Source organism: Carya illinoinensis, chromosome 6, assembly GCF_018687715.1.
Source record: "Carya illinoinensis cultivar Pawnee chromosome 6, C.illinoinensisPawnee_v1, whole genome shotgun sequence".
NCBI classification, from domain to species: domain Eukaryota; kingdom Viridiplantae; phylum Streptophyta; class Magnoliopsida; order Fagales; family Juglandaceae; genus Carya; species Carya illinoinensis.
In genome coordinates this window covers 35,497,458-35,569,546 of record NC_056757.1, presented here as the reverse complement: position 1 = coordinate 35,569,546, position 72,089 = coordinate 35,497,458, and the positions used below count along the sequence as shown (strand labels likewise).

Below are 72,089 nucleotides of genomic sequence, written 5' to 3'. Positions count from 1 at the left end.
AGATAGCTTGTGGAAGGAAACCAATCAACCCCAAGGCCCCTGAAGATCAAGTTGCTTTGGTGGAGTGGGTTTGGGAGCTTTATGGAAAAGGAGATGTGCTTGAAGCAGCTGACCCAAGGCTAGGTGGTGACTTTAATGGGGAGCAAATGGAGTGCTTGATAATTGTTGGGATGTGGTGTGCTCACCCTGATCGCAACCTTAGGCCTTCAATTAGGCAAGCAATTCATGTTTTCAACTTTGAAGCTCCATTACCTGTTCTCCCGTCAAGAATTCTCGGGCCAGCATATCTTCCTCCAGCAGTGAATAGATTTTCAACGCCACTTTCAATGTCCAATGTTGCTACCGATTTCGAGGGTAGAAAAACGCAATATTCAAGCTATAGTCAGAGCTAATTCCTCACCATTCACCTCATCTTCTACTGTGCAGAGGCATCACTTTTGCATTCGTGCTAAGTTGGTTACAGGTAAATTTAATTACATATATTTTTAGATTATAATTCATTGATTAGATGTTCAATTTTTGACCTTGTATTTCTTTTCACTTCAATTTATATCTACATTGTAAATATGCATGTGCTTTCTACCTGAGGTTTGTGTATTATATTGTACTTGTATGAACAACCTAATAGCCCCAAACTGCGCACTTGGGATGGATTTGACATCGTTTCAAGGGAAAGAATGTGTTATCAGCAGCAGAATGTGTTATTGTTTGCTTTTTCAAAATTGTTTGGTTCTTGCACTAATAATGAAGTTGAACTTCGGGCAATTGTAGTGGGATTAAAATTCTGCCAGCAGTTGGGCTATGCTTTCATTGATGTAGAATGTGATTATTTGACTGTGGTTTCTTGGGTGGTGGAGAGAGTGTGTACAGAGTGGTACCTTTGAGATTTTTGGGATCAATTGATGAGCTTGTTAGATAGTTTTGATTTCTCTATCAAGCATTTGTTTAGAGAAGGGAACAAAGTTGCCGATGAATGATCAATGGTTGGAGTATTGGGGGAGGATTCTTTGTTTTTAGATACTGCTCAGTTGCCACGTGAGTTGAGAGATTTGTACAAGTTAGACAAAATGGGTACATATGGCATATGTATGGCGTCGTTTATGATAGTATGTTGTTGGGTAGAACGTTTGGGTTGTAAAGGGAGTTTTTTTTTAAAATGTTTTCCTCTACCATAAATGAGGCTTAAAATAGTTTACGAAGACTTAATATTATAAGAATATAATTTTATAAATATACATATGCTTTCTTCCTATGATTTGCATATTAGCCCCAAATTGCGCACCTGGGATGGATTTGACATCGTTTCAATGGAAAGAATGTGTTATCATATCATTCCATCATTAGTAAGAGCATAATTTTTTTTATATGAAGTACCCTTGGGATTAGCTTTAGCATTTTATTTTGTGTAAACCATTGGAAGTCTCATCGAGTCAGCCTTACATATGTGGCCATAGAGCATAAATGAATCATTGCTCAACCCAAAGAGGCAAAGACTACACAATCAAATAAACCGCAAAATGATGCGATCCATATTGGGATGATATGCTAAAAGTATGAAGACTTCATAGGCTTTCTGAGTAGTATGCAGCTGAAAGAGTATTCAAGTTAGAGATATGGAAAAGAAAATATGGATAATTAAACCCGAAACGGTATTTTATGCGCTGAGATATATACCATGAATTAAAAAAAAAATTGAAGAATTATTTAAACTTATAATTTAATAGAATCATATAATAAAAGATAATAGAGTATCCCGTGCCCATATTCCAGGAATGTATAATAATTACTCAAAAGTCGAAAGAGTATATGTTACTTTTTATCCAAAAAAATAGAAGTCAATCCATCTAAAATCTTGCTAAAAAGACGCTCAGAAATTATCTATGAAATCCTTGAAATGAGTAACAATAGATACACATATTTTTATACAATGATGTTTTAAAATATTCAAAAAATACGGATATCTATTACTATATATAAAAGCGGAGTCATATGACTCCGACGTGGCATTCTACCCATAAAAGTAGGCTATTGTTGTCAATAATTAGAATAAAAAATAAAATCTTGAAGTGTTATATTTATGAAGCAGTAATCATTTCAAAAGAAATCTTTCATTATAAACTGTTGTAACTTTTAAGTTTCATTTCTTTTCTTACATATAAAGATATAAATTGATTCAAGAGTCCACCCGAAAGGCACTATTTCAACCTCTATATTGTTTCGTCAACCTTTATATTGTTTCATATGACTCCGACATAGCATTCTACATAGAAATGTAGGCTATTGTTGGCAATAATTAAAATAAAAAATGGAATCTTGAAGTGTTATGTTTATGAAGTAGTAATCATTTTAAAAGAAGTGTTTCATTATGAACTGTTGTAAATTTTAAGTTTTATTTATTTTTTAACATACAAATATATAAACCGATTCTAGACTCCACCCAAATGCACTAATTCAACTTTTATATTGTTTAATCAAAATAAATCGCCCTATAAACCATTTCGAATTTCTCCACTATAAAACCTTGTCTCTCTCTAGATCTCTCTCCCTCGTACACAACGATCCATGCATTGCACAGGTTATAGGCTCATTTTTTTTTAAAAAAAAATTTATCGATGAAGAAAAGCTAGGCTTGGGAGGATTTGGTGGCATTTATATGGGATTTTTAAGCGACTCAAATATCTTTGTTTTATTAGGAGGGCATCAAAAGGGTCTAAGCAGGGGATGGAGGAGTATGTAGCAGAAGTGAAAATCAATGCCCTTGTTCACCACAGATAACCCACATAGTGCTTCTTCTTCACCCGTATAGGGTTACTATTCTTGTAAAAGAAAAATTGGCTATGCCGCCACCCTTTCAGCGGCACTACCACATCTCCTAGCAGCAACAAAAGACCATGGCGGCACTGCCTGACTACTCAGCATAGCATGCAACGATGAACCTCCATCACCTATGCTTTGGGCTGCACCCAACTAGTGCATGCAGCGTCTACACAGTATGCTGTAACACTCTTTTACGCTGTAGATCTTGCCAAAGCTAGGTGCTCCTCCTATTTCCAGGTAAGCTCCTCACCCCATTGTAGTGAGGCGCGCTGACGTTGCATGTTGCACTGTGCTGACAGGCATTGCCTCGTGGCAGAGTTTTGATTGGTCAGGTGGTTTGGACCTGGTGTAGACAGGGACCGAACCAGCTGACTTTGGTTTTACTTAATTTCTACCATCAGTCGACTGGTTCTCCAATAGTTTCAACCAGTTCCCGTCAGTGAAGGTCGGTCCAACCAGTTATTGTTCACCCCTAGTTGCAAATACCCTCTATTATTTGTTGCGAACTGTATTTATCATGAAATACAATTTATTTGCCACAAAACTTGGCTGCGACTAATATGTTTTTGGGAAGAACTTATTTCATTGTAAATAGGTTTTGCCACAAATAAAAAACCTAATACCCACAAAAAAATATAAAACCATTTGGTATGAGTAAGAAATCCACAACAAATGGTTCAAAAACAAGGCAAAAATAAGTATTTTTAGATTACAAACTCAATGGATATCCACAATTAAAAATAAATCTAACAAACGTATATTATGACTGCGCCATTTACATCAATTCCTGACTGCAGCATGTTGTTCTTGGAAGTTCATTCGGGCTATTCGGATAAATTCCCTCCCAAAGATGAGCAGTAGTGGGTGATTGACCAACAGCCGCTACCACAAAGTTTCACATAGCAATAAGAAGCTGCATCCGCAGTAGGCTTTTACTAGAAGATTCCTCCCAAACCTTTTGAAACAAGAACTGAATGTTGGTAAATTCTGATAACCATAAAGCTGAAACTCCAAATTTAATATGGAACAATGTTACCTACCAATTGCTTAAATTCAGTAAAATGAACAAAATGATTTAACATCTTTGTTGAGTTTCAATAGGGCATAGCCCAACTCAACCAGAAATTTATCAATTCATAGCCCCATCAAGTGACTAAAAACAACTATTTTCCATACCTTTTGAAAAAAGTGGACCAATTTGTCTGCAAATTGGATGACCTTCATAACATGTGCAGAACAGAACGAATTGCTACTTTGGTGCTTGATAAGATATCACCCGTGGTCACATTACGAGACACCTTTTGCTAGAGTAAAATAGAAATGCATTAAAGCTCTTGACGACAAATTGTAGATATTGGCAATAATGTCACCAATGATGACTTGTTAGCATCAAATGGTCCAATTGCAGGGCACAAAAGATTTTAGAAAATTACAAGAAAAAAGAATGCCTTTGTCATTTAAAAAGAATTATAAAATGAGAAGGAAGAATGCCTAAGGTGCGATTTGGATAGTGAGATGATTTGATATGGTTTTATATTAAAGTTGAAAGTTGAATAAAATATTGTTAGAATATTCTTTTTTAATATTATTATTGTTATGATATTTGAAAAAATTAAATTGTTTATTATATTTTATATAGAAATTTAAAAAAGCTGTAATGATGAGATGAGATGAAGGTTTCAAGGTTTCATATGCTCAAAACCAGTATGTGAACACGGTTTCATATGCTCAAAACCAGTATGTGAACACGTGATAAGAAGGCCAAATAAAAAATCCACGTCAATAAAAACCGAAAATAAAATCCAATGAAAGGTGCACCTATTGGCAGCATCTTGAACATCTACAACACTTGCTAGACCATTCAGCAAAGTGAAAGAGATGCAACGAAAATCATAAACACCCAATGTTGAACCCAAGGTTTCAAGTTTCATGTGATTATAAATTTACACATGGATTTTGATGATAACAAATGAATTCAAAGAATAAAGGAGTTTCAAGTTCAAGTTGTTCACACAATGGAATCAAGCACATCAAAAAACCAAGCATGAGGAAGAAGGAAACAAGTTCACATTAAAGTCATAGAGTAATATTGTAAATCTCTTAAAATTCGAAATTAGAATTAATGCTCAAAATTAATATTTTATCATAAAATATTAAAATACATTTTCCACATGTGCATGAATATTTTTGAAAATTAAATTTGAAAATTTTGAAAGATGATTGATTGTCATCTTTTGCATATGCATGCCTTGAGTAAAGGGTTGAACTTTGAAAATATTAAAGATGATTGATTGTCATCTTTCACATGTGCATGTTTTATTTGAATATTTTCAAAAGTGATTGATGTTTTTTTAGACTTATACAAAAGGTAGATGATTTTGTTTGAAAATTTTGAAAAGTAAAATGTGCTCATTTTGTCATATGCAAAAAGTAAAAGATTAGGTTTGAATTTTTTGAAAAGGAAAGTGTGCTCATTTTGTCATATGCCAAAAGTAAAAGATTAGGTTTGATTTTTTTGAAAAAAATGAATGATGTTGTCTTTGACAATTGAAAAAGAAGAACCTTTTATTTGAATTTTTTGAAAAAGTGAATGATGTTGTCTTTGACATGTGAATCTTTTTAAATTTGAATATGAAGTCTCATATACATATAAATAGATCATTTGAGAGCTTCACATTCACAACACCAAGAGCATACAACATTCATTCAAAACTTTCATTATCTCTTCTCTAAGCATTGAGCCTTAGTCCTTGTTCATTTTGAGAGATATAGTTTGCGCTGTATTGTTCTTATTTCACTCATTGAGGAGTGTTTTCTGATAACCTACCTACTATCAACTCTTGTATCAGAAAAAGGGTGTGTATAACCCTTGTGTGTGTAGAAAGTATTCTACACGGAGAATAGTTGAATCACCACGTGTAAGGTGATTGCAAGTGTAGAGGGTGTTCTACACAGATCCTTTGTAGCGGTGTTGTTCAAAGGTGTAATAGGTTTCTATCTCCACCTGAAGGAGGTTGAATAGTGAATTTGGGAATCCTCAAGGGGTAGCTTGAGGCGAGGACGTAGGCAGTGGGGCCGAACCTCGTTAACATATTGAGTTTGCTTCTCTCTTACCCTTACTCTTTATATTTATTGTTATTTCATATTTTGTTTATTTTTTATATTATATATTTGATTTATAATTGTTATTTTTTTAATACAACTCAATTCACCCTCCCTCTTGTGTTAGTCATCTGGGCAACAATTGGTATCAGAGCTAGTTGACCTGTACTGTTCATACAGGCAGATCACTCATGGGAACTCTCGCTTGTGACTATGTCACCGAAGCAAGACTCTCCGACCATGGGTGACGGTGCACCGGTAGAGACGGTGGCCGGCTAGTATGGTAGGTACAATTGTTAGGTGACATAGGTGCTGCCTATGATCAGTAACAATTGGTATCAGAGCTAAGAGCTCTATTATAAGACTAACTATCTTTTGAGTTAAGATCTTATGGCTAACATTTCAGCTTCGTTTGGTGAAGGTCAATCTAGCAGTCGGCCTCCACTCTTTTGTGGAGATAATTACTCATTCTGGAAAGTTAGAATGAGAATATTCCTTCAAGCTCAAGGTCGAGAAATCTGGAAATGTATTGTAAATGGACCTTATATTCCAACAAAAGTGGTTGATGGAGTAAAGGTCAAAAAGGAAGAAGAAGAGTTTGATCGTGAAGACGATAGACTTTATACTTTGAATTTAACTGCTATGAATTTATTATTTAATGCTCTCAATGGAAATGAGTTTAATAGAATAATGATTTGTGCTACGGCAAAAGAAATTTGAGATAACTTGGAAGTTACTTATGAAGGAACTTCGCAAGTCAAGGAATCAAAATTTATATTCTTACTCATGAATATGAAATGTTTAAGATGAATGATGATGAATCTATTTCTAGTATGCACACTCGTTTTACTAACATCATAAACAGCTTGACAGCTCTTGGCAAAGTTTATTCCAAGGTGGAGATAGTAAGAAAAATTTTCAACTCTCTACCAAAACGCTGGGAATCAAAAGTGACAGCAATTCTTGAAGCTAGAGACCTCAAGAAGCTCGAAGTCAATGAACTCATCGGGTCACTTATCATCCATGAGTACACATTGAAAAGAGGAGAAGAAGAATGAAAGCCAAAGAAGAGCTTAGCACTTAAAGCTGTTCCTCATGAAAGTGAAAGTGATGAAGATAAGGAAAATGAAGATAAAGATGAAGAAGTTGCGATGATAACAAGAAGAATTCAGAAGTTCTTGAAGGAAAATAGAACTCCTCCGAGGAAATCCTTCAAAAAGTTTTCCAATAAAGATTCAGATAAAAATGACACTTTAATTTGTTATAAATGCAATAAACCTGGTCATATCAAGCCAGATTATCCTCTGCTAAAGAAAGATCGAAACAAGGGCAAGAAAGCAATGAAAGTTACATGGGATGATGATTCAAGTAGCTCAGATAGTGGAGCAAGCAATGAAGAATAAGCAAATCTTTGTCTTATGGCTAAAGATGACATTGAGGTAACAAATCTTGATAATATTGAAAATCCTTCATATGAAGAATTGCAAAATGTTTTAAAAGAGGTATATGAGGAATTTGAAAAATTGGGTATCAAGTATACTGCTTTGAAAAAGAAAAATTCTTCTTTAACAAACGAAATTGAAATTTTAAGAAAAGAAAGTATCATTTTGAAAGATGAAAATCTTGAATTAAATAAGAAGAAAACCGATTTAGAAAATATTGTTGAAAACTTTACGAATGGAAAAAGAAATTTTGAAAAACTTCTTGGTAGTCAAAGATGTGTTTTTGACAAGGCAGGTTTGGGATATATGCCAAAACAAAAATACAAACCTTATAAAAATTTCTTTGATAATCATTCTACATCAAAGACTAATATTCAAAATTCTTTTCATAAAAATAATTTTGCCAAAAAAGGATATTATTATAATCATTCAAGTTTTTCATATATGTCACATGCTATTTGCAATTTTTGTAATAGAAATGGTCATAATTATCATACTTGTCCTATTAGAAGAAATCATACAATGACTATTAGGGCCATATGGGTACCTAAAAATCTTGTTTCTTCTAACACTAATAAATAAAGGACCCAAAGAACTTGGGTACCAAGAAAAATCATTTTAATTGTTTTTATAGGTATGCATGAAGTCTTCCACAAGCAAAAACAAATGGTTTTTAGATAGTGGATGTTCAAGACACATGACGGGAGACAAGACTAAGTTCTTTGATCTTAGATATAAAGAAAAAGGACACGTGACATTTAGAGACAACTCGAAATGGAAGATCGTGGGAATAGGTAAAATTGGTAATGAATCTTCTCTCATAATTGAAGATGTTTTACTTGTTGAAGGTCTAAAACATAATCTTTTGAGCATAAGTCAATTATGTGATAAAAGATTTATAGTTACTTTCAAAATGGATAAGTGCATTATTTTGAATGATCATGATTGTAATATTTGTTTTATTGCTTTTAGAAACAATAATGTTTATACAATTGATTTTCAAGAAATTACCTCACAAGATGCTATTTGCTTTTCAGCTCAAAATGAAACTAGTTGGTTATGGCATAAAAGATTAGGTCATGCCAACATGGAACTTATTTCCAAACTTTCAAAAAATGATCTTGTGAGAGGTTTACCAAAAACATATTTTCTTAAAGACAAAATTTGTGATGCATGTCAATTTGGTAAATAAACAAAAACTTTTTTTAAAACTAAGAAACATATTTCCACTACTAGACCATTGCAATTGATACACATGGATCTTTTTGGACCAAATAGAGTTGCAAGTCTAGGAGGAAAATATTATGCATTTGTTATTGTTGATGATTTCTCTAGATATACTTGGGTCATCTTTCTTGCTCATAAAGATGAAGCACATAATGCCTTTACCAAGTTATGCAAGAGAATTCAAAATGAAAAGGGCTATAATATTTCAAGTATCCGAAATGATAGGGGAAAAGAGTTTGTTAATAAAAATATTGAAACATTTTGTGATGAAAACGGTTTTGTGCATAATTTTTCTGCTCCTCGAACTCCTCAACAAAATGGGGTAGTAGAGAGGAAAAATAGATCTCTTCAAGAGATGGTAAGAACAATGCTCAATGAGAACAACTTGCCTAGTTATTTTTGGGCCGAAGCGGTAAGTACTGCATGTTATGTTATAAATAGAGTTATGCTAAGGTCTAAGTTAGATAAAACCCCCTATGAGCTTTGGAATGAGAAAAAGCCCAACATTGGTTACTTTCATGTATTTGGATGCAAATATTTTATTTTGAATGACAGGGATAATTTAGGCAAATTTGATGCAAAATCTGATGAAGGTATCTTTCTCGGGTATTCTACTAATAGTAAAGCTTATAAAGTATTCAATAAAAAGACTTTGACTGTACAAGAATCTATGCATGTAGTATTTGATGAATCTAATTCTCCACTCTCCAAGAAATCTATTGATGAAGAAACAGAAGGTATAAATAATACAGAAAGTCTCAATCTCAACAAAGAGAAAACAATAGAGGAAGTTCAACATGGAGCCATCAGGAAAGATCATCAAAATTTAATACAAGATGCAACCAAACAGTGAAAATTTGTGAAAGATCATCCAGTGGAATAAATTTTAGGAGAACCTTCACAAGGTGTAAGTACTCGATCATCTCTTAGAAATATTTGCAATCATACTGCTTTTCTATCTCAAATTGAACCCAAAAATATTGATGACGCACTTCTTGATGAATCTTGAATTCTACCTATGCAAGAAGAGTTGAATCACTCTTGCATAGGTAGAATCAATTTGAAAGAAATGATGTTTGGAAACTTGTTCCTAGACCCAAAAATCATACTATTATTGGAACAAAATGGGTTTTTAGAAATAAGAAAGATGAGTCTGGAGTCATTACTAGAAATAAGGCTCGACTTGTAGCCCAAGGTTTTAATCAAGAAGAAGGAATCGATTATGATGAGACATATGCACTTGTCGCAAGATTAGAAGCTATTCGAATGCTACTTGCATATGATTGTTATAAAGATTTCAAACTTTTTCAAATGGATGTTAAAAGTGTTTTCTTAAATGGTTTTATAAATGAAGAGGTATATGTTGAGCAACCTCCAGGTTTTGAAAATCATATTTCCCCAAATCATGTTTTCAAACTCACAAAAGCACTATATGGACTTAAACAAGCTCCTAGAGCTTGGTACGAGAGACTCAGGGGTTTCTTGATTGAAAAAGGTTTTTCAAGAGGAAAAATCGACACAACTCTTTTCATTAAATATGAAAATGATGATATTCTTTTGATTCAGATTTATGTTGATGATATAATATTCGGTGCTACTAATGAAAATATGTGTCAAGTTTTTGCTAAGACTATGCAGGAAGAATTTGAGATGAGCATGATGGGAGAACTTACATTCTTTCTCGGATTGCAAATTAAGCAAGCAAAAAGTGGGACATTCATCAATCAATCAAAATATATTAAGGAATTACTGAAAAAGTTTAGGATGGAAAATGTTAAGGAAATTGGAACACCAATGAGCCCATCAACTAAACTTGATAAAGATGAATCCTGTAAGCCAGTTGACTCGAAGATATATCGAGGTATGATTGGTAGCTTATTATATTTAACAGCTAGTAGACCAGATATTATGTTTAGTGTGTGTTTATGTGCACGCTTTCAATCATCTCCAAAAGAATCACATTTAATTGCAGTTAAGCGCATTCTTAGATATCTTAGTGGTACAATTAACCTAGGGTTATGGTACCCTAAGCACACATCTTTCGATCTAATCAGCTACACAGATGCAGATTATGCTGGCTGTAAAATAGATCGAAAAAGCACTAGTGGAGTATGTCATTTCTTAGGTCATGCATTAGTTTCCTAGTTCAGTAAAAAATAAAATTCTGTTGCACTATCTACTGCTGAGGCAGAATATGTTGCTACGGGTAGTTGTTGTGCAACAACTTGAAGATTTTAAACTCAAGTATAATCACATTCCAATCAAATGTGATAATACAAGTGCTATAAATCTTTCAAAGAACCCAATACAACATTCTAGAACTAAGCATATTGAAATAAGATATCATTTTCTTCGAGATCATGTGCAGAAAGGCGATATAGTACTAGAATTCACAAACACACACGATCAGTTAGCAGATATTTTCACAAAGCCTTTACCAGAAGATAGATTATGTATGATTAGAAGAGAAATAGGTATGATGCATGCTATGAATATCTCTTAAAAGATAGACTAGAGTCAATAAAAATAGAGATAGATTTTTTAAATACTTTTACATAAACTTGAGATTTTTAGCCTCATGTTTGAGACGCTTATTCTCTTCATACAATATCATGTTATTCTTATCCATGGGAACCGGCAAGCGGAATGAAGAATCTAATAAAGATTTCAACTGTTTATTCTTCTGCCGAATGATTCCTTCCCTTGTGTGAGACTCTTGAACAATTCGTTGAAGTACAACAATTTGTTCTTTGAGCTTTTCAACTTCATGATTTTTGGCTTGTAGCCGCTGAGAAAAAGCAACAATAGAGGAAGAGTAGCGAGTCCCAAGACTCACCAAGTCATAAATAACATCAGAATCTGACTTATTAGTCAGATTATTATTTTCTTGCTGCAACATGGCACCAATGGCAGCTACAGAAAGGACAGGAGGTTGAGATGCAGAATGCCTCATGGATGGATCTAGAGAAATTTTAGAAGAATGAGCCATTGAGAAAAGAATAGAAGGCTTAAAACGAGAATGCTGAAGGAATGCAGATGAGTTATAGAGATGAGATGAAAACTTGATGCGGATTGGATGAACTTCAAGACTGATTTTATAGACATAGCATAAAGAATAAGACAAACTATTTTCTCTTCAAATCTTATTTAGTCAAAAGAAATACAAGATATGCTGGACACACATTGTCAAAAGTTTTCTTACTAAGCCAGCGAGATTAACAGTAGATTGTCCCTATTTTTCTAGTAAACGATGAACCTCTGCTGTTATCTGCCGATGTTGACCTTGTATCTGAACCCTTTCTCGTTCCAGCTCCTCTATTCGTGGTTGCAGATCATGAGCATACCAATCTGCAAATTTTTTCAATTTTTGGTTTTCTTGCTTTAGCCTTTTATTCTCACTATCCTTATTAGCAAGCTTCTGTCGTAATTCAAATATTTGCATGTTAAGATGATCAATCTCACTCACCCTCGCCATTAACCTCCGAGACATGATCGTAACAGAGGCAGCATATTGACTACTGAGCATTCTTGATTCTGCAATAATCTCAGAATCAGCCTTACTAGAAAAACGGTTCACTGCTCCTATCATGGTATTGACGGCCTCAGGAGAGAAGATTGATGATTGATGCGTCAAGGGTTCCTGATTCAAGTCTGGAACATTAGTGGAAGAGAATTGCTCAGTCATTCTATCGTTGTGGAAAAACAGAACTCAAGTCAAGAAGCGATTATTTTTTTGGCATCCGATAGATGAAAATGATCATTTTTTTATAGAAACTCGGAGCCTTCAATTCCGTTTGTCAACAACATCAGGCGATTGTTTAAATCTTCAGCCGTATTAAATTCATAGAGTTAGGCCTCGAGGCTTTGCAGCACTTGTCGGGTCATGGACGGCTCCATTTTTCAACTATCTATAGTGTCTACTAACGCACCGTTTTCTTCAGTCTATTTACTTGTTGCGGATCCTTTTTAATGATGCCAAAAGGGGGAGAAGTGTTAGACTAGAACATTAACACTGTTTAAATTGCTAAACTTGTTATATATGCTTGGAATTGTATTTATACTTTTGCTTGAAAAACTAACGCATATTTTCAGGGGGATCTTAAATATTAATACAGGTTTCAAGTTCTATCAAGTATTTGTCATCATCAAAATGGGGGAGATTGTTGAACCCAAGGTTTCAAGTTTCATGTGATTATAAATCTACACATGGATTTTGATGATAACAAATGAATTCAAAGAATAAAGGAGTTTCAAGTTCAAGTTGTTCACACAATGGAATCAAGCACATCAAAGAACCAAGCATGAGCAAGAAGGAAACAAGTTCACATTAAAGTCATAGAATAATATTGTAAATCTCTTAAAATTCGAAATTAGGATTAATGCTCAAAATTAATATTTTATCATAAAGCATTAAAATACATTTTCCACATGTGCATGAATATTTTTGAAAATTAAATTTGAAAATTTTGAAAGATGATTGATTGTCATCTTTTGCATGTGCATGCCTTGATTAAAGGGTTGAACTTTGAAAATATTAAAGATGATTGATTGTCATCTTTCACATGTGCATGTTTTATTTGAATATTTTCAAAAGTGATTGATGCTTTTTTAGACTTATACAAAAGGTAGATGATTTTGTTTGAAAATTTTAAAAAGTAAAGTGTGCTCATTTTGTCATATGCAAAAAGTAAAAGATTAGGTTTGAATTTTTTGAAAAGGAAAGTGTGCTCATTTTGTCATATGCCAAAAGTAAAAGATTAGGTTTGATTTTTTTGAAAAAAATGAATGATGTTGTCTTTGACAATTGAAAAAGAAGAACCTTTTATTTGAATTTTTTGAAAAAGTGAATGATGTTGTCTTTGACATGTGAATCTTTTTAAATTTGAATATGAAGTCTCATATGCATATAAATAGATCATTTGAGAGCTTCACATTCACAACACCAAGAGCATACAACATTCATTCAAAACTTTCATTCTCTCTTCTCTAAGCATTGAGCCTTAATCCTTGTTCATTTTGAGAGATATAGTTTGCGCTGTATTGTTCTTATTTCACTCATTGATGAGTGTTTTCTGATAACCTACCCACTATCAACTCTTGTATCAGAAAAAGGGTGTGTATAACCCTTGTGTGTGTAGAAAGTATTCTACACGGGGAATAGTTGAATCACCACGTATAAGGTGATTGCAAGTGTAGAGGGTGTTCTACACAGATCCTTTGTAGCGTGTTGTTCAAAGGTGTAATAGGTTTCTATCTCCACCTGAAAGAGGTTGAATAGTGAATTTGAGAATCCTCAAGGGGTAGCTTGAGGCGAGGACGTAGGCAGTGGGGTCGAACCTCGTTAACATACTGAGTTTGCTTCTCTTTTACCCTTACTCTTTATATTTATTGTTATTTCATATTTTGTTTATTTTTTATATTATATATTTGATTTATAATTGTTATTTTTTTAATACAACTCAATTCACCCCCCCTCTTGTGTTAGTCATCTGGGCAACACCCAATTTCAGATATATGGATCAACAATTTATATTCACCAATATACCTTTGCTACTCAAATTCACAAAATTGAATTCTCAAATAATTGTAACCATCAAGAGAATGAGAGTTAACAATAAATTTATAGTACTGTGTATCTTTTTCAATAAGTTAAATCATGGACGTATGACTATCTAGCAAGATTCTTGAAATGCATATGCAGATATAGAACTTTAGGTATGATTCATAAGACGACCACTTAGATAGTCCACTCACTTTGTCAGATTTCTACATATAATAGAAGTTATGTAAACTTAAATAGATAAGTTCGAAGTTGGAGAGTATCTTTGTTTTCCTTCAATCCAGCAATTGGGCATTTACCCCCTATTTGGATATGAAGAAAATGAAGCAATGAGAAAAGAAAATACAGACAACTTTCCTCGATTAAGCCATATACCATTATCCCCTGTTTCGAAGATGTAGATTGCCCAGTAACTACACGTGAACAAATAAATAAACACACGTATGATTCACTGTTTCATTTTTCACATTTTTCATATTTAACAAACACATTTTATGTATGGAAGGAAAAATCTACCAATCACAAAAAACAGTTCACAACGAACCTCTTGCATCCTTTTGTAGGCATTTACCTTTTAAAAAATGGTCTCAATGATAAGAAGCAGAAAAGAATTTATTTAATAAAAAAGGCACATCCATCATCCCCACTATAAACGCGAACAAAATCCCAAATTACAATCTTAATGAAAGATGTAACTTTTATTTATTTTTATTTTTATTTTGGAAAACTATGAGTATAGAGAAAAAGGTGCAAAAAAAAACCCCACCACACCACCACATAAATTGGCTGATTTATGATTTATGAACAATAATTATATTTGTATAGTCTAATGTTTTATCATACAATTTTAGATTTTCGTGTTTTATTAACTTTTTTGTTACAATTTATGAAAAAGTTATGTACCTGCTCAACTCATTGGATTAATGAAAAAATGAATAGTTTCCAAATCATTAGATTTTTAATTAGCTACATCACATTGATCACTGATTCAGGTGAAAAATATGCTTGATTGAAGCTATGGTGATTGGGAAGGGAAGTTTCACCAACAAAGGATGCCATTAAAGCTTCTCCAAAGCTTAGAGGGTTCTATTTAATAGCTGATCATGATAGCCCCCTTATCAATTGTTTTACTCCATAGTTGGTTGCTTTGTGGAAGTTTACAGTTTTGTTGGGGTAACAGAGGCACCTAACATGATATATATTAATGGTCCCTCAATAAATAATTTCTTTCAAGTCTAAAACAACAATCAATTATAATGACAACATACTCTAAGCATTTAATTGATCATGAATTAATTGTTCTTTAGTGTGATTCATTCCACACATCTGTCCTGTTTATGATCTGCATATCATTGGTATTATTCCACATAAATTTAAAGAATTTTCAATTATAGAGAATAAATTAAAGGAGTTAGCCTATTTTCCTTTTGCTACTACCAAGTTGGCTCGACAGTAGCACGTGCATTTGCAAGCATGCAAGCATATTGTATTTGAATAGTGATTAGTTGAGATGAGATAAGTTTAGATGAAAGTTAAATAAAATATTTTTAGAATATTATTTTTTAATATTATTATTATTTTAAAATTTGAAAAATTGAATTGTTTATTATATTTTGTAATGATGAAATAAAATAAGATGAAATACTTTACCATCCAAACGAGGAGTCTGTAGCATATGTATGCTTATGAAATGCTGACAGTTTTAGGATCGTTGCAAATTCTAAATCATCACAAAACCTCAATAGTGTTGTAGCATCTTGGCCTCTCACAAAAATAAAAATAAAAAATAAAAGAAGAAAGAAAAAACAAACAATCAAACAAATAAATTGGGCTATTTTTATTTGCGGCCATACTAGTATAGCTGGAAATAACTCATAATTTTATTTTAGTCGAAATGCCATTTAGAAATTAGCCTAAATTAAAGAATTTTTCCCACGATTTTTTATTGCTGGAAATAACTTGCCATAATACCTCAGTTTCCCATTTTAATAACTTATCAAAGCGACAAAAGTTTGTTACAATCTCGCTCCAGATGAACTTGAGTTATTACAGCGACTAGAAGTCGATGTAATAAGTCTTTTAAATCCCCTTTTCACCTTGTGGCTTCCGTCACTTTTCCCCACTTTTCCTCTCTCTCTCTCTCTCTCTCTCTCTCTCTCTCTCTCTCTCTCTCTCTCTCTCTCTCTCTCTCTCTCTCTCTCTCTCTCTCTCTCTCTCTCTCTCTCTCTCTCTCTCTCTCGGGATTTAATATTCTCACGGGGATTTCCGATCGTTGCCATCGACGCCGGTTAGTTTCTCTAACTATCAATCATGCTCTTTCTCTCTCTCTCTAACTCTCACTCGGATTTGAGACATTCAGAGAGAAATGGTTACTCTCTCTTTCTCTCTTTATATGTGAGCTTACAAGGTTCTGTTTGTATTTATCTTGTGTTCAATTTGTGTAGTTATTTTCTTAGATGTTTATTCTTTTTCTTTGTTTTTGGGTAGTCCGATTTTCTTTCAGTTTTTTTATTTTTATTTTATTTTTATCATTTCCTCGGTTTTCCTTTTTTGAATTTCTCATTTTCGTTGGAAACCATACTTCACAGCTGTGTAATTAATTGCGTTGAAGTCTGGATGGAAAATTGAAACTCCAGGCCTTAAGACTGGAATTTTAGTTTTGGCACTATGTTTTTTAACTCTTGAATTAAGCAGTATACATTGCTTTGTATCTTCATGTGATGATAATATTACATCATTTGACCATTAAGATAGTGTTAAGAAGTGAAACCCAATTTTTTTGCATCTTGTTTCTTAGGAAATGCCATGGTGATAGAGTGAAGACATTAATTTGTGCTGTTTTTTTTTTTTTTTTTCCAAAGACTCTGTTTCACTTGTTTCATATTTGAATTGGGGCAAGAGTATCAACAAGAAGCACCAGTTTGACTTGGGGGGTGCTGATTTAGTGGTAGTGGCCAGAAAAGTTGCTTTGTTACCTGTGCCTTACATAAAACCTTAGAAAGAGAGATCCTTAAGCAAAATCAAATAAAGGTTTTCTCAAAATATTGAAGTCAAAATTTACCTTAGCTCAACTAAAGTTGATCATCATTTGTTAGACTTCAATAACATATTGAATGCAATTGAGGTGGGGTACATTTTTCTTTTATTCCCTCTATTAATGTAAATTTCCATTTTTTCTCTGGTTGTGAACTGAATGTTAATTTTGCATGATCTTTTATTGATCAAATCCTGTGTCAGCTTCCAAATTTATTTGTACACTCCACATTTTGCTTATAGGCATGCTTACATGTTTTTAAATGTCTCTTGCAATATATGGAATTTCTTCGCAACATAAACTTGACCTTGAAGAATGTATGCAAATTATGTCATTGGCTGAATTTTTTAGAGTACTCTTTACTTATATAAAAAAAAAAAAAATTGTGAATGTATGGTCCTTATATTAAAAAGCTCATATGTTACTATTATGCAATCTATTGTTGAAATGCACATGCATTATGCTTAGATGCACTTTAATACTTGTTATCATATATTTTTCTTCAAATATACAGTTAGGGAGCATTGGAAATGGAATTGAATTTTCTCAGTTTTCTCTCTAAGAAACTAGTAGACAATTGAAGTTCAAAAGTGGATTATAGACTGTGTAGCATTATCATGTGTATTAGTTTTATTGTCTGGCACATCGCACAATTGGACTTAGATTGCTTTGTTTCCCTTCTTGTAGGAATTTATCTACATCTGCAATAATGGAAACTTGGAAATAGTTAGGTAACTATTATCTTTAAAAACTGCTCTGGGGAACTTTGGCAGAAAACCTGGCAAAATTGAGCCAATTAAACTAAAAAACTATTATCTTTAGTCTTTGTAAGGAACAACAATTGAGTGTTTTCGTTGTTATTTTTACCTGACCAGATATGGGATGTGGGAAGTGGAAGGCTAGAACTCACACTAACAGGACACACTAAACAAAGTTTTTGAAAAAGATCAAGATTATTCCCAACCTAATTTTTTGAAAATCATTGTCCTAATACAACACTCTTTCATAGATTTTGTTTATTGTAATATATAATTTTTTTCATTTTATAAATTTAATCCTTCATGCTCATTGCACATGTTTATGTCGAGTTATCATTATTACCGAGTTAGAATAATATTTGGTTCTGTTAGAGCATATTTACAGATAAATATTTACGTATTTACAGTTTTTATGTATTTTACAAAATCCATTGAAAATGCTCTTAGAGCATCTGCATCCGAATTCCTAAACTCCCTCATACCCTAAATTGTATCGGGTGCAATTCTAACAACTGCATGTTTATCCCCTACCATTGCCCATTACATGCAAGTCGGTGGCATTAGATGTCGTTAATAAACTAGAATATCTTTTTCTTTAGTTTGAAGTTTATTGTATTTTATTTTATACAGAGACAAAAAAGGTATAGTTGGGTCAAAATTGTTTGGTCTTTACCGTCCCTAAAAGAGGCACTGCTTGGTCGAACTCTCCCTGCTGTCAATGTAGAAAAAAAAGGTTCTCCTTTAACCTTAGTAAGGACAACATTTACCTCAATTTGTCACTTGTCAGCGCCCTGCCTTGCTGGCTTATGTATAATCACGTGTGACTTTAAAGCATAGCACTACCTTTGGTTGGTTAACCTCTTCCTTTCCTCCCTTTTGAATATTGTTGCTACAACTAGAAGCTTTACAAGAAGAAAGACAGGAAATGGGGAGTAGGATGTATAGTCAATTATTTTGAGGGAGAGAGGAGTTCGAAATCCCATTCCTATGATCTGAATTCCACCTTAGCTATAGTACAAAATCCAGGTTTCCACAGAGAGAAAAACTCTGCAACACAAGTTTTTTGGTACTTTTCAATGAGACTGATAAAAGGAAAGGAGCAAGATTCTTGAACCAAAATTGTTTTCAGAGTAACAGTTTGAGTCAAAACAATGTGCTATATATGGAGCACAGCATCTGTACAGATAAAACCATCTTAGAAGAAGATTCAAACACAGTATAATCAGGATTGGGATCCCTTGAAATTAAGCTGTCCAAGAAAGTGAACAGCTGACATTGCAACCTCTACTGTCCAAAACAGATGCATTTCAACAACTTATTGAAATTGGTGAATTGTTTTGTGTAATCTAATACATATCAATCGCTCTATCATCTATAATTTTATTAAAATAATGAATCTAAGATTAATAGATAAAGACATGTATCACAAATATTGCTGGACATGAGAACTTTTTTAGCAAAAAAGATCAACAAGACCAAATTCATTTTCAGACCCTTGTTGTTTTTCAAATGGGGGACAATAGTAGAATGGCCCTGCTTGTTACAGGCCACACGTGTGCATGTCTGTATGTCTAATCACATAAAACATAAGTAAATTTGATGTTTTTCTAATTGGTAACAGCTTAAATTCAAGCTTTTGGTACTGGTAATAAAATGGCATCCCTTTTATTTCTCTCTCTACCCCTTTTCTACTTCCATTATCAATCTGCTTTCTCACATGCCATATCTACAATTTTTTTTTTTTTGGTTTCTTTTAGAAAACTTCGATGCATCCCAAAGATTGATGTACTAGAAAATATTAGTTTAAGTACTTACACATGTTTGATGTAGATTGAAACAAGGCTAACTGTATATATATTGAGACATATCCCTAATTAACTTATTAAGCATGCATTTATTAGCTGTTTCAATGCTAAAAACAGAGTCATAGAACTAGTAGGGGTGGCCGGATAGATTTGATATAGATATCTGGGCTGTGCTGGAGGCGTTGTTAAGGAAATATTTGAAGAGTAAACACGTTGGATTTAAGTTTGGTTGTATCACTGTCTTTATTTCCAAGGTTTTTTTTTTCCTCTCTTCTCTTTCTCTCTCTGCGGGTATTTGATGCGTGCCCCCCGTGTATTTCTCTGTCCTCCTTTTTTTTTCTTTATCCCATTGTTTATAAAACTTATCAAAAGAGGGATGACTTGCTAAATATATTGATTTTTGAAAACATGCCATTACTAGCATGAGTATGAACTTAGAAATTATTGTTTGCATATTTCTTTTTCATAAGTCAACCTTAATTTCATGTTCTGCTTGGTATCATTGTTTGGAACTCACTGGAATATAGGTTTACTTCTATTATAATGAACGCATTATTCTCTCTATTGACATGCTTTGTAGTTTTCTTTTCTTTTGAGTTACATATATCACCATGTTTTTGTTTTTGATTTACATAAATACAATTAAATTCTCAAGACATTTCATTTTTTCAATGTTCATTCTTCAAGTTTGGAATATTCAACCTCTCGCTGATGTATGATCATCTGGGATAAATATTTTCAACACTTATTTTTTATTCCTAAGATGTTTTGAATGAAGTGAAGGGTTTTTTTTAGTCGTAAGTAAGTTGTGTGCTGTGATTTGAAGTGTAAACAATAATTTGTTGGTATGGTGTTCTATTGTATACTTGTTTGTTGTAGTGGATGAACGTTCGTTCATGCACGATGTGGCATCAACATATCGATATTGTATGTAGTAAACTCTCGACCATGGAATCTCATAAAAGCAAGATTCTTTTTCCAATAACTCCATGTTTATTGTCATTGTTCCACCGATGTGACTATATGTAATAAGAGTCATAAGTTATAACGTAGAGCATGAGGTTTCTTCTCAATGAATTGCCCAAAGAACACAGACTGACTAACAGACGTGTAGAATTTCTTGTGTACTGTGTAGCACAAAAAACAACATGAAGGCCATTACGATTGGAAGTGTCAAACAAGGTACACATATTTTATACAAGTATGTTTTAAAATAAAGATATTTTAATAAAATGATTACATTTTTATAAATTATTTTATAAAATTGTCAATTGTTTAAAATATAGTTGTGGAAATAATTAGGGTTTGTTTATCCGTTTCTTATTTCTTAGTTAAGAGTTCACCAAGTAAGCGGCCATAACGTTCTATCTACTCATTAAACAAACTAGAAAGTCTTTGTTAATTGTAATTTGAATGGCCAGAAGCTTCTCTGTAATTAACTATACGTCCTAAGAACTTGAGAATACCTCTCTCTGTGTATAAAGAAAAAACAAAAATGCTATTTCCAACCGGGGTGGGAAATCCTCGTGACATCGCCTCCTACGTGGCATGTTTTTAATCATACATTTAGATTGCAGGAGTAAAACATCATTACCCAATAGATCCAAAAGGTCTGACCATATATATTCCTAACTGTGATACAACTGGCCAGGCCAACCATTACGGGAACATCCCCTTGCATTGTTTTGGGTCAATTGGCAAATGTGACTTCTACGTAACCAAGCAACATTAATGGAGTTAAAAAGTCAGGAACTTTTAACCAATAAACCAGTTATAGAACCTCAATCACTTACCAAAGAACAAGATACAACTAAATACCATAACACCTTCATCTTAAAGACTTTGGGCAACATGAACTCATTTTAAGAGTTCCACGAACATATCCATACCTTCCAAGCAGTAACACTGGAGTTTTAAAAAAAAAAAAATGCATGCTTTTGCTTGTATCATATTGTTTGCATTCGGCATGTGTCTTATTGTTCAGATTTCAAAAGCTAAAAACCAAGAAAAATGAACTTCTAACCAAGATCTTACCAAGATTTCACGTTCAAATTTTAGAAAAGGAAAACCAAGATCTTACTTGAAGCTAGCCACAGACAGAGATTTGAAGACAAGATAACGAGAACAAGATAATGAGGTAGAGCTCTTCCTTCTTCCAAATCCGAAGACGACAGCAACAAAAAATTTCCCTCTAGATCTGAAGGCGGTGGCAACAAACATTTTCCCTCCAAACCCATTTCTTCTAGTTTTTGGCTTTTGAAATCACAAATCTTCCCTTTCTTCCATTCGGTTCGATTTTCTTGCTTTTTGTTTCTTTTTTTTAAATAAATAAATTGGCTGATGTGGCATAAAATTACATCAGCCGATTTTCTAAAAGGTTCGTGTGGCGATTTCATGTAACATTACTCTTAGAAAGTTGGAGGGACAACGATTCTTAATAGGAAGAATGCTGTCCCTCCAACTTTCTAATTATTTGGTTAGGACGGCAGCGCAGCACCTCTCTTACTAATTTCTTTTTTCCTTTTTTTTTTCTTTTAACTATATATATCAAACACCAACTTTTGTTTATTATGGAACCAAGTCCAACTGCCGGCATGCCTCCTTTTGTTTCTTTCGTAAATCCAGTCGAGTAGGTGTGGTCATGTTAACTGTAAAATTAATTAGCGAGAAGGATCGAGCTGGTGAGTTTTAAGTCGAATTTAAGGGTCTTTTAAGTGAGAAAAATAAATATATAAAAATGGATCATATCTACCTACCGGTATTATAAATATTTCAGATATATAGTTTTAAATCAGTAATAAAAATTGTAACTTCACTTTATGTGTATATATCTCTAATTTGAAATTCTCCAATTCCAACTTATATATATACTACTGTACGTAAGAGAATTTTTTTTTTTTTTTCCCAAGTGGAATGTAAAATTAATACTTTTTTGCTAATAAAAAATTAAAATTATAAGGTAAGTCTTGCAAACTAATATCTACAGCTAGCTTCGTAAATTTTGAACTCGATCTATCGATCCCCACTTTAAGAAAATCACTATAAAACATATTTAAAAAATTATTTTAATTTTTATATCTATTACTTTCACAAATTCTAAGAAAACTTAATTATATCCTAAAATTATTCTTAACCAATTAATGTACCCAAAAAGGGTGTAGAAAAAGAGCAAAAACTCTACAAGCAGTTTGCGTGTTTTTTTTTTATACACTCCATTAATATGATTGGTTGCGTCATTTTTTTTAATATAAAATAATTACTTTAACCAATTTCATTAATAGAGCGCGTAAAAAATATGTAAAAATAACTATATGTAATAGAACTCTTAGAAAAATATTACGTATGCTCATGCATGTCTTGAAGTATGAAAGATAAATTTAGTATATTAATATTTTTTTTGGGACTACTATATTAATATTATTTACTACTCATTTTGTTTTTAATTTTTTTTAATTTTTTATTTTACTTAATAATTAAGGAATACATGTACACAAGTCAATCAAATATAGAATAATGTTTACAAAAATAAAGATGGCAATACATTTTCTCAGGAGTTTACTAAGTAAACGTCAACTTTACCTAACGATATTTAAATAATTAACTAAAGATCCTTAATAAATGATAAGAAATGGTTTCCTCAAACTCAGAGCACCATGGAACGTTGGAAGAAAGCTTGCGTCGGCTGAAGATGGAGAACGGCTGCTAAGGAAGAATCTGAAAGAGGGAAGGTGGAAGCCCTAACTCACGTGGCAGAAGAACTGAAGTCTGCAGTTCAGTAGGAAGTGAACTCAAGTGAGTTCAGTTGAGTGACGGGCTGGACAAGTAATGGGCCAGGTGTTGGGGGCTAGCTTATCAGATTATCTATTTAGTATCAGTAGTGGTCTAGAGTACTCTCGGCCGAGGGGCCTATCCCTGACTCCTTGGGCTGTTATCTTTTTTTCAGTTTTTTGCTTTTATGTCTAGTTAGTATCTAGTCGTGTACAGGGCCAGTGGCCTTTTTCGCATTGTAGGCTCCTGCTATCTGTAATACTGTAGCCACAGTGAATGCATACGAAAAGTAATGTATCCTTAATTTTTTCCTTTTATATTTGGACGGTGTTACTCCCACGGAGTCCCAAAACGGCCACCGACAAGGTAAATTATTTTTCTCTTTTTTTTTTTTTTTTTTTGAAAATAGTTTTTAAACTTATTAAATATTTTTTTAAAAGATAAAATTCATAAATTCATACTTACTTAGCTATTAAATAAAAAAATAAAAATAAAAAAGATAAAATCTTACTGTTAGTGGCCACATCTGTGAAAGAAGCAATTCCCTTTATATTTTATCTCTCAATTTTTTCGCCTCTTTTTCTGGACGCCCTTCCCCAGAACTTGAAGTGAGTATTTTCTGTGTATGACATTTTATTCAAGATCCCGTGTGTTACACTCAACTACAAGAAAATATGAAAATAAAATTGACCTATATGATAACATTTGATACTTTGAAATATTTATAAATCAGGGCTCAAAATCATAATTTTTCTTTTGATATAATGTAAAATCATCAATTATTTTAAAAATTTAAACTTATAAAAAGATGTATAACTCACTTTATATATTTTATTTCTCTCAATATTTAATCAAATTTAAAATGATTTTTTTTTTTTTTATAAACGTAAGAAATGAGAGAAATTTCTTTGAAATATTTTCCTGTTATTATAAGAACGGCTACCACTTCAACTTTCTAATTATTTAGTCCGGACGGCAACGGAGCACCTTCTAGATCTTAGAGCACTCTCAATGATTCATGTATAATATAAAAAATATAAAATATTTAGATAATTATTCATAAAATGAGCTCCATTGGATTATGTAAAAGAGTTTGTAAAATACAAATTGCTATAGTAACTCGCTACATATAACGGATACTGTTCATCTTTTAAAATTAAAATAATTTTTTTATTATTTATATTTCGTTTCCTTTTACTTTTTTTAAATTTCAATACAAATTTTTTTTACTATTTATAATTTAAAACACCTCTATTTTATTTTTTTCTAAAAAATATCTTGGAGAATTATTTATCCAGTTTTTTTATTTTTGATTTTATTTTTAATTTTTATTTAACTTATATAATTTTATTTTGTAGGTATAGGACTGAATTATATTATATTGCGTACGTATAATAATATATTGTAAATATAAAAAAATATATGGATATTACAGTGATACTTACGGTGCAGAAAGCATATTGTTGTCGTCTGATTGGGACCTTCTCGATGTTTTTGTTTGGTTTTTTCTATTAAAATTAATTAATTAATGAGTGAGTGATGCAAGGGAGAATTTTCAAATGGGTATTAAAATTCCTGTGGTGCCATGTCAGACTTTGAGGGATTTAGAGCTCTATGTTTTTCCCATTTATAAATTAATATACCTTTAGATGCCATGTCATATGAAATAGCCTCATCCTCAAATTAATCTCTCATCCAGAATATAGTATAAACTATAAGATTATGGAGCACTTTCAATTAACACGTGAAAAGATGATTAATTATTTAAGGAAAAGATTTTCGAGGGTGCACTTTGTACTTTTTTTTTTATTTTTATGTTTTTTGACTTCCCATGCATTATAGACTTTTTAACCTTTCCATAAATATTGATTTTTTTTTTTTTTTTGGGCCGTGTGTGCAATTAGCATAATATAAGAAAATTATTTGCATCCACTTGATATTAAACTTATTGAACATAGGGGGGAGGCTTGCCAAATTTAAACTAGGCCAGTAGACATAGGTTTGCTGAATTCAGTAGCGGAGAAAACTTATAATATTTATATAATACCGATTAATTAAAAGAATATGTAAAAGGAATAAAAAATTATTAAAAAAATAAATTAAAAAGAGCAAAGCTAATAGTCCCCCATGATATTAGTTCTAGCTGCTGATAATCGGATAAAAAATTATATTAAAAAAAAATCAAACAATTATATAGAAGCTAAGTTGTGAAAATTCTGCTTCAAACAACTACATATATTATGAAACTCAACACGTGTTGAATCCTTTTATCTTTTTTTTTTTTTTTTTGATAAAAAATCCTTTTATCAATATGGTAGGAAAGTTAATGATAAATGAACCTACGGACATGGGCTCTATTCACAGCCTGATTCATGCATCCACCAACCATTGTTGAATTTTCAACACGGTACAATCCATAGACCAAATGAATGACTAAAGACTTGTATGCAGCTGCAAAGCAAAACCTCCGCAGTCAATCTTGACTTTCCTGACACATTTTTATGCTGGATATTGATGACTTTAATTGCTATGACCTTTTCATTTTTTTTCCAAAGAGTAACACATTTTGGATCTTTTGAACATCATCCTCTAGTCTTCAACAATGATGACAAGAGGATGATGCATCTTTTGAATCATTCATTCTATCTTTGAATGATTTTGAGAATGAAATTTTGTTCAAACGTGTGTCATGAGTTGTTTAAAATAGCTTTAATTAAAGACATCCCCTTGAGAATATAAATTTTTCTTGATGATGTATGGTGGTGGTCAATTTATCATACTTGTGTTTTAATTTCTTAACTTTCTTTGATTTTGTTGTAGCTTTAACATATGGAAGAAAATTATGTGAATTGTAATGTCGGTATTATCCAAGGGATTGGCAACTCCTCATCTATTCTATTAGATGTAGAGGAATTTGGGAGTCTTCCAACCCCTTCATCTATATATACATAACACCCTAGCCGTTCCATCATACCTTTATCCAAGAAATAAAAAAAAAACACCTAGCAACCAATTTATGGTATGAGAACACTTTACTAAAGTACAACCTATTGACCACGATAACCCAAAAGCTTAGTGTAATTATTGCGTTAAACTATAAGTTGCCATTACAAGAATGACACTTCATCTATGTTACACTACCTCTAGAATACATGTGAAACTTTCATTCTTAGAGTTAAAGGAGTTGGAAAAAGTCAATCATCTAGTATTAAGAGGGAAGAGTGTGTAACTCATAAGGCCTAATGATATACGATGCAGAAAAATTTAATGTGTCAAATGCTAAGTATTTTATTAGGTGTAAATTACATTTTAGGCTTGTGGAGCATGATTGGTTTATTGAACTTGTGGCTGATTTAGAGTTCCAATTTACTTTGTCATTCTAAGCCACTTTAAAAAGAGATTGTATTAAGCTGTATAACGAAAAGAATATATAGTTAAAGAAATTGTTGGATGATCAAAAAACTTGTCTTACCACTGATACCTGGACGTCGGTGCAAAATTTAAACTACATGTGCATTATGCACATTTATTGATTGCAATTGGAGATTACATAAAAAATACTTAAGTTTCGCCAAATTCCTGACCATAGGGGCGAAACTATTGGGAAGGTGTTAGACTTGAGATTGCACGATGGGGTTTTGATAATATTTTGACTATTACAATTGATAATGCTTCCTCAAATGATGTTACTGTTGATTACATGAGGATGAGAATAAAAGATAATGATAGTACTATATTAGTTGGTGAATTTCTTCACATGTGGTGTGTTATCCATATATTAAATTTGATTGTTATGGGCGACTTGAAGGATGTTTATGATTTTGTATAAAAGATTATGGATGCTGTCAGATATGTGAAATCTTCGCTGTCAAGATTTGCCAAGTTCAATACTTGTGCTGTAAAGGAAAAAACTAGTGAAAGGATACTTTGTTTGAATGCTCCTACTAGATAGAACTCCACATATTTGATGTTGAGTATTGCTGAAAAACATAAACAAACCTTTGAACAATATGTGTTTGTAAATGAACAATTTAAGAACCCCACTAGTGATGATTGGAAAAATGTATAGATTTTCGTAGAGTTGTTGAAAATTTTTTATGATGTTACATTGAACATTTTTGGTTCTTTGTATATGATGGATAATGTATATTTTGAGCAATTTTGCACAATTGAAGATGCATTAAATGATATGTACTTGAGTAATGATATTATCACTAGTACTATGAGCATAAATATGAGAAGCAAGTATGACAAATATTAGGGTAGCACAAATAGTTTTAACTTGATGATATATGTTGCTTTTATAAATCTTTTTGCTTGTTTGTGTAAATCTAGGCAGACATAGTTTCACACGTAAAACTAGAGGTAACACACCTTTAAAATGAATAATGATAGGCTTACTATCATCCTAGACCATTTTACTACTTTTTTTATTTTTAAATTTTTTTTACTGAATGGTTAAGAAAGTTACTATTAGTGAAGTTGTATATTTTTTTAAAAATTTTTTAATCATTAAGAATGTTAGAAAATACTTAAAAGAAGATAATAAAAAAATAAAAATCTCAAATATACTATAAAATAGTAAAGTGATAGTAAAAGAGTAGTAAGCTTATCATTATCCTTTTAAAATTAGAAGACAAGTAAAAGAGCTCACTTTCTCCCTCTCAAAACCTTTTTTTTTTTCTCCCTCCGCTCTAAAAAATAAAAATCAAAAGTCCCAACCCATTTTCCATCTAAGGGAAGGGCTCCCCCTCCTTCCTCTTATAATCCACCAAGATATATATTTTTTTTCTTTATTTTTAATTTATTTTTCTTTATTTTTTTTCTTCTACCATGCTAAAAAATGTTCGATCTACTATCCTTCAATCATCTGAAGACTACACATGCTATATTAAGACACACTACATACACAAACATATGGTTTGTTTTTTAATCTATTGTACGTCCCTCCCTCCGGTCCCTTTGAGCATTAAAGTCAATGTAATAAATTTTTTTGTACGGGACACCTCACCACTTATTCTTGTATCTCTAATTTATTAATTTCAATGAATATTAAAACAAATTATTAATTAAAAGATAGGCCAAACTAATAATATTATTTACTACTGTAGTGGTGATATCTCTGCAATCAGGCCCTGAACTATGAACTCAGTTCTGGAATTTATAATTTAGACGTTAAAAGAATAAAGCTTTGGATCTAGTAAACTACGATCCTATTACTATACATCTACTACGAAAATAATGGCCAGGGTCAACGACAACTTCAATTTTTTACGAGCTGAAGAAGTCTTCTGGGAAGCTTAAAAATGCAATTCTCCATTCAAATTACAGACGTTTGGAATAGCTCAAACCCTGCCTCCTCCCTAGATCCGATCATGCTTGGCTTCAAGTACTTCAAAATCAAACATTTCCTGTTTCCAAATCCCCCCGTCCTCTTTTATCTCTCAATGCTCTCCAATCTCTTCTCACTTGTATTTCCTTTTAAAAGTACCACATCCTTCAACTTCCCCATATTCAATGCTGAAGATAAAAACATATCATATGAGAGGGCTTTCCCCGACGATATATTACTGTATCACTTTCAAATCATAGGAAAATTCAAATATGAAAATAAGAGTAATTTTTTACTTATTATATTACTGCATCACAGGAGAAATTTAAAAAAAATTCAAATCATAGGAAAATTATCATAGGAAAATTCAAATAAAATTAAACCGTAGGAAAAATTAGAATGGAAAAATTCAAATCGGGAGACCCATTAACTTAGTGTATTACTGTGTCACTTTATTTCTCTACTTGGACAGTAAAAATAAGAACAATGTTTTACTTAGTATATTATTGTGTCACAGTAGAAATTTCAAAGAAAATTCAAATCGTAGGAAAATTCAAATCATAGAAAAATTCAAAGAAAAAGAAATCGTAGGTAAAATTAGAATGGAAAAATTCAAATTGAGGTACCCATTAACTTAGTATATTAATGTGTGACAGAAGAAAATTCAAATCATAGGAAAATTCAAATCATAGGAATATTCAAAGAAAATTAAATCGAAAATTAGATTAGAAAAATTCAAATCGGGGGGACCCATTTACTTAATTGGTATATTATGTGTCACTTTCTTTCTCTACCTGGCCAGTGAAAATAAGAGTAATTTTTACTCAGTATAGTACTGTGTTACATGATTAATTTTTTATGCCCAAATAAGATTTGGCCACTAAAAATAACTTTGGTTAAAACACTGTAGATATATTGACTCTATTGTAGTTGGTTTTTATGCAACCTAGCTAAATTTTGGTTTTATGCAACCTTAGCTAAATTTCGTTTAAAATTTAACTAAGTTGATTCTATTACTAGTACTCTAAGACAAGTAAAAGAGCTCACTTTCTCCCTCTCAAAACCTATTTTTTCTCCCTTCTCTCTAGAGAATCAAAAGTCCCAACCTATTTTCCATTTAAGGGAAGGCGTCCCCCTCCTTCCACCCATATTCCTTCAAGGTATTTTTTCTTTATTTTTTCTTCTACAGGTTAAAAAATGTTTGATCTATTATCCTTCAATCACCTGAAGACTACACACGCTATACTAAGGCACTCTACATGCATTATTGTAAATTATGTGTCCCACCATCGAACGTAATCACTCACTTGCAAAATATCAAAAGATGACTGCACTGTATGCCTGCAACTAATCTAATGCTTAAGTCAGTAAATTATAGTGTCTAATACTTCAAGTATATGATCAAATGTGTTTTAGAGTAATTACCTTGTACCCATATATAGGTGTGGAGAAATATTGGATCAGTAATACGACTGAATTACTTTCATGTGATGATTATCTATTCATCCTACCCTTAATTAATAAGAGTAATATGTCCGCCATATTAGTATTTATGTACTCTTATCATGTAACGGTATATCAAGTTTCTATGGACCTTTAGTCTCTAGTTTGAGCTATATCCATCATGATTCGTTTGTTTTCGTCATAAATAATCCATTACAAATAATCACTCCAATTATAATCTAAAAAGGAGCAAAAAACTCATTACAAGAAAATGCTTAATTGTATCTAATTAAAATGATTATTTTCTACTAAAATGAGTATGTTTTCATCATAAATAATCCGCCATAAAAATTTATTTTTCTTGTATATATATATATATATGTATACTACATCTATCATCGGATCAATGCATGAGGTTCATGTGCTGCCCACGTAACGTGTAAGCTCTACACGGAATTTCAGTAGATTTAATCTTCAAAATGCACACCATCACAGTACTCCATTAATTCTGACTCATGTGCCGGTACGGTATAGTTGCTGATCTTGATCTTTAGGTGCTGTTGAGGATCACGTTTTTTGGGTTATTCTAGTTATCTAATAATGTTCATATATACTTTCTCCTAATGAAAACATATATAGAAGTAGCGAAAGCGAAGAACCCAAAATCATGATGCACCAAAACATAGGATTGCAGTATCGTGTTACTCAATGGGGCTTCAAACCAAAATTGATCGATCCACTCGTTGGATCAAAACAATTTATGTGTTGATATATAAATATATTATTTATTATAAATATATTAATGTTTTCCATGCTGGCCCTGGCAATAACTTTACGCCAACACACTCCATCAACTATAATTGTTTTAACCAAAAAATAAAATAAAATAATTATTTATTTAATTATTAAACACACTAATAAAAAAAAAATCTATTTATCAATTAAACATAATAACTAGTATCAAATATATTTATATATTTTTTTAATATTTATATACAAACATATAAATAACACTTTAAATTTATTTTTCTTAAAATTGCAAGTATATTTTCAACATAGTTGGATTTTACTTCCCAAAATAGAATATTTGCCGTTCAAGTCTTAACAGGAGATGTCCTGTTATTTTAAAACTGGAGGCAAGCCGGATCCTCAACATATATAGAAGTAGCGAAAGCGAAGAACCCAAAATCAGATGCACCAAAACATAGGATTGCAGTATCGTTTTACTCAATGGGGCTTCAAACCAAAATTGATGGATCCACTCGTTGGATCAAAACAAACAAGTCGATAATGTCGAAGCCATCAAACATGGGCACAAACATATGGTTAATTGCACATTTGTTTTTTAATGTATTGTACGTCCCTCCCTCGCTCCCTTTGAGCATTAAAGTCAATGTAATAAAAATTTTGTACGGGACACCTCACCACTTATTCTTGTATCTCTAACTTAATTTCAATGTATACTTGAATATTAAAACAAATTATTAATTAAAAGATAAGCTAAAGTAATATTATTTACTGCTGTAGTCGTGATATCTGATCTGCATTAATCAGGCCTTGAACTATAAACTTAGCTCTAGAATTTATAATTTATACGTTAAAAGAATAAAGCTTTGGAGTAAGCTACAATCCTATTATTATACACCTACCAGGCTACCACGAAAATAATTATAAATATAAACTCAACTAGCGTCGCCAGGGTCAACGACGACTTCAATTTCTTACGAGCTGAAGAAGTCTTCTGGGAAGCTTAAAAATGCAATTCCCCTTCTTTATATTTCAAATTACAGTCTGGAATATCTATCTCAAACCCTGCCTCCTTCCTAGGTCCGATCATGGTTGGCTTCAAGTACTTCAAAATCAAACATTTCCTGTTTCCAAATCCCCCTGTCCTCTTTTATCTCTTAATGCTCTCCAATCTCTTCTCACTTGTATTCCCTTTTACAAGTACTACATCCTTCAACTTCACCAGTTTCAATTCTGATAATCACGAAAACATGTCATATGAAAGAGCTTTCGCCGAATTTGAAGTTATCCAACTCACCGGCAATCGGGACCAACAAGGGATCGTGGGTCGCGTTACATATTACAGCCCAATGCACCTTTGGGACAATGCCTCAACAAACCTCGCCGATTTCACTACCCATTTTTCTTTCGTCATCGATGCCAAAGGTAAAACTGTATATGGAGATGGGCTTGCGTTCTTCCTAGCACCTCATGGTTCAAAGATTCCGGATAACGTCTATGAGGGGGGCACCATGGGTCTTACTCCCAATGGCCAGTCGCTAAATAGGTCGAAAAATCAATTTGTCGCCGTGGAGTTCGATATCTCTCAAAATGATTGGGATCCGCCAGGGGAACACGTCGGTATCGACATCAATTCCATGGAATCTGTTGCTAATGCGTCGTGGTGGAGTAGTATCTCAATTAGGGAAGGGGAAAAAAATGAAGCTTGGATTAGTTATAATTCTACCACTCATAATTTAAGTGTTGTCTTTACTGGTTTAGATCAATACAATGTTACTGTAAGGCAGTTTCTTTCTGGAATTGTTGACTTGAGAGATTACGTGCCCGAATGGGTTACCTTTGGATTCTCAGCCGCAACAGGAGGTTTTTCTGCAATGCATACTATTTACTCATGGGATTTCAACTCCAGTTTGGAAATTGATGATACCAACACTAACAAAACAGTGGCAGGTGCTCCATCTCCAAGCCCCATTCTAACCCCCAAACCGAGGGGAAACAATAAGTTAGGATTAGGCGTGGGTTTGGGTGTTGGTGGATTGTTTTTGGTTGCTGGGCTGGGTTTGGTTCTGTTGCTCTTGTGGAAGAGGAGTGGGAGGGATAAAGAAGATGATCGTGCCTTTGCTGAGTACATGGACGGCGAATTCCAAGGGGGAACAGGGCCAAAAAGGTTCTCATTCAGGGAATTAGCTCGTGCCACAAATAATTTTAGGGATGAAGAAAAGCTAGGCCAGGGAGGATTTGGTGGTGTTTATAAAGGATTTTTAAGAGACTCAAATATCTTCGTTGCCATTAAGAGGGTATCAAAAGGGTCTAAGCAGGGAATAAAGGAGTATGCAGCAGAAGTAAAAATCATCAGTCGATTAAGACATAGGAATTTGGTGCAACTCATTGGTTGGTGCCACGAAAGAAGAGAACTCATACTTGTTTATGAGTTCATGCCAAATGGAAGCTTAGATTCTCATCTTTTTAATAAAGAAAGGTTGTTGATTTGGGAAGCGAGGTACAAGATAGCTCAAGGCTTGGCATCTTCCTTATTTTACCTGCACGAAGAATGGGAACAATGTGTGGTGCATAGGGACATAAAATCTAGCAACATTATGCTTGATTCAAACTTCAATGCTAGACTTGGGGATTTTGGCCTAGCTAGGCTTGTGGACCATGCCAAAGGGTCACAAACTACTGTTTTGGCTGGCACCTTTGGGTACATGGCTCCTGAATGTGTCACCACTGGCAAGGCAAGCAAGGAATCAGATGTGTATAGTTTTGGAATTGTAGTTCTGGAGATAGCTTGTGGAAGGAAACCAATCAACCCCAAGGGCCCTGAAGGTCAAGTTGTCTTGGTGGAGTGGGTTTGGGAGCTTTATGGAAAAGGAGAGGTGCTTGGAGCAGCTGACCCAAGGTTAGGCGGAGACTTTGATCGGGAGCAAATGGAGCACTTGATAATTGTTGGGATGTGGTGTGCTCACCCTAATCGCAACCTTAGGCCTTCAATTAAGCAAGCAATTCATGTTTTAAACTTTGAAGCTCCATTGCCTATTCTCCCCTCAAGTATTCCCGGGCTAGCATATCTTCCTCCAACAATGAATAGATCTTCAATGCCACTTTTGAAGTCTGATGCTGCTACTAGTTCCGAGAGCAGTGAAATCCGATATTTAATCCATAGTCAGAACACTATTTCCTCACAGTTCACCTCATCTTCTAGTGCAGAGGCATCACTTCTACATTCGTGCTAAGTTGGTTAGAAGTAAATTTACATGTATTTTGAAATTCTAAATCATTGATTGGCTGTTCAATTTTCTCCTTGTACTTTTTTTTTTTGTTTTTTCACTTCAGCTTACATCTACACTGTAAATATACATGTCATGTGCTTTCTACATGTGATTTGCGTATTATATTGTACTTGTACAAACAACCTAATAGCCCCAAACTGCGCACCTGAGATGGATTTGACACTGTTTCAAGGGAAAGAATATGTTATTATATCATTCCATCATTAAGAGCATAATTTTTTTTATATGAAGTACTTTTAGGATTAGCTTCGGCATTTTATCTGTGTAAACCATTGGAAGTCTCATCAAGTTAGCTTTACATACGTGGTCATAGAGCGAAAATGAATACTAAATCAGTGCTCAACCCAAAGAGGCGAAGACTACCCAATCGAATAAACCGCAAATTGATGCGATCGATATTGGGATGATCTCTTAAAGGTATGAAGACTTTCTGGGCTTTCTGAGTAGTTTGGAGTTGAAAAGAGTATTCAAGTTGGAGATATGGAAAAGAAAAGATGGATAATTAAACTCGAAACGATATTTCATGCGTTGACATACCGTGGATTAAAAAAAAATAGAAGAATTATTAATAGTTATGTAATAGAATCATATAATAAAACAAAATAGAGTATCACGTGTCCATATTCTAAGAATGTATAATAATTACTCAAAAGTGTATATGTTACTTTTATCCAAAATATGGAAGCCAATCCATCTAAAATCTTGCTAAAAGGATGCTGAAAAATTGTCTATAAAGCCCTTGAAACAAGTAGCAATAGGTACACATTTTTAAACAATGATGTTTAAAAAATCTGAAAAATAAGAATATTTTTATAATACAAATTTTTATATGCAATCATTTTTGTGTACTCCTTATGCATTTCATTAATGTTATTGGCTATGTTATTTTTTTTAAAATATAAAATAACTGTTTTAACTAATCCCATCAATAAAAGCAGTAGGCTTTCACTAGAGGATTCCCCAAACATTTTGAAATAAGAATAGAAAGAATGTCAATTCTAATAACCATAGAGCTCATGAATTTGGAACGAAACTCTATGTTTAATATGGATCAATGTTACCAACCAATTGTTTAAATTCAGTACAACAAACACAATGATTTAACGTCTTTATTGAGTTTCAATAGGGCATAGCCAACTCAGCCAGAAATTTATCAATCCATAACCGTATCAAGTGACTAAAGACATAATTATTTTCCATACCTTCTGAAAAAAGTGAACCAATTTGTCTGCAAATTGTACGACTTTCATAACATGTGTAGAACAGAACCAATTGCTACTTTGGTGCTTGATAAGATATCACTCATGGTCATATTAGGAGACACCTTTTACTAGAGTAAAACAGAAATGCATTAAAGCACTTGACGGCAAATAGCAGATATTGGTAATACATCATAAGGTTCAATAGCAAAGCACAACAACACTACTAATACCCTCGTAACAATATATTGTAGCCCCTTTATGTTGCAGTGACATTGTTCTGAATTAGTGTGGCATGCTATGCAAACTTTAGTGTTTATTTTTTCCTTTGAAGAGTTACAGGGATATCAAAACCCATGTTAACAAATACCAAATTACCATAGACAATAAATAAAATACCTAAAACTCACGGATAGACCAGAGCACTTAAAAAATAAGTTAAACAAAAAACACCATAACTACAATTCTAAGAAACCCATCTTCAAGGCAAATTAGCCAACACCAATTGGTGTATAGTAGAACGAGGATGGATTTTTTCCCGTAAGTCTAGATGGTTCAATAAATTCAAGTCAAATTCTACTACCAAGTCCAATAAATTTAATAGACCATCCACCAACTTAGCAACCCTCACAGAAAAAATTCCATACAATGTGATTTGGGCAATGGTGCAGCAGAGCAGAGGGAGAAGGTGATGGAGCAATTTCTGAAATGTGGGAGTTGAAGAGAGTAGAGAGAGCAACAAGAGAGCTGTTCGGATAGAGAGAGAAAATATATTAAAAATAATGTTTGGAGAGTGAAAAGTAGTTCTTCAAAGTTGAAAAATCTTTGTTTATGGCTATGCATAATTTTAGAGATGCATAAGCCAATACTAGACGCTATGCATCATATACAACCTCTGGCAAGGCCATGTTAATAATTTGGTTGTTGATATGAATTTTCAACATTTAAAAAAAAAACTAATTTCACGACCACTTTTTAAGTTTATATTTTTCTTGAATTATTTATCGAAGTTTTGTTAAAATAAAAATACAAAAATATAAAAATAAAACTTGCAAATATATATAATATAATATATTCTAGCAAATTTTTAACTCTATCTCCCCACTTCAAGAAACTCAGTATAAAATATATTTAAAAAATTAAAATTCTAGTACTTTCACAAATTCTAAGAAAACTTATATCTTAAAATTCTTCTTAACCAATTAACATACCCAAGAATTTTAGTAGGAGTGGAATAAAGAGTAAGAACTTTATGTGTAATCACTTTTACATATTTTTTTTATGCATTATACTAATGATTATATTTGTGCAATACTTGTATAACATATGATTGTATCTAACAATATTACTCGTGTATTAACTCTATATCAAACAACAACGTTCTTTCCATTTGTTTGTGCAAATGTAGGTAAGCGTGGTTTCACGCATAAAACTAGAGGTAGTATACACCTTTACTATTATAAGATGAGAAATGTTATAGGCCAAAAAAAAAAAAAAAAAAAAAAAACAGATTATATAAAAGTAGTTGTATTGAAAGTGAAGAACCCAAAATGATGCACCGAAAACATACGATTGCAGTATCGTTTTACTCAATGGGCCGGGCTTCAAACCAAAATTGATGGATCTACTCGTTGGATCAAAACATGGAAAGTCGATCATGTCGAAGCCATCAAGCATCGGCACAAACATATGGTTAATTGCACATTTGTTTTTAAATCTATTGTACTTCTCTCCCTTTAAGCATTAAAGTCAATGTAATAAAATTTTTGTACGGGACACCTCACCGCCTGTAGCTGCTCCTATAAAAATAAGATAATAATAAATAGCGTTTTGATAAAATGAAATAAAAAGTTTTGTGAAAGTTATAATGATTATTAAAGAAAGGCTGGACCAAAAACTGGGCCGACTAATGCAACAAGCCGAAGCTTTAAGTCCAATTTAAGTATAAAGAAAACCCTACCCAGATTAGAAAACCCATGACTCCAAAAATATTAGTGCACTCGATTTAATGTGGTTGATTTTGACAAGGAAAAATATAGTCGTAAATATAATTGTGCATTAATCTACGTATTAATTTAATGTGATTGATAAAAAAATAGATTTTATTAAAAACAGTGTTAATTTAAATTTTAAGTATCAATGAATCAGTATTGGTACGCAGATTAGTACGCGACTTTGCTTATATGTAGCAAAACTCATATTCTAACGGTTACTTCTTTTGTTTAAGAAAAGTAAATACCTCTCTTACTTTATATTCACCATTTTTTTTTATCATAATCTTTACCAATCTATATATTTTGCATTAGATACTAAATGGATTTTAAATTTTTTAAAATTTGATTAAAATCTATAAAATATTATTATTTTTGTAATAAATTAATAGAGTTGGGTGAGTCTTTCTATGCGTGAACTGGCAATCCACCGAAACAATTAATATTAATAAAATTCATTTATGTTTTTATGATACTAAACTTATGTTTCATTTAGTCAATTCCACATTTTTTAAGGTATAAACTAAACATCTTTTAATATGAGAAAATTATTTTGTTTTTAACTTTTCATCTAATTCTGTACTTAAATTTTAGCGAAAAGTTAAAAATATAAAAAACAAAACAATTTTGAAAGAAAAATAATAAAACTAAAAAATATTTTTTAAAAATTATATTTATTCGATGCTAGTCATCCACTTTTACCAATCACAATACAAGTATATTTAAAAAAAAAAAAAAAAAAAAATTATTAAATGTTTTTTGTTTACCTTAACAAAACCTAATAAGGTAGACATCCAAAAAGAAATATCTGCAATCAGGCCGTGAACTATGAACTCAGTTCTAGAATTTATAATTTAGACGTTAAAAGAATAATGCTTTGGATCTAGTAAGCTACAATCCTATTATTATACACATCTACTACGTAGGAAAATAATGGCCAGGGTCAACGATGACATCAATTTCTTACGAGCTGAAGAAGTCTTCTGGGAAGCTTATAAATGCAATTCCCCTTCTTTGTCCATTCAAATTACAGACGTTTGGAATATCTCAAACCCTGCCTCCTTCCTAGATCCGATCATGGTTGGCTTCAAGTACTTCAAAATCAAACATTTCCTGTTTCCAAATCCCCCCGTCCTCTTTTATCTCTTAATGCTCTCCAATCTCTTCTCACTTGTATTCCCGGTTACAAGTACCACATCCTTCAACTTCCCCAGTTTCAATGCTCAAGATCAAAACATATCATATGAGAGAGCTTACGCCGACAGTGGAGTTATCCAACTCACCAGCAACAAGGACGAAAGCATGGTCGTGGGTCGCGCTACATATTCCAGTCCCATGCACCTATGGGACAAGGCCTCCGGAAACCTCACCGATTTCACTACCCATTTTTCTTTCGTCATCGATGCCAAAAATAAAACTAATTATGGAGATGGGCTTGCGTTCTTCCTAGCACCTGCTGGTTCAAAGATTCCCGATGGCATTAAAGACGGGGACTCCATAGGTCTTGCTCCCATTGGCCAGTCGCTAGACAGCACGAACAATCGATTTGTCGCTGTGGAGTTTGATATCTATAAAAATAATTGGGATCCGTGGGGCGAACATGTAGGCATTGACATCAATTCCATGAAATCTAAGGTATGTGAGTTTTGGCAGAGTAGTATCTCAATTATGGAAGGGGGAAAAAATGAAGCTTGGATTAGTTATAATTCTACCACTCATAATTTAAGCGTTGTCTTTACTGGTTTAGATCGAAAAAATGTTACTGTAAGGCAGTTCCTTTCTTACATTGTTGACCTGAGAGATTACCTGCCCGAAAGGGTTACCTTTGGATTCTCAGCCGCAACAGGAGCTTCTTCTGCAATGCATACTATTTACTCATGGGATTTCAACTCCAGTTTGGAAATTGATGATACCAACACTAACAAAACAGTGACAGGTGTTCCATCTCCAAGCCCCAATCTAGCCCCCAAACCGAGGACAAACAACAAGTTAGGATTAGCCGTGGGGTTGGGTGCTGGTGGATTGGTTTTGGTTGCTGGGTTGGCTTCGGTGCTTTTGGTCTTGAGGAAGAGGAATAGGAGGGATAAAGAAGATGATCATGCCTTTGCTGAGTACATGGACGGCGAATTCCAAAAGGGAACAGGGCCAAAAAGGTTCTCATTCAGGGAATTAGCTCGTGCCACGAATAATTTTAGGGATGAAGAAATGCTAGGCCAGGGAGGATTTGGTGGTTTTTATAAAGGATTTTTAAGTGATTCAAATATCTTCGTTGCTATCAAGAGGGTATCGAAAGGGTCTAAGCAGGGGATAAAAGAGTATGCAGCAGAAGTAAAAATCATCAGTCGATTGAGACATAGGAATTTGGTGCAACTCATTGGTTGGTGCCACGAAAGAAGAGAACTCCTACTTGTTTATGAGTTCATGCCGAATGGAAGCTTAGATTCTCATCTTTTTAAAGAAGAAAGGTTGTTGATCTGGGAAGCAAGGTACAAAATAGCTCAAGGCTTGGCATCTTCCTTGCTTTACCTGCACGAAGGATGGTAACAATGTGTAGTGCATAGGGACATAAAATCTAGCAACATTATGCTTGATTCAAACTTTAATGCTAAGCTTGGGGATTTTGGCCTAGCTAGGCTTGTGGACCATGCCAAAGGGTCAGAAACTACCGTTTTGGCTGGTACCTTTGGCTACATGGCTCCTGAATGTGTTACCACTGGCAAAGCGAGCAAAGAATCAGATGTGTATAGTTTTGGAATTGTAGCTCTGGAGATAGCTTGTGGAAGGAAACCAATCAACCCCAAGGCCCCTGAAGATCAAGTTGTCTTGGTGGAGTGGGTTTGGGAGCTTTATGGAAAAGGAGAGGTGCTTGGAGCAGCCGACCCAAGGTTGGGTGGAGACTTTGATGGAGAGCAAATGGAGCGCTTGATAATTGTTGATAATTTCATTTTATCAAATTATTAATAGTTATGAAATATAATCATATAATAAAACAAAATAGAATATCACGTGTCATATTCTGAGAATGTATAATAATTACTCAAAATAGTATATGCTACTTTTTATCCAAAAAAGTAGAAGTCAATCCATCTAAAATCTTGCTAAAAGGATGTTGACAAATTGTCTATAAAATCCGTGAAACAAGTAACAATAGATACACATATTTTTATACAATGATGTTTACAAATATCTGAAAAATAAGGATATTTTTATAATAAAAAATTATACAGTCACGTTTGTGTATTTTTTACGCACTCTATTAATGTGATTAGTTACGTTACTTTTTTTTAATATAAAATAAACATTTTGGCTAATCACATCACAACAGTAGGCTTTCACTAGAAGATTCCTCCCAAACCTTTTGAAATAAGAATTGAAAGTATGTCAATTCTAATAACCATAGAGCCCATGAATTTGGAATGAAATTCCATGTTTAATATGGAATAATGTTACCAACCAATTGCTTTAATTCAGTAAAACAAATACAATGATTTAACATCTTTATTGAGTTTCAATAGGGCATAGCCAACTCAGCCAGAATTAACTTTCATAACATGTGCAAAACAGAACCATTTGCTACTTTGGTGCTAAATAAGATATCACTCATGGTCATATTAGGAGACACCTTTTACTAGAGTTAAATAGAAATGCATTAAAGCTCTTGACGCCGAATAGCAGATATTGGTAACACATCATAAGGGTCAATAGCAAAGCACATCAATACTACTAATACCATGATAACAATATCTTCTAGCCACTTTATGTTGTAGTGACATTGTTCTGAATTAGTGTGGCGTGCTGTGCAAACTTCAGTGTGTTTAATTTTCCCTTTGAAGAGTTGCAGGAATATCAAAACCCATGATAACAAATACCAAATTACCATAGACAATAAATAAAATACCTAAAACTCAAGGATAGAGCAGAGCACTTCAAAAACAAGTTAAACAAAAAACACTATAACTACAATTCTAAGAAACCCATCTTCATGGAGACATAGCAAATCAGCCAACACCAATTGGCGTATAGCAGAACGAGGATGGATTGAAGTATAGTGCTCTGGCAAAATCAATGCAGTAATGCCTACATTGAAAATTCAAGTGGAAACGCTTCAAAAGAAAAACTCATAACGAGAACCCAAGAACCAACCATTCACCGCATATATTATATAACATTGAAGCTCACAAAAAGTTTGGATGCAACTTTGAGGGTAATCATCGACAAATTAAATCACATATCCAATCAAATAATCTCCCCACAAAAATAATATTAATAGAGAAAAATGTTATGATGACAAATATTATATATGAAGTTGGAATAGTTATATACCTTAAGACTTTATGGCAGATCTTAGTGGCAAGATCATGCATGAAAAATTTTATGACAACTAGTTCTTAAGGCTATAATAACTGATAACGTTAATCAATTTAAGTTTAATGACTCTTCAGATAAAGAATATCAATTTGTTGTTTCCCCAAAATATGTCACCAATGATGACTTGATACTTGTTAGACTCAAATGGTCCAATTGTAGGGCACAAAAGATTTTAGAAAATTGCAAGGCACAAAAGCACAACCCAACGGCTTGACATGATTTGTGGGATTCAATGGAGTGATAAGGAGTCCCAAAACTGTCAAAGAGATAAGGATGATAAATTTCACAAATCATGCTATATTGATGGAGAGACGTTGAAGGGTGAAGGAGTTTCAATGACAACAAATTCAACTCAAAATGGTAGTTCAACAAGATAAGGATTCATTCTGATGATCTTGGCCGAGCTGCTGGGTTGTGCGAATACAACTTATAATTTAAAAACCCAGTTTGACCGAGTTTTTGGTGAAAGAGGTCGGGCTATTATGAATCCGGGTTCCAAAATTCAGTACCCCTGGCCTCCGCCACTCCTCTTTTGGGCACTGCTGGAAAATATATGCAGCCAACTCATTCTCACCTATATTCAGGGCCAATCTTTAATGTTTTTAATGCTTGCTGTTGTTGTATTTATTGAGATATGGATATCAACTGACCAAGTCATGATCAACAATAACTTTTTTAATTTGTTTTAGAATAAATATAATATGTTTAAAAGTATTTTAATTTAAATATATAGTTATCAAATAATAAATAATATTTTAATAATAAAACTTATATGTATTGATGATCAATTGATCATCACCGACAGTTGTGAAGGTGGGGTTCACTTTCTACAATTATTCAACAAGTCTTATCCTTTTATCTATCAATTAGAAGATTTTTTTCTATATATAGATCGATTTTTCGTGGATGAGGTTTTGACACTTTTTGCTCCTTTTGATTTTCATCCTTTACCTTCAGAGAACGCTATATATAGAACATGTATACAAATCAATCAAATATAGAATAATGTTTACAAAAATAAAGATGGCAATACATTTTCTCAAGAGTTTAATTATGTGATGTTTGAAAACATGTTTCATTTCATTTTATTTTCTTCTCAAATAATATTTTAAATATAAACTCTTTCAAATTAATCATTGCATGTTTTAAAAATAAAAACTTATAAAAAGATATAAATTTTATTGTTTATTTTATATATTAATAATATGAACAATAATAAATATTATATAATCCACTTTATATGTTTTTTTCTTTCTTAATAAATCAAATTTAAAAAGATTTTTTTTTTTGTAAACGTAAGAAAAGGAGAGAAATTTCTTTTAAATTAGAACAGCTATCGCTTCAACTTTCTAATTATTTAGTCCGTACCGCAGCGGTGCACCTTCTAGATCTTATCTATTTTTATCCTTAATTTTTGTAAATTTGAAATAATAAATACAGTTATAAAATATGGCAAATGTCATCGTAATTTAAAAAAAAAAATGATATTATATTTTTTAAGTTTGTTTGCGTAAATCTAGGTAAGCGCAATTTCACTTGTGAAACTAGAGGCAGCACACCTTTAAAATTATAAGACAAGTAATAGAAATGTCAACGATAGTTAGGTCTTGATAGTATGTTCTTATTTTTTGTTTTTTAATTAGTGATTAAAAATATATTTTTAATAATATTATAAATTTATTTTAAAATATTTAAAGATGTTTAAAAATACACTAAAAAAGCAAAAAAATAATATAGTTAAAATATAGTTAAATGTTTGATCTACTATCCTTCGATCATGTGAAGATTACCCACACTAGGCATTCTACATACATTATAATAAGCTATAATATTAAAACAAATTATTAATTAAAAGATTAGCCAAACTATTGTACGTCCCTCCCATTGGGCATTAAAGTCAATGTAATAAAAAAAAAATTGTACGGGACACCACACCACTTATTCTTGTATCTCTAATTTAATTTCAATGAATATTAAAACAAATTATTAATTAAAAGATAAGCCAAACTACTAATATTATTTACTACTCATGTAGTGGTGATATCTCCGCAATCAGGGCGTGAACTATGAACTATGAACTCGGTTCTAGTATTTATAATTTAGACGTTAAGAAGAATAAAGCTTTGGAGTAAGCTACAATATTGTTATACACCTACTACGAAAATAATTATAAATATAAACTCAACTAGCATGGCCAGGGTCATGAACAACGACTTCAATTTTTTACGAGTTTAAAGCAATTCCACTTCTTGGTCCATTCAAATTGCAGTCTGGAATATCTCAAACCCTGCCTCCTTCCTAGCTCCGATCATGGTTGGCTTCAACTTCATGATGAAAATCAAACATTTCCTGTTTCCAAATCCCCCCGTCCTCTTTTATCTCTTAATGCTCTCCAATCTCTTCTCACTTGTATTCCTTTCACTACAAAAAATTTAATTTTTAGGGATGAAATTTGTTAGGGAAGAAATAAATTTCGTCTCTAAAAATACTTTTCAGAGACGAAATTTAAATTTCATCTCAAAACATGGAGAATCTTATAAATCTATTTGAACTAATACATATTAGTTCGAACCGGAGATTCTGGGACGAATTAGATCTTCTCCAAAAATCTAAACCGTTCGAACTAATAAAATTTAATTCGAACAGAAAATTAATCTATTCGAATGCAAAATAATTGGTTCCAATGAGTATTACCTTGTTCGAACGGTATTATTTAATTGAAAAGATATATTATTAAAATTGTAATAATACATATTTTTTATATTAATTTTTTATCATTTTCAAAGTAAATAAAAATGTCTATATATTATATATTATAATTTCCAATGAATTAAAATATTTACGAATTCATAAATTAATTTTATGTAATTAATTTAAAAATATTTTAGTTAAATAAATATTACTTTAAAGATAGTGTCATTTTTTCAATTATCATGAATATTAAGTATAATGAGAAGAAAATATAATTAACAATAAAGAGGCTAGCAAACATTAAAAATAAAAACCATACATTAATTACATCCCAAAAAGAGTTAGACGTTCTATACAACATAAAAAAAGTAAAATAATAACTAACAAGATCTATTTATTAAGTAAATCAAAATTCTCCTGTAAGGTATGTAGGCGTCCTTCCAGGTCCTTAAACTTCTCCATGATAGACTGAATGAAGTCTCTCAATATAAATAAAAATAAGGGATGCCAAATATCATCTTTAGTTCGAATGATTAAAATTCAATTCGAATGGTCAAAAATTTCATTCGAATGACGTTAAAGTCCATTTGAATGGAATTTAAAGTCATTCGAATGACCATAAAATTCATTCGAATGACCTCATAAAATTCCATTCAAATGAGCCCAAATTCCATTCGAATGAACTTCTATTTCATTCGAATGACAATAAATTCCATTCGAATGGCCTTGAATTTCATTCGAATGGAATTTAGGCTCATTCGAACGGATGAGCCAAACAGACATGGCTGAGTCGACTTAATCCCGAATCTACAAACTAGTTTTTCACCATAATCTAAGATTTTAATCAGTAGAAATGATTTAGGAGTAAAGCCCCATCATTTCTACTGATTACTTTTGTATCATTTGGCCTCAAAACAACAAAATGGGGTCGGAGAAGAAACTATATCGCGGCATATATAACATAATTTCGTTCGAACGGAAATGGTATAAGTTCGAACGGAAAAGGTATAAGTTCGAATGAATTATATAATAATTCATAAAAAATATATATAAGTACAAGAGGTAAAACAATACGTTTTATATTACTAATACTAGTATATAATACTAATATTAGTGTTGTCCAGATGACTAACACAAGAGGGGGGTGAATTGAGTTGTATTAAAAAAAAATAACAATTATAAATCAAATATACAATATAAAATATAAACAAAATACGAAATAGTAATAAATATAAAGAGTAAGGGTAAGAGAGAGGCAAACTCAGTATGTTAACGAGATTCGGCCCCACTGCCTACGTTCTCACCTCAAGCTACCCCTTGAGGATTCCCAAATTCACTATTCAACCTCATTCAGGTGGAGATAGAAACTTATTACACCTTTGAACAACACCGCTACAAAGGATCCGTGTAGAACACCCTCTACATTTGCAATCACCTTACACGTGGTGATTTAACTATTCCTTGTATAGAACACTTTCTACACTCACAAGGGTTATACACACCCTTTTACTGATACAAGAGCTAATAGTGGGTAGGTTATCAGAAAACACTCCTCAATAAGTGAAATAAGAACAATACAGCGCAAACAATATTTCTTTCAAAATGAACAAGGATTAAGGCTCAATGCTTAGAGAATAGAGAATGAAAGCTTTGAATGAATGTTGTATGCTCTGGATGTTATAAATGTGAAGCTCTCAAATGATCTATTTATAGGCATATGAGACTTCATATTCAAATTTAAAAAGATTCATATGTCAAAGACAACATCATTCACTTTTTCAAAAAATTCAAATAAAAGGTTCTTCTTTTTCAATTATCAAAGACAACATCATTCATTTTTCAAAAACTTCAAACTTAATCTTTTACTTTTGACATATGACAAAAGGAGCACAGTTTACTTTTCAAAAAATTCAAACCTAATCTTTTACTTTTTGCATATGGCAAAAAGAGCACACTTTACTTTTCAAATTTTTCAAACAAAATCATTTACCTTTTGCATAAGTAAAAAAAAAAGCATCAATCACTTTTGAAAATATTCAAATAATACATGCACATGTGAAAGATGACAATCAATCATCTTTAATATTTTCAAAGTTCAACCCTTTAATCAAGGCATGCACATGTGAAAGATGACTATCAATCATCTTTCAAAATTTTTAAATTTAATTTTCAAAATATTCATGCACATGTGGAAAATGTATTTTAATGCTTTATGATAAAATATTAATTTTAAGCCTTAATCCTAATTTCAAATTTTTAAGAGATTTACAACATTACTCTATGACTTTAATGTGAACTTGTTCCCTTCTTGCTCATGCTTGATTCCTTGATGTGCTTGACTCCATTATGTAGACAACTTGACCTTGAGACTCTTTTATTCTTTGAATTCATTTGTTATCATCAAAATCCATGTGTAGATATATAATTACACAAATCTTGAAACCTTAGATTCAACAATTAGTACTAATAAAAAATTTCTGGACTAGTATATATAATATATATTAGATATCTATATTATATAGTATAGAGTATTTAATTAGTTACTTATATATATTGTAAGTAACTAGTATATATATAATAGTATATATATTATGCATTAGATGAGTATAAAATAGTATTGTGTAAAGCATTGCATTATAAAGTAATATACTAAGTATATAGTAAAACATTGCATTAAATATAAGTATAAAATACATATATCTAATATATTTAGTTTGTATATTAGTAATAAACCAAGTACTTAGAATATATTATAAAGTATTATAGTACTGTTAGTTTTCATATATTTATGCTATCTATACTATAATATCACTTAGTATTATACTATTAGTGATACTTAGTATTATACTTATAGTAATACTAATTATAAGTATAACACTATTAGTGATACTAAATAAAATATTATACTATTAGTAATACTTAATATTATAGATTGGTAATAAACTTAGTATTATGCTATTAGTGGCACTTAGTATTATATAGTGTATATAATTTTTACATATACTAATAATAATATTGAAAATATTATGTGTATATTTATATATTTCTAGAATTATCTGTTCGAACGAATATAAAAGAGTTCGAATAGAGATAAAGTATGTTTAAACGAATTTTTTTTGTTTGGAGGGAAAATTCGCTCCAAATTATTGGTATATGTTGGACAATATTCCATTTTTTTTGTTCGAATGCTTATATTATTAGTTCGAACGGGAAAATATTGTGGGAAAAATTAGCGATTTTTTGAATTTTCGCATTCGAAATTCTAAAAAATCCGTTCGAACGTAAATTCACATATAATTAACCCGATCATTTCACTTTATTTTCACTTGGATTGAAGTTTGAGAGAGGGAGAGAGAGTGTGATAGAGGCTTTGAGAGAGTGTTGTAGAGAGAGAGAGTTTGAAAGAAGTGAGAGAGAAGATATTATTGAGAGAGAAAAGACAAGGACAAGAGGTAATATGTTTTTTTTTTTGTTATTTTTCATTCTGATTTCGTTTACAAGTATCTTGATATTTGTTGCATTTATTTGTTGGGATAGAACAATGGTTTAATGTGTTTTATGCATATATAGGTATTGTGGATTGATATTTTTATTGGATTGCAAAAATTAGAGGTAAGTTTTTATAGTTTTCTAAATTATTTAATAATCATATTTAGGGATAATCATATAGTTTTCAATGTATTGTATTGAAATATGCTGCAGTGTATGTGAAAATTGTGTTTTGTGGTTCAGTTTTTTGCTCTGTTTTGTGACTGGTTTCTGGCTTGGTCCTATTTGAACACTCTGAATACCGTTCGAATTGAATTTCTCTGTTTGAACAGAATCTGACTCGACCAAAATTCCGTTCAAACATTTTGAGAGTTTGTTCGAACAGTACCAATTAAATAGATATTTATAATGTAATTATAAAATGCAATTATAATGTATAATTGTAAATATTTAAGTTCTGTAATTAAATAGATTAATACTTAAAATCTAATTATACATTATTTAGTTAAAGAATTATAATGTATTAGTGAAAATATTTAAGTACTCTAATTAAATAGATTAATACTCTAAATATTCTTATAAAATATTTAATTAAGTAATTACAATGAATTATTGAAAATATTTCAGTACTCTAATTAAATAGATTAATTAGTTAAAATATAATTATAAAATAATTAATTAAAAAATTATAATTAAATATTTGAAAATATTTAAGTACTCTAATTAAGATGATTAACATGATGGAATATACTTATACAATATTTAATTAAAGAATTATAATGTATAATTAATAATATTTAAGTATTCTAATTAAATAGATTAATACTTCATTTTATAAATTTATTATAATTTCAAACAGATATGCCTCCTAAACGCAAAAGAACACGTGAGCCATCCCCACCACTTACTAACTCCCCGTGTGATTCACCTGCCAACAATGGTGGGCCAATATCACCAGAACCAGAACAAGATATTTTATTACTATATATCTTTTAAATAAAATAATTTAATTAAAATATATGTTTTAATTTTTGTATATATAGCTGTTGTAAACCAGCGCCGAGTTAGAGACATTATGAGGGGTGTCTGCATAGAGAAAGTAAGGACAGTGGGTAAATATATTTTTTTAAGTTTAAGTTTATTAATTCCATTGTCTAAATATATTTTTGTTACCTATACTAATTTTAATGTTTTTCTTTTTGTAGGACAATATGATATCTCTTAAAGATACTGCTGCAGATCCATCTGATGAATCATCTGTCAACGATGCTCTAATCTTTTCTCAAGTTCTTGGATCACGTTCTGGATATTTGAGGGGATTAGGAAGTTGCATGAAGCCATCCTCAACATGGTCATCCTCTTCTAAAGCCAGATCGAGTGACGACAAGACTAAGAGGTTAGAGGAAGCTGCACTTGAGATAGAACGATTGAGGTCGAAGGAAAAAGAGTTGTTGACCCGATTAGATCAAGCAGCAGATTTAGAGGCAAGATTAGAAGAGATGCTATAATTAAATAACCAAAAAATGTTTGAACAATTCCAGTCAATGATGTCCCAAAACCCTATGCCACCACTACCACCACAATCATAATTCATTTAATTTTTTTAATTGCCTTTATTTATGATGTTTGTAAACATTTGAACAATTGATGTATATATATTACAATTTGTATTAGTATGTTCTTTTTAATTAAATTTCATTTTGTTTGATCAATACCGTTCGAACTTCAAATAACCTGTTCGAATGGTAAATTATCATTTATGCATACATTTGAACAAAAACATATCCATTCGAACAAAAAAAAAACCCATTCGAACGTATTGGGAAATACAATCCATGCGTTCGTTCGAACAATTAAATACTCATTCGAATAACGTTATTTTTCAATACTCCGTTCAAACAGAAGATTTTCGTAATAGATTGTCTGTTCGAACAGTTAATATTTTTCTTCGAATAAAAGTCACTTAAAATGTGTTGGTTCAAATTAACATTTTATGTTGTTCGAACAAAAATTTTTTCATTCGAACTTGATTCTGAGACGACATTTTTTTGTCTAAAAAAAAAATTCCGTTCTAATGGTTTCGACTGGTTCGACCCAATTTCATCCCTAAAAATACTTTTTGGAGACGAAAATCAATTTTTGTCTCCGAAAAGTTTTTGAGACAAAATAGAGACAAAAAATTTTTGTCTCCAAAAACTTCTAGGGATGAAATTCAGATTTTTTAAAACAAAATTTTTTGTCTCAAAAAACCAATTCTCTTGTAGTGCTTTTACAAGTACTAAATCCTTCAACTTCGCCGGTTTCAATTCTCAAGATAACAACATATCATATGAGAGAGCTTTTGCCGAATTTGAAGTTATCCAACTCACCAACAACCGGGACACAAATTTGACAGTGGGTCGCGCCACATATCACAGTCTAATGCACCTTTGGGACAATGCCTCAACAAACCTCGTCGATTTCACTACCCATTTTTCTTTCGTCATCAATGCCCAAGGTAAAACTGAATATGGAGATGGGCTTGCATTCTTCCTAGCATCTCATGGTTCAAAGATTCTTGATAACGTCACTGAGGGGAGCTCCATGGGTCTTGCTCCCTATGGCCAGTCGCTAAATCAGTCAAAAAAATCAATTTGTCGTCGTGGAGTTCGATATCTTTGAAAATGGTTGGGATCCGCCGGGGGAACATGTTGGTATTGACATCAATTCCGTGAAGTCTGTTGCCAATGCGTCGTGGTGGAGTAGTATCTCAATTAGGGAAGGGAAAAAAAATGAAGCTTGGATTAGTTAAAATTCTACCCGTGATAATTTAAGTGTTGTCTTTACTAGTTTAGATCAAAACGATGTTACTATAAGACAATTTATTTCTGGAATTGTTGACTTGAGAGATTACCTGCCCGAACGGGTTACCATTGGATTCTCAGCCGCAACAGGAGGTAACTCTGCAATGCATACTATTTACTCATGGGATTTCAACTCCAGTTTGGAAATTGATGATGCCAACACTAACAAAACAGTGGCAGGTGCTCCATCTCCAAGCCCCATTCTAACCCCTAAACCGAGGGGAAACAACAAGTTAGGATTAGACGTGGGTTTGGGTGCTAGTGGATTGTTTTTGGTTGCTGGGCTGGGTTTGGTTCTGTTGCTCTTGTGGAAGAGGAGTGGGAGGGATAAAGAAGATGATTGTGCCTTTGCTGAGTACATGGACGGCGAATTCCAAAAGGGAACAGGGCCAAAAAGGTTCTCATTCAGGGAATTAGCTCGTGCCACGAATAATTTTAGGGATGAGGAAAAGTTAGGCCAGGGAGGATTTGGTGGCGTTTATAAAGGATTTTTAAGAGACTCAAATATCTTCGTTGCTATTAAGAGGGTATCAAAAGGGTCTAAGCAGGGGATAAAGGAGTATGCAGCAGAAGTAAAAATCATCAGTCGATTGAGACATAGGAATTTGGTGCAACTCCTTGGTTGGTGCCATGAAAGAAGAGAACTCCTACTTGTTTATGAGTTCATGCCGAATTGAAGCTTAGATTCTCATCTTTTTAAAGAAGAAAGGTTGTTGATATGGGAAGCGAGGTACAAAATAGCTCAAGGCTTGGCATCTTCCTTGCTTTACCTGCACGAAGGATGGGAATAGTGTGTGGTGCATAGGGACATAAAATCTAGCAACATTATGCTTGATTCAAACTTCAATGCTGGACTTGGGGATTTTGGCCTAGCTAGGCTTGTGGACCATGCCAAAGGGTCGGTCACAAACTACTGTTTTGGCTAGCACCTTTGGGTACATGGCTCCTGAATGTGTCACCACTGGCAAGGCGAGCAAGGAATCAGATGTGTATAGTTTTGAAATTGTAGCTTTGGAGATAGCTTGTGAAAGGAAACCAATCAATCCCAAGGCCCTTGAAGGTCAAGTTGTCTTGGTGGAGTGGGTTTGGGAGCTTTATGGAAAAGGAAAGGTGCTTGGAGCAGTTGACCCAAGGTTGGGCAAAGACTTTGATGGGGAGCAAATAGAGCACTTGATAATTGTTGGGATGTGGTGTGCTCACCCTGATCGTAACCTTAGGCCTTCAATTAATCAAGCAATTCATGTTTTAAACTTTGAAGCTCCATTGCCTATTCTCCCCTCAAGTATTCCCGGGCTAACATATCTTCCTCCAACAGTGAATAGATCTTCAATGCCACTGTTGAAGTCTGATGCTGCTACCAGTTCCAAGAGCAGTGAAATCCAATATTCAATCCATAGTCAGAACACTTTCCACACAATTCACCTCATCTTCTAGTGCAGAGGCATCACGTCTGCATTCGTGCTAAGTTGGTTAGAGGTAAATTAACATGTATTTTGAGATTCTAAATCATTGATTAGCTGTTCAATTTTCTCCTTGTACTTTTTTTTTTCACTTCAGCTTACATCTAAACTATAAAGATACATGTCATGTGCTTTCTACATGTGATTTGCATTTTATATTGTACTTGTACAAACAACCTAATAGCCCCAAACTGCGCAGCTAAGATGGATTTGACATCGTTTCAAGGGAAAGAATGTGTTATTATATCATTCCATCATTAGTAAGAGCATAATTTTTTTTTTTTAATTTTATGAAGTACTTTTAGTATTAGCTTCAGCATTTTATCTATGTAAACCATTGGAAGTCTCATCAAGTCAGCTTTACATACGTGGTCATAGAGCGGAAATGAATACTAAATCAGTGCTCAGCCCAAACAGGCGAAGACTACCCAATTGAATATACCGCAAATTGTTGCGATCGATATTGGGATGATCTCCTAAAAGTATGAAGACTTCCTGGGCTTTCTGAGTAGTTTGGAGTTGAAAAGAGTGTTCAAGTTGGAGATATGGAAAAGAAAAGATGGATAATTAAACTCGAAACGATATTTCATGCGTTGAGATACCGTGAATTAAAAAAAAAAAAAAGAATTATTAATAGTTATGTCACAAAATAGAGTATCACGTGTCCATATTCTAAGAATGTATAATAATTACTCAAAAGAGTATATGTAACTTTTTATCCATCTAAAATCTTGCTAAAAGGATTTTGACAAATTGTCTATAAAATCTGTGAAACAAGTAACAATAGAAACACATATTTTTATACAATGATGTTTACAAATATCCGAAAAAGAAGGATATTTTTATAATAAAAAATTATGCAGTCATTTTTGTGTATTTTTTACGTATTCCACTAATGTGATTAGTTACGTTACTTTTTTTAATATAAAATAACTGTTTTGGCTAATCACACATCAACAACCGCAATAGGCTCTCACTAGAAGATTCCTCCCAGACCTTTTGAAATAAGAATTGAACGTATGTCAATTCTAATAACCATGAAGTCCATGAATTTGGAATAAAACTCCAAATTTAATATGGAACGATGTTACCAACCAATTGCTTAAATTCAGTAAAACAAACAAAATGATTTAACATCTTTATTGAGTTTTAATAGGGCATAGCCAACTCAGCCAGAATTTAACTTCCATAACATGTGCAGAACAGAACCATTTGCTACTTTGGTGCTAAATAAGATATCACTCATGGTGATATTAGGAGACACCTTTTACTAGAGTTAAATAGAAATGTATTAAAGATCTTGACGGCGAATAGCAGATATTGGTAATACATAATAAGGGTCAATAGCAAACCACAACAACACTACTAATACTTTGATAACAATATCTTCTAGCCACTTTATGTTGTAGTGACATTGTTCTGAATTAGTGTGGCGTGCTGTGCAAACTTCAGAGTGTTTAGTTTTTCCTTTGAAGGGTTGCAGGGACATAAAAACCCATGTTAACAAATACCAAATTACCATAGACAATAAATAAAATACCTAAAACTCAAGGATAGATTAGAGCACAGCTTCAAAAACAAGTTAAACAAAAAACACTATAACTACAATTCTAAGAAACCCATCTTCATGGAGACATAGCAAATCAGCCAACACCAATTGGTGCATAGTAGAACGAGGATGGATTGAAGAATAGTGCCCTGGCAAAATCAATGCAGTAATACCTACATTGAACATTCAAGTGGAAACACTTCATCAGAAAAACTTGTAACGAAAACCCAAGAACCAACCATTCACTACATATATTATATAACATTGAAGCTCACAAAAATTTGGATGCAACTTTGAGGGTAGTCATCGACAAAATTTGCAAGGGGGCTTCTCTCTAGGTATGTTTTTCTTGCCTTGGTTTAAGTTCTTATTGACTTTATGTTCGTGCAGGTTTTTTCTTGCAGTTGCTTCTATGTGTTTTGGTCTTGTTTTTCTTTTGGTTTGGTCTTGTTATTGAGTTTCTTTTGTTTTTTTGAGGTCTAGTTTTGGTCTTATTTTATACTTGTATCCCCAGGCCTCCAGTTGTAACCACGGTTTTCCTCCGCCACAAGTAAGGGTTTATTAATAAAATTGGGATGGGGTCACAATTGGACATGTGACTTTCGGCTCTTCTAAAAAAAAAAAAAATCACATATCCAATCAAATAATCTCCCCACAAAAATAATATTAATACAGAAAAATATTATGATGACAAATATTATAAATGAAGTTGGAATAGTTATATACCTTAAGACTTTATGGCAGATCTTAGTGGCAAGATCATACATGAAAAATTTTAAGACAACTAGTTCTTAAGGCTATAATAACTGACAATGTTAATCAATCTAAGCTCAATGACTCTTTAGATAAGAATATCAATTTATTGTTTCCCCAACATATGTCACCAATGATGACTTGATACTTGTTAGCATCAAATGGTCCAATTGTAGGGCAAAAAAGATTTTAAAAAATAGCAGGGCACAAAAGCACAACCCAGCAGCTTGGTATGATTTGTGGGATTCAATGGAGTGATAAAGAGTTCCAAAACTGCCGAAGAGATAAGGATGATAAATCCCACAAATCATGCTATATTGATGGGGAGACGTTGAAGGGTGAAGGAGTCTCAATGGCAACAAATTCAACTCAAAATGATAGTTCAACAAGATAAGGATTCATTCTGATGATCTTGGCCGAGCTGCTGGGTTATGCTAATACAATTTATAATTTAAAAATCCAGTTTGACCGTGTTTTAGGTGAAAGAGGTCGGGCTATTATGAATCCGGGTTCCAAAATTCAGTACCCCTCGGCCACTCCTCTTTCGGGCGCTGCTGGAAAATATATGCAGCGAACCCATTCTCACCTATATTCAGGCCCAATCTTTAAATGTTTTTAATGCTTGCTGTTGTTGTATTTATTGGGATATGGATATCAACTGACCAAGTCATGATCAATAAGAACTTTTTTAATTTGTTTTTGAATAAATATAATATGTTTAAAAGTGTTTTAATTTAAACATATAATTATTAAATAATAAATAATATTTTAATAATAAAACTTATTGTTTAAGTTAACTATAAATCCTGATTAAATTATAAGATATATTTCCCATAACAATCACAAACATGCACTTAGTGTAATCTGATGATACTCTTTCTAGGCACAATCTACAATAAGGATAATATCCATCCTCTACTAGTAATCCATTGAGACCCAACAGCAAGCGACGTGGGAGGCAGAAATGTTGAAGCTTCATCGCTGTCTCACTATATTTAATTATACCGTTCGTCTTCGTCATATATACGTCCTGAAAAATACGGTCAACTAATCCATATCAATGTATTAATTAATTTGAACATTTCATTCATGATCTCCCAATTCGAATGGGTCCAGATCTTATTCTTCTATTGTCCGAGTTCTTATCCTTCTATCTACCATATTTAAAGACCCAACTACTTTATTTATTCAGTTGATATTTTCTAATTTCTATGACAATGACATATACTTTTCATCATTTAGTTTGTCATCCTTATTAATTAACGTGGTACATTTTAATTAAGTGGCTGCATAAATAAACCACTTAAATAAAAATAAATACTTAAAAATATCACATTAAAATTACAAAATTCAGAATAAAACACAGTAATTATTATTTTTCTATTTAATTAGATGAATTTATCTTGGGTCAAATTATCCGGGTTGCGCATGAGTAAGATCTTAAACATAATATTAGACTTGTCATTCCAAGTGGTATAAATATTTTCGAGAAAATGAATATCTCCAAAAAAAAAAAAAAAAAAAAAAAAACAGATTTTAAGTTCAATCCTCCTCGAATCAAGAGCATACATAGCTACATGGAACTTAGAAGGACCATTAATTACTTTTTTTGCTTTTTGGATTTTTTTGCGGATTAAATTTTTTTTATAGTTCTGATTTTTTTTTTTTTTTGCTTTTAATTAATATGGTTACTTATATTTAAAAATACGATTTTGAAGTAATGCCCTATAATATTATTGTAGCTAGCCCTTAATTAAGATTTTGTACTTTTCCCAATATGATAAAAATATATATGTTTTTTAAGCCCTTCATCATCACCGATATGTATCATGTTAAATTTCTGATATGATATATTCATCAACTAAATAATGTAAAATAAAGTTAATAGATATATTAATTGTCAATCTATGTGTGCGTTACATCATATCTCTTAATACAAATCTTGGGTGTATGTTATCATTAAATGCGAGGAATTGAAAGACAGAGACTGTCAGGTATATGTACTGATGATCAGTTGATGATCACCGACAGTTGAGAAGGTGGGGTTCACTTTCTACAATTATACAACAAGTCTTATCCTTTTATCTATCAATTAGAAGATTTTTTTCTATATATAGATCGATTTTTCGTGGATGAGGTTTTGACACTTTTTGCTCCTTTTGATTTTCATCCTTTACCTTCAGATAACGCTATATATAGAACATGTATACAAATCAATCAAATATAGAATAATGTTTACAAAAATAAAGATGGCAATACATTTTCTCAAGAGTTTAATTATGAGATGTTTGAAAATATGTTTCATTTCATTTTGTCTCATTTTATTTTCTTCTCAAACAATATTTTAAATATAAACTCTTTTAAAAGTAAAAACTTATAAAAAGATATAAATTTTATTATTTATTTTATATATTAATAATATGAACAATAATAAATATTATATAACCCACTTTATATGTTTTTTTTCTTTCTCAATAAGTCAAATTTAAAAAGATTTTTTTTTTTTTGTAAACGTCAGAAAAGGAGAGAAATTTCTTTTAAATTAGAATGGCTATCGCTTCAACTTTCTAATTATTTAGTCGCAGCGGAGCACCTTCTAGATCTTATCCATTTTTATCCTCAATTTCTATAAATTTAAAATAATAATTACAGTTATAAAATATGGTAAGTGTCATCGTATTTTTTTAAAAGAGAAATGATATTATATTTTTTAAGTTTGTTTTTTCAATTTAATCGTTTATGTATTTTATTTTATTTTTTAATATTTTTTATTTAATAATTAAATAAATAACTATTAATCTATTATTTTTTATTTTTAAAAATATTTAAAAATGTTTGAAATAAAAAGTACTAAAAAAATATATAATTTATACTAGGGACACACCAAATGAGCAAACTTGGATGACATAAGAACACTACATTTTTTAAAATAAAGTGAATATATATAAAATTTACACGAAATACTTATTTTTTTAAATAATGTATATTTTTCATTTTAAAAAGAGATACAAAATACTTATACAGCATAGCTGTACTTGTTATTAATAATGAATTAACTCTAATATCAAATAGCAACAAGACTTTCCGTTTGGATCTAGAGGCAGCACACCTTTAAAATTATAAGACAAGTAATAGAAATGTCAACGATAGTTGTGGATCTCGATGGTGGGTTCTTATGTTTTGTTTTTTAACTTAGTGATTAAAGAAATATATTTTTAATAATGTTCTGAATTTTTTAAAAATATTTAAAGATGTTAAAATATATATAAAAAAGATAAAAAAAAAAAATAGTTGAAGTACACTTATCAAGAGGCAGCACACCTTTAATTTGGGCTTCGACTCGGTGGCGACCTCCCCTCTTTTCTCTCATATTCCTCCAAGGTATTCTTTTTCTTTATTTTTATTTCTTTTTCTTTAGTTTTTCTTCTACGATGCTAAAAAATGTTTGATCTACTATCCTTCGATCATCTGAAGATTACGCACGCTATACTAAGGCACTCTACATACATTATAATAAACTATAATATTAAAACAAAATATTAATTAAAAGATAAGCCAAACTAATATTATTTACTACTGTAGTTGTTATATCTTGCAATCAGGCCGTGAACTATGAACTCAGTTTTAGAATTTATAATTTAAGACGTTAAAAGAATACTGCTTTGGATCTAGTAAGCGACAATATTATTATACATCTACTACGAAAATAATTATAAATATAAACACAACTAGCATAACAAGGGTCAACGACGACTTCCGATGGAAAAGAAAAACAGTAATGCTAAACCATTGGTTTTTTCGGCTGGGATTTCCGATATGGTTTTTTTTTTAATGATTAAAAAAGAAGTTTTAAATGATATTGTAATTTAATTAAAAAAATATTTAAAAACTATATAAAAAAAAAAAAATTACACTGTCGGCAACCCAGTCGGATCCATATGTACTCTGTAGAGCCATTCATTTTTACGAGCTGAAAGAAGTCTTCTGCGAAGCTTAAAAGCAATTCCATTTCTTTGTCCATTCAAATTACAGTTTGGAATATCTCAATTCCTGCCTCCTTCCTTGCTCCGATCGTGGTTGGCTTCAACTTCATGAAAATCAAACATTTCCTGTTTCCATATCCCCCAGTCCACTTTTATCTCTTAATGCTCTCCAATCTCTTCTCACTTGTATTCCCTTTTACAAGTACCACATCCTTCAACTTCCCCACTATCAATTCTCAAGATAAAAACATATCATATGAGAGAGCTTTTGCCGAAAACAAAGTTATCCAACTCACCGCCATTCGGGACCAACCATGGACCGTGGGTCGCGCTACATATTACAGTCCAATGCACCTTTGGGACAATGCCTCAACAAACCTCGCAGATTTCACTACCCATTTTTCTTTTGTCATCGCTGCCACTACGCCAAATAAAACTGCATATGCAGACGGCTTTGCGTTCTTCCTAGCACCTGTTGATTCACAGATTCTCGATACAACATATAGTGGTGGGACCTTGGGTCTTACTTCCTATGATCTGGCACTAAACTCGACGAAAAATGATTTTGTCGCAGTGGAGTTTGATATCTATCAAAATTATTGGGATCCGCAGGGCGAACATGTCGGTATTGACATCAATTCCATGGAATCTGTTGCTAATGCGTCGTGGTGGAGTAGTATCTCGATTAGAGAAGGGAAAAAAAATGAAGCTTGGATTAGTTATAATTCTACTTCTTATAATTTGAGTGTTGGCTATACAGGTCTTGAAAACAATGTCACTGTATGGCAGTTCCTTTCTTTTAATGTTGACTTGAGAAAACACCTACCCGAAAAAGTCACTTTTGGATTCTCAGCCGCAACAGGATATTCTTCTGCAGTGCATACCATATGTTCGTGGAATTTCAGTTCCAGTTTGCAAATTGATGATACCAAAACTAACCCAAAAGTGGTAGGTGCTCCATCTCTAAGCCCCGTTCTAACCCCCAAACCGAGGGGAAACAATAAGTTAGGATTAGGTGTGTGGGTTTGGGTGCTGGTGGATTGTTTTTGGTTGTCGGGTTGGCTTTGGTTCTCTTGGTCTTGTGGAAGAGGAGTGGGAGGGATAAAGAAGATGATCGTGCCTTTGCTGAGTACATGGACGGCGAATTCCAAGAGGGAACAGGGCCAAAAAGGTTCTCATTCAAGGAATTAGCTCGTGCCACGAATAATTTTAGTGATGAAGAAAAGCTAGGCCAGGGAGGATTTGGTGGTGTTTATAAAGGATTTTTAAGAGACTCCAATATCTTCGTTGCTATTAAAAGGGTATCAAAAGGGTCTAAGCAGGGGATGAAGGAGTATGCAGCAGAAGTAAAAATCATCAGTCGATTGAGACATAGGAATTTGGTGCAACTCATTGGTTGGTGCCATGAAAGAAAAGAACTCATACTTGTTTATGAGTTTATGCCGAATGGAAGCTTAGATTCTCATCTTTTTAAAGAAGAAAGGTTGTTGATCTGGGAAGTGAGGTACAAAATAGCTCAAGGCTTGGCATCTTCCTTGCTTTACCTGCACGAAGGATGGGAACAATGTGTAATGCATAGGGACATAAAATCTAGCAACATTATGCTTGATTCAAACTTCAATGCTAAACTTGGGGATTTTGGCCTAGCTAGGCTTGTGGACCATGCCAAAGGGTCACAAACTACTGTTTTGGCTGGCACCTTTGGTTACATGGCTCCCGAATGTGTCACAACTGGAAAGGCAAGCAAGGAGTCAGATGTGTATTGTTTTGGAATTGTAGCTCTAGAGATAGCTTGTGGAAGGAAACCAATCAACCCCAAGGCTCTTGAAGATCAAGTTGCCTTGGTGGAGTGGGTTTCGGAGCTTTATGGAAAAGGAGATGTGCTTGAAGCAGCTGACCCAAGGCTGGGTGGAGACTTTAATGGGGAGCAAATGGAGTGCTTGATAATTGTTGGGATGTGGTGTGCTCACCTTGATCGCAACCTTAGGCCTTCGATTAGGCAAGCAATTCATGTTTTCAACTTTGAAGCTCCATTACCTGTTCTCCCATCAAGAATTCTCGGGCCAGCATATCTTCCTCCAGCAGTGAATAGATTTTCAATGCCACTTTCAATATCCGATGCTGCTACAGATTTTGAAGGCGGAAAAACGCAATATTCAAGCTATAGTCAGAACACTGAGGGCTGGTTTGGAGAGTAAGATGAGATGACAATTTTTTAAATAGTAATAAGATAGTTTGAGTTGAGTATTTTTTGAAATTTGGAAAATAAGAGAGAAAAAGTTCAATAAAAAATATTATAAAGTTAAAATATTGTAAGAATATAGTTTTTATAATATCATTTTTATTTGGAGATTTGAAAAAGTTGATTTTTTTTTTTTTTTTATTATTTGAAAGTTTGAGAAAATTGTAATGATTAATTTGAAAATTTTGTATTTAAATTATGTTTGGGAATAAAATGGGATGGGATGGAATGAGATAGATGTGAATTTTTTGTCTCATCTTAGGCCCCAAACCTGCCCTAATTCCTCACCGTTCACCTCATCTTCTACTGCAGAGGCATCACTTTTGCATTCATGCTAAGTTGGTTGCAAGTAAATTTAATTACATATATTTTCATATTATAATTCATTGATTAGATGTTCAATTTTTCAGCTTGTATTTCTTTTCACTTCAATTTACATCTATACTGTAAATATGCATGTGCTTTCTACTTGAGATTTGCGTATTATATTGTACTTTTACGAATAACCTAATAGCCCCAAACTGCACACTCGGGATGGATTTGACATCGTTTCAAGGGAAAAACTGTGTTATCAGCAGCAGAATGTGTTAGTGTTTGCTTTTTCAAAATTTTTTGGTTCTTGCACTAACAATGAAGCTGAACTTCGGGCAATTGTAGTGGGATTAAAATTTTGCCAGCAGTTGGGCTATGTTTTCATTGATATAGAATGTGATTATTTGACTGTGGTTTCTTGGGTGGTGGAGAGAGCGAGTACAGAGTGATACCTTTGGGATTTTTGGGATCAATTGATGAGCTTGTTAGATAGTTTTGATTTCTCTATCAAGCATTTGTTTAGAGAAGGGAATAAAGTTGCCGATGAATTATCAATGGTTAGAGTATTGGGGGAGGATTCTTTGTTTTTAGATACTTCTCAGTTGCCACGTGAGTTGAGAGATTTGTACAGGTTAGACAAAATGGGTATGGCATATGTATGGCGTCGTTTATGATAGTATGTTGTTGGGTAGAAAGTTTGGGTTGTAAAGGTAGTTTCTTTTGTTTTGAAGGGTTTTCTTCCACCATAAATGAGGCTTAATATACTTTACAAAGACTTAATATTATAGTAATATAGTTTTATAAATATACATGGGCTTTCTTCCTGTGATTTGTGCATTATATTGTACTTGTACGAACAACCTAATAGCCCCAAATTGCGCACCTGGGATTGATCTGACATCGTTTCAAGGGAAAGAATGTGTTATCATATCATTCCATCATTAGTAAGAGCATAATTTTATTATATGAAGTACCCTTGGGATTAGCTTCAGCATTTTATTTTGTGTAAACCATTGGAAGTCTCATCGAGTCAGCTTTACTTATGTGGCCATAGAGCATAAATGAATCATTGCTCAGCCCAAAGAGGCGAAGACTACACAATCAAATAAACCGCAAAATGATGCGATCCATATTGGGATGATATGCTAAAAGTATGAAGACTTCATAGGCTTTCTGAGCAGTATGTAGCTGAAAGAGTATTCAAGTTGGAGATATGGAAAAGAAAAGATGGATAATTAAACTCGAAACGGTATTTCATGCGTTGAGATACCATGAATTAAAAAAAAAAAAATTGAAGAATTATTAAAACTTATTTAATAGAATCATATAACAAAAGATAATAGAGTATCCCGTGTCCATAATCCAGGAATGTATAATAATTACTCAAAAGTCGAAAGGGTATATATTACTTTTTATCCAAAAAATAGATGTCAATCCATCTAAAATCTTGCTAAAAAGATGCTCAGAAATTATCTATGAAATCCTTGAAACGAGTAACAATAGATACACATATTTTTATACAATGATGTTTTAAAATATCCAAAAAATACGGATACCTATTACTATATATAAAAGCGGAGTCATATGACTCCAACGTGGCATTCTACCCATAAAAGTAGGCTATTGTTGTCAATAATTAGAATAAAAAATAAAATCTTGAAGTGTTATGTTTATAAAGCGGTAATCCTTTTAAAAGAAATGTTTCATTATAAACTGTTGTAACTTATAAGTTTCATTTCTTTTCTTACATATAAAGATATAAATTGATTCAAGACTCCACCCAAAAGGCACTATTTCAACATTTATATTGTTTCATATGACTCCGACGTGGCATTCTACCCAGAAAAGTAGGCTATTGTTGGCAATAATTAGAATAAAAAATGGAATCTTGAAGTGTTATGTTTATGAAGCAGTAATCATTTTAAAAGAAGTGTTTCATTATGAACTATTGTAACTTTTAAGTTTTATTTATTTTTTAACATATAAATATATAAACCGATTCTAGACTCCACCCAAATGCACTAATTCAACTTTTATATTGTTTCATCAAAATAAATCGCCCTATAAACCATTTCAAATTTCTCCACTATAAAACCCTGTCTCTCTCTAGATCTCTCTCCCTCATACACAACGATCCATGCATTGCACATGTTATAGGCTCATTTTTTTTTTTTTTAATTTTATGGATGAAGAAAAGCTAGGCTAGGGAGGACTTGGTGGCATTTATAAGGGATTTTTAAGCGACTCAAATATCTTCATTTTATTAAGAGGGTGTCAAAAGGGTCTAAGCAGGGGATGTAGGAGTATGCAGCAGAAGTGAAAATCAATGCCCTTGTTCACCACAAATAACCCACATAGTGCTTCTTCTTCACCTGTATAGGGTTACTATTCTTGTAAAAGAAAAATTGGCTATGCCGCCACCCTTTCAGCGACACTACCACATCTCCTAGCAGCAACAAAAGACCATGGCAGCACTGCCTCACTACTTAGCATAGCGTGCAACGATGAACCTCCATCACCTATGCTTTGGGCTGCACCCAACTAGTGCACGCAGCGTCTACACGGTCTGCCGTAATGCCCTTTTACGTTGTAGATCTAGCCGTAGCTAGGTGCTCCTCCTATTTCCAGGTAAGCTCCTCACCCCATTATAGTGAGGCGCGCTGCCGTTGCATGTTGCACTGTGCTAACAGGTGTTGCCTCGTGGCAGAGTTTCACTTGTCATGCGCATGGTAGAGCAGCATCAGTGGCAACTATGGACAGATGTGCACCGTTCTGAGCTCAATGCAGTAGCTCACACCCTGGTGTAAACCAAAATGACTTTTAGGCTTAGTTTGGGTAGAGAAATGGTTTTATCTCAATTCTCTCTTCATTATAACTTTTTCAAATTCTCATATAAAATATAATAAATAATTCAACATTTTCAGATCTTAAAATAATAATAATATTAAAAAAATAATATTCTAACAATATTTTATTCAACTTTCAATTTTCATATAAAACTATCTCATCTCATCTCATTATCAAAACTACACTTTAGTTACACCAGCTCTTTCAGTTATATTTGTTGATGGTCGCAGTAGCTCAATCAAAACCATTAAAAAAATGCCTTTTCGCTCCCATTGTTGAAGCCCTCGTGCCTTTTCCCTTTTGTTCCCATGGGTGAAGGAGCATTTAGGAGATCAAGCTTGAAATCAAAGCAGTGGTATTGAGAGAGACGCAGACTTTTTTTTTTCCTTTTTTTTTTTTTTTTTTTTTTTTTTTCTAGTGAAAATCTTCCAAATTGTTCCTTTCACAAGGCTTTAAGTTCGTTTTAGTTTCTTTAAATAATTATTGTGCTATTTTTTGTTGTGGCTTTTTGCCGCGATTACAACTCATGGCACAATTTAGGAAAATTGCGGCAAAATGTCTTTTGCACTATTTTGTATTGCCAGTGAATGGCAGCAACAAAACGTCTCAAATAGCAAAAAAAAAAAAAAAAGGTCAAGGGATACCTCCAGTGTGATAAAGAAACTTTGCAAATAGGGTTGTGAATTGATCTACTTGGTTCGGTTTTTGGAAAAAAATAGAATCGACCGAAGATGAAATTTTAAGGGATTGAGATCAATCTAATTGGTTGATGGGGAGGAGGAATACCGGCTAGACCGATTCCAGCCAGTTCTCATTGGTTCAACAGGCTGGTATTGGTTTGGGCCATCAGGCAAAGAGGTTGCAGTTTGTCGGAGAGGAGGTTGCGCAGCGTGAGAGGTTGTGAGAAGAGAGGTTGTGGGGGTTCACCAACGACTAGTGCGTGAAGTGTGGGCCGTGGGGGTTCATTGGCGACTGGGAGTCACAGAGAGAGAGAGAGAGAGAGAGAGAGAGAGAGAGAGAGAGAGAGAGAGAGAGAGAGAGAGAGTCTTGAGTGATTCAGGGAATTCAGTAAAAGAAATTTTTGGGGGGGAGGAGGATGCAATTATTAACCCTGATTCCGAAATGATGCCGTTTGATTTAAGACCAAACGACGTTGTTTCCCTTAAGGGGGAGGGGGGAGGATGCAATCAAACGATGCAGTTTGATTTAAGACCAAACGACAAACGATGTTGTTTCCTTTAATATTTTTTTATACGTTTAAGACAAAACGAAGCGATTTCACTTGAAATAGCATATTTTTATCTAAAAAATATATATTACATCGACTGGTTAGGTGGTTTGGACCTGGTTCAGACCGGGACCGAACCGGCTGACTTTGGTTTTACTTAATTTCTACCGTCAGTCGACTGGTTCTCCAATAGTTTCAACCAGTTCCCGTCGGTGAAGGTCGGTCCAACCAGTTATTGTTCACCCCTAGTTGCAAATACCCTCTATTATTTGTTGCGAACTGTATTTATCATGAAATACAATTTATTTACCACAAAACTTGGCTGCGACTAATATGTTTTTGGGAAAAACTTATTTCGCTGTAAATAGGTTTTTGCCACAAACAAAAAACCTAATACCCACAAAAAAAATATCAAACCATTTGGTATGAGTTAAAAATCCACAACAAATGGTTTAAAAACAAGGCAAAAAATAAGTATTTTTAGATTACAAACTCAATGGATATCCACAGTTAAAAATAAATCTAATAAACATATATTATGATTACGCCATTTACATTAATTCCTGACTGCAGCATGTTGTCCTTGGAAGTTCATTCTGGCTATTTGGATAAATTCCCTCCCAAAGATGAGCAGTAGTGGGTGATTGACCAACCGCAACCACAAAGTTTCACATAGCAATAAGAAGCTGCATCCGCAGTAGGCTTTTACTAGAAGATTCCTCCCAAACCTTTTGAAATAAGAATTGAATGTCGGTAAATTCTAATAACCATAAAGCTGAAACTCCAAGTTTAATATGGAACAATGTTACCTACCAATTGCTTAAATTCAGTAAAATAAGCAAAATGATTTAACATCTTTGTTGAGTTTCAATAGGGCATAGCCAACTCAGCCAGAAATTTATCAATTCATAACCCCATCAAGTGACTAAAGACAACTATTTTCCATACATTTTGAAAAAAGTATACCAATTTGTCTGCAAATTGGATGGCCTTCATAACATGTGCAGAACAAAACGAATTGCTACTTTGGTGCTTGATAAGATATCACCCATGGTCACATTACGAGACACCTTTTACTAGAGTAAAATAGAAATGCATTAAAGCTCTTGACGACAAATAGCAGATATTGGCAATAATGTCACCAATGATGACTTGTTAGCATCAAATGGTCCAATTGCAGGGCACAAAAGATTTTAGAAAATTACAAGAAAAAGAATGTCTTTGTCATTTAAAAAAAATTATAAAATGAGAAGAAGGAAGAATGCCTAAGGTGCGATTTAGATAGTGAGATGATTTGATATAGTTTTATATTAAAGTTGAACGTTGAATAAAATATTGTTAGAATATTCTTTTTTAATATTATTATTGTTGTGGGATTTGAAAAAATTAAATTGTTTATTATATTTTGTATAGAAATTTAAATAAACTGTAATGATGAGATGAGATGAAAGTTTCAGGGTTTCATATGCTCAAAACCAGTATGTGAACACGTGATAAGAAGGCCAAATAAAAAATCCACGTCAATAAAAACCGAAAATAAAATTCAATGAAAGGTGCACCTATTGGCAGCATCTTGAACATCTACAACACTTGCTAGACCATTCAGCGAAGTGAAAGAGATGCAACGAAAATCATAAACACCCAATTTCAGATATATGGATCAACAATTTATATTCACCAATATACCTTTGCTACTCAAATTCACAAAATTGAATTCTCAAATAATTGTAACCATCAAGAGAATGAGAGTTAACAATAAATTTATAGTGTGTATCTTTTTCAATAAGTTAAATCATGGACGTATGACTATCTAGCAAGATTCTTGAAATGCATATGCAGATATAGAACTTTAGGTATGATTCATAAGACGACCACTTGGATAGTCCACTCACTTTGTCAGATTTCTACATATAATAGAAGCTATGTAAACTTAAATAGATAAGTTTGAAGCTGGAGAATATCTTTTTTTTTCTTCAATCCAACAATTGGGTATTTACCCCCTGTTTGGATATGAAGAAAATGAATCAATGAGAAAATAAAATAAAGACAACTTTCCTATGCTACATCACATAGGATATGCTACATCACATTGATCACTGATTCAGGTGAAAAATATGCTTGATTGAAGCTATGGTGACTGGGAAGAGAAGTTTCACCAACAAAGGATGCCATTAAAGCTTCTCCAAAGCTTAGAGGGTTCTATTTAATAGCTGATCATGATAGCCCCCTTATCAATTGTTTTACTCCATAGTTGGTTGCTATGTGGAAGTTTACAGTTTTGTTGGGGGAACAAAGGCACCTAACATGATATATATTAATGGTCCCTCAATAAATAATTTCGTGTGATTCATTCCACACATCTGTCCTGTTTATGATCTGCATATCATTGGTATTATTCCACATAAATTTAAAGAATTTTCAATTATAGAGAATAAATTAAAGGAGTTAGCCTATTTTCCTTTTGCTACTACCAAGTTGGCTTGACAGTAGCACGTGCATTTGCAAGCATGCAAGCATATTGTATTTGAATAGTGATTAGTTGAGATGAGATAAGTTTAGATAAAAGTTAAATAAAATATTTTTAGAATATTATTTTTTAATATTATTATTATTTTGAGATTTGAAAAAATTGAATTATTTATTATATTTTGTAATGATGAAACAAGATAAGATGAAATGCTTTACTATCCAAACGAGGAGTCTGTAGCATATGTATGCTTATGAAATGCTGACAGTTTTAGGATTGTTGCAAATTCTAAATCGTCACAAAACCTCAATAGTGTTGTAGTATCTTGGCCTCTCACAAAAATAAAAATAAAAATAAAAGAAGAAAGAAAAGACAAACAATCAAACAAATAAACTGGGCTATTTTTATTTCCGGCCATACTAGTATAGCTGGAAATAACTCATAATTTTATTTTAGTCGGAATGCTATCTAGAAATTAGCCTGAATTAAAGACTTTTTCTCGCGATTGTTGGTCGCCGGAAATAACTTGCCAAAACACCTCAGTTTCCCGTTTTAATAACTTATCAGAGCGACAAAACGTTGTCACAATTTCGCTCCAGATGAACTTGACTTATTACAGCGACTAGAAGTCAATGTAATAAGTCTTTTCAATCCCCTTTTCACCCCGTGGCTTCCGTCACTTTCCCCCACTTTCCCTCCCTCCCTCTCTCTCTCTCTCTCTCTCTCTCTCTCTCTCTCTCTCTCTCTCTCTCTCTCTCTCTCTCTCTCTCTCTCTCTCTCTCTCTCTCTCTCTCTCTCTCTCTCTCTCTCGGATTTAACATTCTCACGGGAATTTTCGATCGTTGCCACTGACGCTGGTCAGTTTTTCTAACTATCAATCATACTCTTTCTCTCTCTCCCTAACTCTCGCTCGGATTCGAGACATTCAGAGAGAAATGGTTACTCTCTCTTTCTCTCTTTATATGTGAGCTTACAACGTTCTGTTTGTATTTATCTCGTGTTCGATTTGTGTAGTTATTTTCTTAGATGTTTATTCTTTTTCTTTGTTTCTGGGTAGTCCGATTTTCTTTTTGTTTTTTTATTTTTATTTTATTTTTATCATTTCCTCGGTTTTCCTTTTTCAAATTTCTTATTTTCCTTGGAAACCATACTTCACAGTCGTGTAATTAATTGTGTTGAAGTGCGGATGGAAAATTGAAACTCCAGGCCTTACGACTGGAATTTTAGTTCTGGCACTATGTTTTTTAACTCTTGAATTAAGCATTATACATTGCTTTGTATCTTCATATGATGATAATATTACATCATTTAACCGTTAAGATAATGTTAAGAAGTGAAACCCAATTTTTTTGCATCTTGTTTCTTAGGAAATGCCATGGTGATGGAGTGAAGACATTAATTTGTGCTGTTTTTTTTTTTTTTTTAAAGACTCTTTTTCACTTGTTTCATTTTTGAATTGGGGCAAGAGTATCAACAAGAAGCACCAGTTTGACTTGGGGGGTGCTGATTTAGTGGCAGTGGCCAGAAAAGTTGCTCTGTTACCTATGCCTTACATAAAACTGTAGAAAGAGAGATCCTTAAGCAAAATCAAATAAAGGTTTTCTCAAAATATTGAAATCAAAAGTTACCTTAGCTCAACTGAAGTTGATCATCATCTGTTAGACTTCAATAACATAGTAAATGCAATTGAGGTGGGGTACATTTTTCTTTTATTCCCTCTATTAATGTAAATTTCCATTTCTTCTTTGGTTGTGAACTGAATGTTAATTTTACATGACCTTTTATTGATCAAATCTTGTGTTAGCCTCCAAATTTATTTGTACACTCCACATTTTGCTTATAGGCATGCTTACATGTTTTTAAATGTCTCTTGCAATATATGGAGTTTCTTCACAACATAAACTTGACCCGGAAGAATGTATACAAATTATGTCATTGGCTGAATTTTTTAGGGTACTCTTTAGTTATAAAAAAATAAAAAATAAAAAAAAATTGTGAATGTATGGTCCTTACATTAAAAAGCTCATATGTTACTATCATGCAGTCTATTGTTGAAATGCACATGCATTATGCTTAGATGCACTTTAATACTTGTTATCATATATTTTTCTTCAAATATGCAGTTAGGGAGCATTGGAAATTGAATTGAATTTTCTCAGTTCTCTCTCTAAGAAACCAGTAGACAATTGAAGTTCAAAAGTGGATTGTAGACTGTGTAGCATTATCATGTGTATCAGTTTTATTGTCTGGCACATAGCACAATTGGACTTAGATTGCTTTGTTTTCCTTCTTGTAGGAATTTATCTACATCTGCAATAATGGAAACTTGGAAATAGTTAGGTAACTCTTATCTTTAGAAATTGCTCTGGAGAACTTTGGCAGAAAACTTGGCAAAATGGAGCCAATTAAACTAAAAAACTATTATCTTTAGTCTTTGTAAGGAACAACAACTGAGTGTTTTCGTTGTTATTTTTGCCTGACCAGATATGGGATGTGGGAAGTGGAAGGCTAAAACTCACACTAACAGGACACACTGAACAAAGTTTTTGAAAAAGATCAAGATTTCCCAACCTAATTTTTTGAAAATCATTGTCCTAATACAACACTCTTTCATAGATTTTGTTTATTGTAATATATAATTTTTTTCATTTTATAAATTTAATCCTTCATGCGCATTGCACATGTTTCTGCTGAGTTATCATTATTACCGAGTTAGCATAATATTTGGTTCTGTTAGAGCATATTTACAGATAAATATTTACGTATTTACAGTTTTTATGTATTTTACAAAATCCATTGGAAATGCTCTGAGAGCATCTGCATCCGAACGCCTAAACTCCCTCATACCCTAAATTGTATTGGGTGCAATTCTAACAGCTGCATGTTTATCCCCTACCATTGCCCATTACACGCAAGTCGGTGGCATTAGATGTCGTTAATAAACTAGAATATCTTTTTCTTTAGTTTGTAGTTTATTATATTTTATTTTATACAAAGACAAAAAAGGTATAGTTGGGTCAAAATTGTTTGGTCTTTACCGTCCTTAAAAGAGGCACTGCTTGGTCCAACTCTCCCTGTTGTCAATGTATTAAAAAAAGGTTCTCCTTTAACCTTAGTAAGGACAACATTTACCTCAATTTGTCACTTGTCAGCGCCCTGCCTTGCTGGCTTATGTATAATCACGTGTGACTTTAAAGCATAGCACTACCTTTGGTTGGTTAACCTCTTCCTTTCCTCCCTTTTGAATATTGTTGCTACAACTAGAAGCTTTACAGGAAGAAAGACAGGAAAGGAGGAGTAGGATGTATAGTCAATTATTTTGAGGGTGAGAGGAGTTCGAAATCCCATTCCTGTGATCTGAATTCCACCTTAGCTATAGTACAAAATCCAGGTTTCCACAGAGAGAAAAACTCTGCAACACAAGTATTTTGGTACTTTTCAATGAGACTGATAAAAGGAAAGGAGCAAGATTCTTGAACCAAAATTGTTTTCAGAGTAACAGTTTGAGTCAAAACAATGTGCTATGGAGCACAGCATCTGTACAGATAAAACCATCTTAGAAGAAGATTCAAACACGGTATAATCAGGATTGGGATCCCTTGAAATTAAGCTGTCCAAGAAAGTGAGCTTATGGGGACTCGGAACAGCTGACATTGCAACCTCTACTGTCCAAAACAGATGCATTTCAACAACTTATTGAAATTGGTGAATTGTTTTGTGTAATCTAATACATATCAATCGCTCTATCATCTTTAATTTTATTAAAATAATGAATCTAAGATTAATAGATAAAGACATGTATGCACAAATATTGCTGGACATGAGAACTTTTTTAGCAAAAAGATCAACAAGACCAAATTCATTTTCAGACCCTTGCTGTTTTTCAAATGGGGGACAATAGTAGAATGGCCCTGCTTGTTACAGGCCACACGTGTGCATGTCTGTATGTCTAATCACATAAAACATAAGTAAATCTGATGTTTTTCTAATTGGTAACAGCTTAAATTCAAGCTTTTGTTACTGGTAATAAAATGGCATCCCTTTTATTTCTCTCTCTATCCCTTTTCTACTTCCATTATCAATCTGCTTTCTCACACGCCATATCTACAATTTTTTTTTTTTTGGTTTCTTTTAGAAAACTTCGATGCATCCCAAAGATTGATGTACCAGAAAATATTAGTTTAATTACTTACACGTGTTTGATGTAGATTGAAACAAGGCTAACTGTATATATATTGAGACATATCCCTAATTAACTTATTAAGCATGCATTTATTAGCTGTTTCAATGCTAAAAACAGAGTCATAGAACTAGTAGGGGTGGCCGGATAGATTTGATATAG

The 72,089-nt window shown here is 32.8% G+C and overlaps 2 protein-coding genes and 3 pseudogenes across 2 annotated transcripts in view; all 5 read left to right on the top strand.

Moving 5' to 3' along the window:
- Positions 1-802, top strand: part of LOC122314375 (L-type lectin-domain containing receptor kinase IX.1-like) — a 2,649-nt gene extending 1,847 nt beyond the window's left edge. Inside the window, exons 1-2 of the mRNA XM_043129907.1 lie at positions 1-416; positions 601-802. The exon at positions 1-416 is cut by the window's left edge and continues 1,847 nt beyond it. Coding sequence (XP_042985841.1) covers positions 1-392 — 392 coding nt within the window. The 3' untranslated portion in view covers positions 393-416; positions 601-802. The remainder of the gene's footprint in view (positions 417-600) is intronic.
- Positions 803-31,959: 31,157 nt separating this feature from the next.
- Positions 31,960-34,579, top strand: LOC122312526 (L-type lectin-domain containing receptor kinase IX.1-like). The gene has a single exon (XM_043127167.1). The coding sequence runs from the start codon at positions 32,124-32,126 to the stop codon at positions 34,266-34,268; it is 2,145 nt and encodes a 714-aa protein (XP_042983101.1). The 5' UTR covers positions 31,960-32,123; the 3' UTR covers positions 34,269-34,579.
- Positions 34,580-38,320: 3,741 nt separating this feature from the next.
- LOC122312882 lies at positions 38,321-40,515 on the top strand (annotated as a pseudogene).
- A 9,516-nt stretch (positions 40,516-50,031) lies between these two features.
- Positions 50,032-52,371, top strand: LOC122312817 (annotated as a pseudogene).
- A 6,216-nt stretch (positions 52,372-58,587) lies between these two features.
- Positions 58,588-60,969, top strand: LOC122312545 (annotated as a pseudogene).
- The last annotated feature ends 11,120 nt before the right edge of the window (positions 60,970-72,089 follow it).

Excerpts from the sequence above, each read along its gene's own strand:
- LOC122312526 (XM_043127167.1), top strand. The coding sequence starts at position 32,124 with ATGGTTGGCTTCAAGTACTTCAAAATCAAACATTTCCTGTTTCCAAAT.